A 72,089-nucleotide genomic window follows, 5' to 3' on the forward strand; every position below is an offset into this window, starting at 1 on the left:
ATTCGACAGATAATGTAAATATCGAGCTTGTTTCAAATTGGTAGGACAAATTATGGGACATGGAAATGTTAAACCTGTAGAAGCTAAGTTTTAAGCTATCTCTGAATTCTCTTTGCCTATTAGTAACAAGCAATTAATGGAATTTTGGGGAATGGTTAGCTATTATCGGACATTTTGCTATATTTTACCATAATTGCTGAGCCCCATACTTAACAGTGCACGAAATCATTCAGCTCCAGATTTCACTGATGCAGTGTACAAACTATATATATATATATATATATATATATATATATATATATATATATATATATATATATATATATATAATTTTCGTTATTTTTATTCGTTGTTGTAATCTGTAACAAATATTTTTTAAAAATAAATTGTGTACTTAATTTAATCTGTTAAGGACGCAAATTCGGTAGGATCTATAAATAGATGTTACGTACATCTTGACAATTAGTAATAATAATCGTAAAAGTACGGCTTAAAATGAAAACAAGTGACAAACGTTAATACAAACATCTTCATTTAAATTGTGCTATTATTGGCATTTGGTTACCATTTTGCACAAGAGATTGATTTAAGTGCCAAAGGCACATGCGATGTGTTTTTGGTGTTGTTGTTGTAATGATGAATTGGCCTAATTCAATAAGGTCTTTATGCTAGTATAAGATTTCGTTGTATGCATTCAATGTATCACGATCTTAAGAAATTGAATGAAACTTTAAAAACAAACATTCTTGCACAGTCCAAGACCGCCATCAAGAATGGTTTGGCCACCATCAAGTATCAAAAACTCAAGCACGCCGAGCAAATCAATGTATTTATTCCCATGATCTACCTTAGCCAGGTTCAATTTTATCCTTTGAGTCTGTTTTGAAGTAGTGCCCTGTTATTTCATCGTTTATCTTTCAAGAAAGAGTTTATTGGTATAATTTAGTCTTTCTTTTTCCGATCCCTCACACTTATCGTATATACCTCGTTGTATCTAAACGAGGACGTCTTTAACGTTCACTATATATAGTTTTAGATAAAATTCGTGTTATATTTTTTTCTCATATGCCTTTTCATTTTTCATGATCCTGTGTGGTAGTATCTCGTTCAGCAAATTGTCCTTTATTTCAAACCCCTTGATCAGATCAACCAGATGACAACTAACGCCACGTTAATACGATTTCATCTTTTTTGACATGCAAGATGAACAATGTGAGCTATCCTGCATGATGATTTTTTTCATCTGATAGTTGGATTAACCTTTATCGATATAGTATCCAGTACAACAATAATACCAGATAAAATTAACTAAAACTAGAGATCCAGTTGCTGCTTTGCCAGCCGTCGTTATTATCATTGGAAGGTACTCAGTTATCTTTAGTATTCGACGATAATACGCATAAGTTTTCGTGCGCAGTAACATTTTTTTGTGGAAGTTTGCATAATACGCGATTGACCTGTTTTTTTCCTCAGCTGGTATTTCTTGTGATTATGTGATTACAATCTGAACACTTTTTCATTATTACCACGATTGTAATGTTCTCTAGGACAAATAACCAATCTTGGTGCTACTTCTGTCATAACTGTAGTAAAATCTACATGTTTTGGTGGATTGAGGAATGATATGTACTTGTCGAATAGTGTTGAGTCTTTGTCATTTAACTGTGCGCTCTCTTCTACCGTAAATATCTGTTAAACGACTTTCCCCAAATTAGTTCCGATTTCCTCATTTCCATCGTCGCTGATGAACTTTCATACTATCAATAAAACTGACAGCTTCTCGAACATGAACTACAGATGTACCTATCGTGAAGTCCTTTTCTAGCACGTGTGCTGTTGCGTATTTATCAAGATAATCTACAACACCAGGATCATCATCAGTAACTGCGATTTCCTCTTTAGTACGTTAACAAAATCAACATTTCCAGTTTCACCGATAAAACTCTTGTATTTATCAAATACTGGAGCAGCTCGATTTACCAATATTGCTCGTTCAGCACGATTATATACTAGGCACAGTTAACGTGGTCCATAAATCAAGGAAATTTTCTTAGTTTCTAGAGCTTGTAATTTTAAAATGGCCATCATGCTCGTTAATGTAATTAAGATCCATTTTTATCGTGACCGGTGATTGATCAACGTTGTTTAATACATCTTTGTACCAAAATATATACACATACAATAATGTATTTAATACACATGATCCAAAGTATAACTTTCTAATTCGAGTCGAATAGATAAAATCATTGATTGCGCTTCTTTTTTGTACTGCCTCTGCAAACCCAATGTTTTCACTCAAGAACAACTTACACTTTTCGAACTAGGATGCTGTTATAACATTCAAACTATTTTTTTCCTCCTTTGTAAAATCAACGTGATAGTATTCATCAAAATCTTGAATTTGATTAAGATTTTGAACATTAGCAATACTAGGTGTTTTAATATTTTTTTCAATAGCATCAAGCACTGGTTTTATAGCAAAATCAACAACACGCTTAACATAAAAGAGTTCGTGTACAACAGTGAAAACATCAGCAAAACTATGTGCATGTCGAGCTAAGGGTCCCGCGCACTCACTAAGATTGTTTTCATCAACAAAAATCTATTATTCTGGTAAACACCATCTTTATCATTATACAAGCCCCTGATAAAATCAACAAAGTTTTCGAATAATAGATATTTCATTTAGTTTTTTCTCATCAGCTATTTTCTTTTCCTCGTTTGTTAATTGTATTTCCTAGGCTAAAAATACGTTTTTGTTAGTGCTCTAATCGAATCATAGGACACAGAGTCATTGTACTCTGAGTAATACATCATTCTGTGTATGATGTTAGTAAACACAATCACATAAGCAATAGGCAAACTTTCAGCCTGAGTGGGAACGTTACGCAATCTTATCAGCAAATCAAACTCCTTAAACCTTAATCCTAGTTTGTCATGCAGACGTTTTTTTTATGAAATCTTTCACGTCTTTATTATTTTTTTTTCTTGTCGTGTTTTTTCAAATTCTTTCTAAATCTACTGTGATTAGTCATTAGGTTATGTTTGGTATCATGATTTTCATCAACTCTACATTAGTTTCTTTTAGTTAACAACTACCACGTGAAATCTGGTTAAATCTCGTTTATCGACTTTTCAATAAGGTCAGTGATCTCCTCCAGACTTGCTTATTCTTTCTTGGTTTGAAACATGCAGCATCGCTTCGTAAGTATTAATTGTTTTCTTAATTCCTTATTCCTCATTGATTGGAAAGATCGAACATTGTCATCTTTTTCACTATCCATTGTAAACTCACCCAGATCAGGATTTTCCTCATCTTTCAACGTACTGTATAGATAGTATATCATGGGTTAGCACCTCTTGATAAAATAATTTACACAGTTCTAAGAAACTAGCCATTATTCTATATTTCACACAACAATTTAAACTTGATCATCGAGCGTGTAAATCCTGAAAACAGCTGAATCCAGGATTTTCTTCTTCAGAATTGACACAGTAGAGTTGGAACAACTTGTATGTTGTTATTGTTGATAAAGCGAATTCTAGTGCGTGTGTCTCAATTGTAGGTTGGGTTAGTTGTCTGATAAACCACTGACAACGTTTGATTATCATTCCATTCCTCAAGAACTTCGTAAACTGAATTTGACTATTGTCACAACAACTGGGCACTCTACTCTCTACCAGAAACTACCGTTTGTGCCACCTGACTCCCACTCATTAACGTTTGTCTTTAATAGACGCCATGCATAGGCAAACATTGATTATAACCAGTATGAAACGATGATGAGCTAATGATGAATCCAGTTCTATATCCACTATCACCAGTTCATGGTGGAATGTAACAAAGACTATTCTTTGTTCTTCGAACAATCCCAGCAAGTGGCAAATCAACATACACTTTACTGGTTAGATCATCAATACTTGTTGGCACTACTGTTGATTTTATTATGCTAGCTCTCATGTTAAGGTCACTTGTTTTAATAGCGGTATAATCTTTCACATAACCAACACTTTCTGTGTAGGTATCATCACCTCCTGTTATTTGTACTAGACCTAGCATCACTCTGTTGTTCATATAAATTGACCAGGACATTTCAAATCCAGTTAATATTACATATTGTATCAGCTCAGACTTAATTTACGTGCAGTTGACAGCATCAGTATCATCAGGAGGAAAGTCACGTGTTAGACCAGTCATCTTGCCGTTCGAAAATGCTAAATTACGTGTCATTGTGTCACCACTTTTACTTACTTTTGAGTTATTCACTGCATGTAACTGTATTAAATAAGCTGCTTGTGATGGTGCGCCACTTATTGGTGGTTAAGCTGTTTCTAGGTTTATTATCCTTCGGCCGGACGTGTCGATATTATCTGTCGTGATATCACTGATTTCGCTTACTTTTGATACATCAACTGTATGCAATTGAAGGCAGCTTGCTGCTTGTAATGAACCGGCATGTTGCCTCAAGATGCAATATTTTTATCGGACATATTCAAGTTACCCGTCATTGTGTCACCAGCTCGATCTACTTGCCAGTCTAGTTGGGTTCAGCTATCAGGTTACGATGTTACCACTAAGTAACGGATAAACAATATCCAACTTGATTACTTTCTTACCGTCCATGTAAAAATCACCTGTCATGTTGTCTGTGCTTTTACTCACCTTTATATTATTAGCCGTTGTTAGTTGACTTAAACTAGCTGCTTTAGCTAAATTAGCGTTGGCCAAAGGATAATATGTCTATCGATTTATCATCCTTTTACCTGTCATGATCAAGTCACCTGTCATACTATCACTACCATGTGAAACATGCAAGTCATGGATAACAGTATCAGCAGAAAGCAGATCTCCAATCAATGTCCAGAATTTAGTGAAATAGTTCATTTATTGTGTATTTTGTATAAAACGTACATAATGAAGTTGTTGTTGTTATACGGTTTAACGTCATTTTTTCAGCACAAGATATGTTATGCATGGCGACCAGTATTAATGATGGAAGATTTGCCTGTGAAAACCCGGAAAGAACCACCGACCGACGAGAGGTTACCGGCAAGCTTTCTAACCTACCCACATTGGCCGAGCCCGAGACTGGTCCCCACGCAGATATGCCATGGCAGTGATCCGTAGCGGTGAGCGCTTTAGACCACTCGGCCACTCAGGGCCCCGTAAATAATGAACATCATCAACTTTGACACTCAGAACTTGATATTACACAAGCTCAAGTTCACCTTGCCCATCTGTCATTATCGTATCATTGGTCGAACTGGCTCTGATAAGACTTATCTCCTAACTAATCTATTACTTAACGACGGTCTCAACAACGACCATGTCTATGTTTACACAGTTAACCCACAACAAGATAAATATCACCTACTTACAGATTACCAACTGACAAGTTGCGTGACGAGCTGGGCGTTGTTGATGACATTTTATGCTGAAAGACCCGGATCAGGTTACTCCAGTTTCTGAGATAGATGCCACTGAAAATAAAATGGCCGTGTTCGCTGATATACCTCTTGAACAAGATAAGATGCTCAAGATCAAATCGTATTTTCCTTTGTCACGTAATAAATGCAGTAATACAATTGATCTCTTACAGGGATTTTTCAACATTGATCGATTCATCAGATGAAATGCTGGTTGTTTCATACTCGTCTCAGATCTAGATCACATTGATATTCAGAACATTCCTAGAGAGCAATACGGTGATGTTTCAAAGGAAAAGCTTGATGAGCACTATCGAAGGTAACAATCACGACCTTTTGCTGTACGATAAATTGTGCAATGATGGACCTAAAATGTTTCTTCTTAATCTTGATCAATTTTTGTCTGACTAGAGTAATATGTACAAGAATGAAACAATAAACAAGTTAATCAAACAGCGAAACAAACTGAAGGAGATCTGGACCGCTGCAGGACAAGGTGAACCAACGTCTGAAGTGGACACCAATAAACTATTTAAACCATTGCCAACTGCCATATTAAGTGTGAAAGCAACAGATCCAACAACTGATCTTGCAACAACAAAATAGTTTAAGGAGAAAGGTCTAAGGTCTCAATTGTTGATCAGCAAGATGCTATTATTGCCAACGTTGAGTTAAAAGCTGATAAGACCACAGATAATCTAGCTAATATACAAAGACAGTTGAAAATTATTGAGTCCATTCCGGAATCTACAAAATGGTTGTTAAATGACGCTTTATGCATAGTTTTTGGTCAACTAAACATTAATTATTTTAATGAGAGTATCAGTGGCTATATTTATGATGAGGATATTATATTGTTGAAGACTATTGGTGAAAACGTGGAAGCAAGAGTCGTCCGTCCACTTTTAGTTAAAACCGAGACGCAGTTGGAGAGCTGAGTACACAAGTTATATATTATCTTAAATTAAGCAACAAGTACAATTTTTGAATATGGCACAGGTTCAAGGATCTACAGTAGGATCGACAAGTTTCAACCACAAAGAGGCATACCAAGAACCGCGAACAGGAAGATAACCATTTTAGGCAATATTACCAGTAATGTTGTTATTTACAAAAAGGAGACGAAAAGTTAGCTTTATCTTGACCTTATAGATAAGGGTAAGACTGAGGGATATGGTACCATTCATCAATCACTAAGTGATATTGATGATCGTCTGTTGTTGATTTCTTCTAAGCGAGCTGGTAGCATCAGTGAGGAAATTGCTAGCAAGATAGTAGAACTACTCAGCTATATCAGATCAAACAACAACCTGTCAACATCAGAGTACAATATTTTGTACAAAGATCTTTTATAATGGACGATCCAGTGGTTTTATTTAGACTTATCGAACAACAAAAACTGTTGGACAGCAGCTAGATAAGGGCAGAGTGAATTTGAGCAAGATCTCGATAAACTGTTCAGACCAGTAATAACTGATATACTAAATTAGAAATTACTTGAGTCTACACTTGAAAAATAACAATTGAAATTAGAGACAGGATTAGTTGGTGCGATTAATGATAAAGCACCCGCCATAGCAGGTAAATGAAAAATGAATTTGTTAATTTAAGACTGCTCTACAAGACACCAAGAATAGGATTGAGACCGTGTTAACTGTTGACATACCGCCACAACTATTTGCTCAAAACCCTAATGTGAGAAAAATTATCAGGGACATCTGTGATCATTTTTATCCAGTCAATTTGAATAATAGCTATAGGTTTAATGCTGATCAGCTAAAAATTATCTCGTAAGAATGTTTTTTCAGCACCTCAGCAAGAACAAAACTGATCAGTATAAGGAAGATTGATTGAAAATATAACGGGATCATTCTATCCCATCGTACACGGAAGAGACGATGATGAAATCAAGACCGGAATAAAACGTTTTGTGTTGTCTGATGTCCTGTCTAGAGTGATCTACAGATACGCTGAAGAGGCACATAATCCAATGAAAACATTTCATGATCTTAAAAGCCACTGCACTTCAAAACCTAAGCAGTAAGCTTTCTAAGGAGGACTGTGATATTAGCATATATAACAATAATAATAATAATAATAATAATAATAATGAGGACTTTGTATAGCGCCTAATCTTTAGAAGTTCTAAGCGCTTTACAACATTAAACAACACCTATAAGATAAATAGAAAAAAAACATAATGATATGATTACAAAAACAAACACCATGAAATTAGAAAACATTACAAATAAAAAAAAATCTTGCTGAGAATATTTAAGGTAGGAAACAGTATTAGGTCTTTAAGTTTGTTCTTGCAGTCGAAATAAGTGAGTTTTGAGAGTATTATTGAATGCGATCACTGTGTCTTTGTGTCTACGTTCAGTGGGCAATTCATTCCACGTTGCTCGGCCCTGGTATGCAAAAGAACGCTGTCCATATGGCTTTGTTTTCATAGTGGGAATAATGAGTATACGATTATCAGAAGAGGAGCGTAAGTATCTTGCTTTTGTGCACACATGGGTGAGGTCGGATAGGTATTTTGGACTTTGAGTCCGACAGTGAAACGTAGCACAGAGAACAAATTTTGTGTTTGATCCTGGATCGAATGGATAGCCAGTGTAGGGTACAGAGGAGCGGGGAGGTGTGCTCTGATCGTGGTACTCTAAGCATGATTCGAGCAGCTGTGTTTTGAACTGTTTGAAGTTTCTGGAGCAGATATTGAGATGAACAAGACAGAATTGGGTTATAATAGTCCAGTCTTGAACGTACTAATGAACGCACAAGTGTTTTAATGGCATCAACGGAAAGATATTTGCGAATTGAGCTGATGCGTCTCAGCTCAAGATATGCAGCTCTGCATATGTTCATGACATGTTGGTGCAATGTGAGAGTACTGTCCAGAGGAACACCTATGTTTCGTACTGATTGTGTGAATTTAATGTTGGTGTTGCTGATATTTATTGTTTGAGAAAGGGATATGAATGAGAAAGTCTTAGTATTGTGATCAGAATGGCCTCCGTTTTATCATCATTCATCTGCAGCTTGTTACATGTCATCCATGATTTCACATCAGAAATGCATCAGTCAAATGATGAACTAGTTAACAGATTAACATCATTCGTATCATCTGGTGGTGACACTGATGAGATCATCGAAATACTAGATCACTTGAGAAAGAATAAAATGATAACAATACACTTCATCATGATCCAGCTTAATTCTCTAACATTATAAATATAATGAACTCAGCTGCACTCATTTTTGACTCCAAACAGTCGACTGAGAACATTTCAAAGTTTTCAGTTACTTGCACACCGCCATTGACCCTAACGAACAATACGGAAATGGCAGCAATGTGGTCTTCGATATTCAACGTTAAGACAGGATCCATCGATAACTTTCGTTAATCAGATGGTTCTTGGACAGCATTCTCAATACCACAGGAGCTGATACAACACAATACAATAATATCAGAGCTGATATCAACAATCGGTGGTGAGGAAAAATGTCTGCTTGAAGCAAGCTATACTACGTTACGAGATAAGATAACACTCAAATATAATCTTTTCTTCGATGTTTATCCAATTAATACAATAGGTACACTACTTGGTTTAATCGAGCTCGGTATGGTTCCGCTACCATAATAACAATGACATGCAAGGGAGAAAAAGCAGTTGATATCACCGAAGTAAGTACTAACTTCATAAACTGCGCAATAGCAGAAAGATCTTTTACATTAGCGGGAAGTAGTGGACAAACGATTTACTTATTTTCTCCTGACGTTCCACCAGGATCACTGTTACAGATTCAACCAAGACAAATGATATATTACCCAATAAACATTGCTAGTATCAGAATGACACTAAGTGATTAATCTAGCAGACATATTTATCTCTGATATACGCGGAATAGCCCGTAAAGTTGCACCAATTGCATTTGATGCATCGACATCGTCTCCTACTGGAGCAGCATCAGCAGCTGTGACAGCTGTTTGTCAAAAGATAGCTGATAAGATAATGTGTCAACCAGTTGCACAACGATTCGTACAACTAGTTTATGTTCCAATGCCCACAGATATTGGGATAAGAGCAGCTGCCAATGAAGATGCTCCAAGCAAAGAAACCGATGTCGTCATGATAAAAACATCAATTATATTGTTATCACTACAGGGTGAAGACATATTACGAAAGCTGACACAAACAACCACAGATGAGAGACGAGCACATGGGTTTTAATTTTATGTGTGCAACAAAATAAATGTCAGCAAAGGATTATCCAGACCTCAACAATATTGATAATTTTGATGGTTCAACAACACAGTTCGAGTACGTTGAGTACCTTGATGAAAACTATACCGACCCAAATTAAGCTGAAATAAGAAAGATTAACACGGCCGACGACGGAATGTTCTGGAAGATAGAGCGATACTACTACAAGCTGATTATACTCTATATGCTGCTGAAACAGTTGTACAAAAGTGTGGTTGGTCTATTTTCGAAGCTTCTCAGTATCGAATTGATAATAAGGTAATTGACGACATAATCAATGTTAAACTTGATTTCATTCGGCGAGATTATTCTAGATCATCGGTACAAGGACACCAACACTGGAGCAACTCAAGCTGAAGATATTGTGCGGCTGATGGCATTGCAATGATGGATAAGGTAAATGCGATAATACCTTTTCAAATAAGAAACAACGTCCAGTTCAATGAAGGGTTTGCAAGTAAAGATCTCTTACTGATAACGTGCAACTCTATACATGCTTCTTTCGATATCGTCTATCTTTAGTTTTTGTCGTGGTGCTAGCACAGTGTTCAGAGGCGTTAAACAGTTTTATTCTTCATAGAGCTGAACCAGATGATTGCATGCACAGATCATCTGGTGTTTTCAACGGTGATTTTCAGATAAAGAGAGTATCTCTCTCGATGCCAAAGATGATACCGTCAATAGCAAAACAACCTGGACTAACACCAACCTTAGAATCTTTCCCACAAATGATGTATTATGTACCAAATACGGTCTACTATGATCAAATTTAGAGCATCAATTAATTCGAGGAGATACCCGGACAAAGATCTTCCACTCCAGCAATACTTAAAGTGTCACGAGCTTGAATCATTGTAGAAGTATCAAGACGTTGGTAATGGAGAGCAAATGGCATTAGCTGAATTTGCAACAATCTATCCAGTTTTTCATTTTGATGTTAGTAAACACAGGGCCGACTGACATAGAAATCGATTTTACTTTAGCAGCTAATCCAGGTGTTCCATTCGGTAATGGTGTGCTTATAACATAAGACAGATACATCGACCTTGAGGAAGTTGTTGGTAAGAAGAATGTTAGGAGCTAACAATTTTGTGCAACCAACAAAATAAATGTCACCAAGAGATAATCTCGTTTTCAGTACAATGGATTATTTTAATGACTCAACAACATAGTTTAAGTGCATTGAGCATCTCGACGATAACACAAATGATACGAATCAAGCTGGTCAGAGACAAATAAACACTAGAGACGAAGACATCTATCTACTGACTCACAAAACTTTTCTTGAGGTACGAAGGAAACTTAGGTGAACTACTTCAGCGGGAGCACCAGAGGTGGATGCTGATGATGATCCAACTGGAACAGCAATAACATTACAAAGTAATGGTTGGTGTCTTTTCAAGAGTGTACGTTATCAAGTTGCCAGTCGGACAATTGAGGATATTTCCGAGTATCTATCAAAAGCTAGCACAATATTGAACTTGATCTCGTTTAGCGACGATTATCCTGGATCAGACGCAACTAACATGATCAGGTTCAAAGACACAGGCAATGATGATAGTAATGATAGAGTATTTATTCGCAGGAAGGGAGTAATAATTCTAGCTGTGACCGATGCTGGTGTCGTCCACCTCCCTGAGGTAGTCAGAAATGCCTGTGCACATGGTGCGCACGTTCCAGCTTGCGAATCGAAGAGCTGGAGTCTTCTTCATTGGTTTATTGTTTCTTTTGTCTGGTGTGGAATTACCGTCTGCTTGTCATGCTGAGCACCACACTGATCTCCTGACACCCACTGGAGCAGGCAGACGATGTTGGGTACACACCTTGCCTAACGATGGTTGCCTGGCTTGAAGTGGCCGGTGGTCGGCAAGTGGGACACGATGATCCCTCCCACCGTTGAAGCTGACCCGTGGAGCCCATTCCCTACTCCAATCGGATAGGAATTATAACCTGTAAACTGCCAGCTTCCTTGTTTTTTCCTCACTCAGTAGCGAGACTGGAGTGCCTCTCCTGGGCGCAGGCCTGGGCGTGGAGTATGGAGATCCAGGACTTCCCAAACGTCAAGATCCCCTTCTCGTCCTTGCTAGTGTGATCCAAAGTAATGATGTACAGCAAGTACTTCCTGCTGAACAAACGCCGCCTTCAATGGCTGAGATATGTCCTACGCAATAAGTATGGGAGGCTGCCAAAGGATATCCTATATGGACAGTGGGCTACTGTCACCATAAGGGTTGGCCGCCCCTCGCTCCTTTTCAAGGATGTGTGAAAAAGGGACATGAATGCATGCGACATTTCACCTTTCGGCTGGGAAGTGCTATCTAGGACCTATGCACCTGGAGACCGACGTTAAGCAAGAGCATAGCAGTTGCTGATGCGTGGAGAGGCCAGTTGGCGGCAGAGAAACGTGAGAGAAAGAAGAGCGCATCAGCAACCCTAGTAACTCAGACTTCCCAGTATGTCTGCACAAACTGGAACATGGACTGTTGCTCCCGTATTTGTCTGCACAGCCACAGAAGATGATGGCAACACCCCAGAGACAGAGGACACTTCAAGGACGCTATTCGCATGGTCACTCAAGACTGAGCCGCCAATGATGAATGATGTGATAACATATGACTCCAAAATTGACAATCGTATTGTGTTTAATCCACAAATATGTGTAGCAGCACCAGATTTACATGATAATGCGGACGCAACGAGAATTCCCGTAACGGCATTATGTAATGCACTCGAAGAGCACGAACTGGAGCAGTGGACAATGGAACAGTAATGCTCAACAGACTGAATGAAATACTGCTGTTTCAAAGGATTAGAAACACAAACTAGAACCAAGAATTTGCTATCCGACAGTTCACCGACAGTGGTTAAACTATCGCAATGCTACTACCACTAACATCTGTATTTGGTTTTGATTGTGATGTTAACACGTTGTTTAGAGGCTTTAAACACACTTTGATACTCAGTGGAGCCAAACCAGCAGATTACATGGATAAATCAGCTAGTGTTGTCAACGGTGAGTTCGAATAACGCGTCTTTCTCTCTGGATGCCAAAGGTAGTACCATCGTTAACAAAGCAGAACTATTTGTTGTCCATGCTAGATACATTTAGCAGAAAAATCTACTTGTTCAAAACAAGATCTATTACAAGCTGATGCCGAATGCTATGACACACAGTTCGAGAATAATTATCGCCCCAAGTGAACAATTGCCAGGACACATTTGTATAGCTTTTAAACCACCAGTATAGCTAACCCACCAGAATCAAGCAAAATTATATTTCCCACTATAATGTTACTAGAATTTACTCAACGATTAACTCGACAAAATTTCCCGACAGAGAACTAGAATGTGATTTTACACCAGCATCTCTGAATGTCTCACGAGATTACACGATGCTACCTGAATAAGTGCAGAAAGACTAAGAAGGAGGTGATGGAGAGCAAATATTGATTGATATTTCATTTTAATGTTAGCAAACACAGTGAAAGAACAGGATATTCACCAGCTCATGTAGAAATAAACTTTACACTGGCTGCTAATCTAGGAGCTCAAGTTGGTGCTTATCACGTCAGATAGATATGTTACACTTGATGCAATAAAAGACAAGATGACAATTAAGATGTAATAGTTTTACCGAGTAATCAATAATAAAATGGCTTTTTCAAGAAATGACATAACTTGAGTGATGGTCAAATTAAAACATTAGTTAGATCCGTCTCATCACGAGAAGGTGTTGCATTATGGATGGACACTAGGTCGACAAAGAGTTCGAAAACAGCGTTGTTGCTCACTAAAAGCCGAGAAAATATATAACTACATATAACAGCTGCATCAAGGGCAATATCAAGAGCAACGAAAACAGCTGTGTCTGGCGATGGTCATTTGGAAGTGTTAGATATCTAAGTCAAATCGGATCAATGATTAGCGGAATTGTTACAGTTAAAGCAAAGAAAGTTATTGCGGATTCTGGAATAAAGACAATGTTTTATCAACAGCGATCGTATTGCAATTGTATCTAAACCGTGAATATAACAATGTTGACGTATTGCTTGATGTGCAAAAAACCAACAGCGAATTTTAACGTAGAAAAATTACATGGGAAAATGGACAATGATGAAGAGCGTATGTGAAGAATGCGGTAAGAGAAAAAGTGTGTTTGTTAAGAAAGAGATAATACTATCAACCAAATTTGCAGGACAAGCAGAGGACATGATAGTGTAAAACAGTAACAGTTATAAAATAATAATTGCGATGCTGATTATCATCTAGCCAACAAAGACAATAATATCGTGATTTACTGTAAACTACTTAAGCGCAGAGAAACCATTGGTGAAACGAGTCAACTAGCACTAATTATCAAAGATATAACAGGTGGCAAGATCGATGTGCCCAGTTTGATAGTTAAATTATTGAGACACAAAGGTTGGTTGGAAACTTTCGAAATGCAAATGCACAGAACTCTTTTAACCCATTTTACAAACAATTCGACGAAAATTATGAACCACTACCGGGACAAGGACCTTACAATTAAGAGATGAGACACGATATTTGCTACGGGGACAACCCAGAAGATATAAGTAGTGGTGATAAAGTAATGTTTGCTAAGTTGTCAAGAGAGCTGTACAAACCAAAACGACATTTTACGACGAAAGTTCATTGCAAACTCAGTAGATGAAATCTGGGATGTTGATCTAAATGACATGGCATAAATAGCAGAGTACATTCAGGGTAATACATTCTTGTTGAATATTGTCGATGTCTTTAGCGAATACGAATTTAGTGCACCAGTTAAGAATAAAATGGGGAATATGATAACATCTGTGTTTCATGATGTAATGAAAGCGTTGAGTGATAACCGTGCAAACTGAGGACTGACAACGGTGTTAAGTTCTTCGACTAACAATATGAGGATTTTCTAGACAAGTATAATATTATCAAGTAAACGACAGTTAACGAAGGTAAAAGCGATTCAATCGAACACTGAAATATAAACTTTATGGGAGATGATAGCGAAAAGCACAAATAATTACATAAACTTGTTGCAAGAGAGTGTTGATAATTATAAGAACACTAAACACGCATCAGTTAAGATAACACCAAATGAGACAATGAGTAAGCCACTGCTGGCTAACAAAAACCAGTTCGAGCAGTATCAGTGTGAGTTGGATGAGTTATCAAAGAGGAGTAAATTCAACAAACAGGATCGAGTCAGGATTGCAGTATGTGTTTGACAAGATCTATCAAAACAATTAGACAGAAGAGATATTTATCGCTGATAAAGTGTTGCTAAATATACCTATAACGTAAAAGCTGAAACGTCTCAACGACGAGGACATTACAAGTCATTCCGCGTGTAGAAACTACGGCGGACACGCCAAGAGGTTTTCGTTATTGAGATAGTTTTAATGAAGCGAGGTCATAGAAGCTTAGTCTAGTGGAAAGGTTACCCACACTCCTTTAATAGCTGGATTATAACTAACACGATAAAAAAAAATTGTCTTGATATGATATCACTGAAAATCGTCTCGTATTCTAGTAATAATATCGATTTACATTGTACTGGTTTACAAAGATTAACTAACTCGATTTTCCTGTGCTCGGTTATCACGCTTGTTGGTGCATGGTGTTGACTATTTTTGAAAAAAATTTAATCGGATTTCAAGTTCTTAAGACAACCCGGTATCGCGAGATTCATGAACAATCATATGATAGTATTGAGAAATTATTTCTCGTTTAATGATAAATCTAACTTTTATAATTATTTTTGTAAACAATATTTACAATAATATGTGTTCTTCGTTTTATTTTGAACATGCTGATCATCATCATCTACGACTTCCCCTTGATCTGGAACGTAACCTGGTTCATCAAAACTAGTTGGTGTTCCTTGAATTGCTATGACAGGTGTTGTGCTTGCATGATCGGACATTTTGTTTAGATCAGAGAAAACGCAAAATAAATAACTCAGAATAAAGCATGTTATGTTAAATGTAGTTAAACAGCTTTTAATTGTAACCTTCTTAGAAAGCTAAATTTTTAACGCCATCAGCAGCTAACCTAATTGAATTTGTGCAGATATCAAAGTATTTACCAGCTGTGTAAAGAGATTTGAATTTAATCTGCTCATTTGTCTCTGGATTTATTGAAATAACAGGTTTGATGTTTTGTTATTGTTACTCGAATTTCCTCTTAAACTATGTTCCTGTTGTGTTATGGCATCGAGATTAAAACTTCGATTTCAGTTTTCATGTTATTAAGAAGATCAAGCACAAGTCCATCTTGTATAACACATTCAAAGGGCTCGTATATAAAGCTATGGGATAGAAAATGTTGTATTGATTTGTTTTTTAATATCACGCTGATAAGTAAATAGTCTGTATTAGTGATATTCCGCAACGCTTTTTTAATTCGTTTCCTCCTTATCAACCATTCATCATTCGCTTAATAGGTTACGTACAATGGGTAACATTTATCCTCATCATCTAATGTCAAGTTATTGATGTTATTGTTTTTCCTGTCACCGTCGACGTGATAAATGCGTTTCTCAAGTGGTACAACTCCATTAAGTACCTAGACAATGAATCTGTACAAAACATTTCGGTAAACTTGTCTTGTTCTATTACTGGAACCGACACAACGTAACCGAAAGGAGTCAATCGACCAAAATTTGTCTTCGTTTTGATATTGATTATCTGACCTAGGTTATGGCTTTCATACAACAAATATCTTTAATGCTGATAGTAAATTTCATCATTATCTAAATCACTGTCATCAAACTCCTCAGTTATTATAATTTGTGGAGCCATTATTATACAATGATTCCGGTCTTTAATTGAAAGATTTTGAAAGTCTATTTAGAAAAACGGTATTTACTATAGGGAATGTCCAGACATAATATCATTGGTCTTATCACGGCTAAAAAGATCACCAGAGACGAAAAGATACGACAGATCAAAAAGCTGTATTTCAACCTAACGAAACAAAATACGGCCCAGTAAGATCCCATCAACATGACCAGGTCAATTTGTGATGTTATTGATGATTTACCAACTGGATCTCAACGAGTCACGTTCGCTGAAATATTTAATAATCTGTTTAGTATAGTAGTAAACAGTAGTACTCAATTAGCTCGAGGTCTTTTGGAACAATACTTAGCGAACATATTTGTTAATTATCCGAAAAGCAACACTGAAATTATCAAACTACGTGATGAGATTAAGAACAGCAAAAACACAACAGAGCAAAAACAAACAAAAAAGTAAAATTGAACACGAGATAAAGAAACAAAGAGTTCACCTAAGAGATAACATCAGAAGAAAGATCGTTGCACGAGAAAGAGAATCAGCTTTCGTCGGGTTTCATAGGTCATTCATAAACGAAAATGAAAGGTACTAGTTGATGGATTTGACCAGCACGATCTTCTGAACTTGATTAAACCAATTGGTGATGTTGAAGTAAAACAACTTAGTGGTATAAAACTGATCATTGGTCTTAATGCGCTAATGAAAGACAGGTTCCTGTGGAAACTAAAGAAATAATGATCTGGTTAAACACAAAATCAGTTTCAGTTTACCCGAGTAACAACATTGCTGATTTAGCCAAACAGCTATACCAGGAGATTATGAGCAAAGCCGAATTGTATCAACAAAGGGGCTAGTTGAGCGAGATATACCGAAATTCGAGAAGTTGAATACTGAGGTTTTATTTAACGTATTTGTTGTTGGGGAAACAGCTGGCACAGTGAGAACATTTGTTCTTTATCCCAGATTGATCAACAAAAACGCCAATGATAAAACGATAAATCTATTTTTGTACACCAAATATTATGTGCTCATCAAGACCTTCTCCAGATTAGTTAGCATGCAATACAATCAACACAAAACAGCTAAGTACTTTTGCTTCAAGTGATTGCAGTGATTTCAGCCACCTGAGATGCTAAAAACAGCATAATCAAAGCTCAGTTTGTTGTGAAGTACAAGCAATCACAATGCCAAAAGGAAAAGACCTTCGTTGAGTTCATACGTAATAGTAGAAACATGACTATTATTAGTGATCTACGCAGACTTCGAGACAATACTAGAGACAGCAAAAGCGCCGGTGAATGATCCTAGAGGATCGTTTACTACAACCACTCAAAGTCATATTCCTTGTTCTGCTGCCTGCAAACTAGTGTGGTTGGTTTGCCAAAATAAATCAAAACTGGTAAAGTTGTATCGGGGTGTTGATCCAGAGCAATGGTTATTGAAGAATATGTTTAGCGAGCTTGATGAGATAAAGAAGAGAGCCAGCCAAAATGATTCGATTGACCAAGGAGTGAGAGATTTGAAGACAGAGGTAGATTGTCACATCTGCGAAAAGCCACTTGCTGATTACAGAATTCGAGATCGCTGTCACATAACAGGTTAGTATCGTGGTGCAGCACATAATATGTGTAATCTACATTTCAAGTTGGCCAGTTTCATTACAGTGGTTGTTCTTAATCTTAGAGGTTATGATAGTCACATGATTGTCAAAGGATTAGGTGATGAGGAAATAGTCATGATGATGCACAAGAGGTTCATTGACTCATTTCAATTTATGGCTAGCTCACTTGAAAGTTTAGTCAAATCATGTAACGATCTTAAGAATCTTGAGGAGCATTTTGGCGAGTAGTCCAATGATCTGAAACAAAAAGGTATTTACCCTTACGTGTACATCGACGTCTGGTATAAATTCGCGGAAACGAAATTACCGTCAAAAGACAGCTTCTACTCGAAATTGTCAAATGATGCTATCACAGATGATGATTGAGAGTTTGCTAAGATGATGTGGAGCAAGTTTAATCTGACAAATCTAGGTGAGTATCACGAGTTGTACTTGACTACTGATGTTCTACTGCTGGCATATGTATTTGACAATTTCAAAGTCGTTATGTCTAAGGTATTACGAGTCTGATCCTGCGTGATATATCTCATCACTTGGATTGATCTGGGATGCATGTCTCAAGCTCAACAAGATACAATTGGACCTGTTTACTTAATCTGACATGTTCATGTTGAACGAGGAATACGAGGAGGAACCAGTGCTATCACGAAGAAAAAAATGAATCAAACAACAAGTACCTGCCGAAATACAATAATCAACTACCATCAGACTTCATCATCAATCTTTACTCTAATAATCTCTATGCATTAGCAATGAGCAAATTACTGCCCGTTGCTGAATTTAGTTAGTTAAGCATCGACGAGTATGAAAAAGAAAGTAATGAAATAGATGATAGTTTTGGTTACGTCAATGATGTTAACATTGACTATCTAGAAAATCTTCACGATCTTCATAACAATTATTTATTTTGCGCAAAAAAGTATTGATAATTGATGACATGTTGAGCGCTGAACAAAGAGCAATAAAAGTTAAACTGGGACTTGGGCCAAGCAAAGAAAAGAAACTAGTACCAAATTTGATGAACACAACACTAAGTGATCCATCATGTGGCCTTCAAACAAGCAGTTCATCTTGAGTTAATAGTAAGAAAAGCAGAGCAATCAGGTTCAAACAAAAACGATGGATGTCGACGTATATCAACTTTAACACAGAGAACAGAAATTTAGCTACGACAAATGTTGAAAATATCTTTTTAAAGTTGATGAACAATGCAGCGTTTGGTAAACAATGGAAAACATCAGAAAACAAGATAATATTGAAAGAGTAAACGACGTTGAAAAAAGAAACAAACTATTGCCCAGTGATTCATTTGTGAGCATGAAAATATTTGAGATCCTGGTCGCGCCACAACGAAAAAAGATTAGTTTATTATTGATACACAGATCTATGTTTGTGCTGCTGTACTTGATCTAAGATGCTCGTGTATGATTTTCACTATATCACGACAAAAAACTATACGGCGATAAAACGATACTACTGTCCACTGATAGACATAGTTTGGTCTATCCGTCAGGACCAAAGATGACTATGATATGCTATTCGATCTATCTGGTTACCCGGTTGTATTTGAGTTTCATGATGACACAAACAAAAAAGTTATTGGTACGTTCAAAGGTGAGTCAAATATAGTAGCGATCAACAAGTACACTGGACTAAGATCGAATTTGCTTGCTTTTTGTTGAGTAACAAACATCCGTTCTAATAAAACTGTATCATATACCGGTTAGAGCAAGCACTGATAAGTGGCAAGTTTGAAAACGTAACTAAGGCAACTATAAAATGAGATCACCCCCAAAACACAACTAAAATACTAAATAAAAAAGGTTTCCCATCCTACGATAAAAAAATGGTACTGCTCCGATGAAGCAAAAACACTAGCTTATTGTCATTACAAAATGTTATCAAGTAAATAACATAAATGTGAAGAGATGTGTGTACGCTCGTAGTGCAAATACAACAAATTAATGAACTAAGAAATAGTGACTCAGACGCAAGTGTTAGGCTAGACATGCTGAAAACAAAAATAGGCGACTTCTTGAAGAAAAACGAAGATTCCCTAAAGAAACTTGATGATGAAATTTTACGTAATTGGTTGATCGATTAGGTAACATTAGCGAGCTGTTCATGTGATGACAAAAATAATGATAACGCTGAGGTATAATAAATCAACAAAGAAAACTGCATTGTAGTAATGTAAAGGGGTGTATTCCACCTGCCTTGTCGGCCAGTCTATAATCAGGTTACTCTTCAATAAAGGTGTACGTGATGATGATTAAAATTTAGTGCAAGTTTAGTAAGTGAGAATGTAAAAAAGAGATGTTTACAACAGTAAGTGATTTAGCTTGTAGGTTAAACAGCTTAATTTTGTGCTGGAAGAAAGTGAACCAATACGAATCTCGAAATACTCATGAAAATAAAGAAAATGTTTTGAAATTTTATACTGAGCCGAAGGAGTGGGGGAGAAACCCCTTTCCAATTACTACGAGTGTTCAATTGATTTCATTTCTTTGCCATTGTCATCTTCTTTTCTGTGCTTTGATACCAAATTTGGAATCACCCGCTTTAGACGGTAACCTATAATAGACACAAATAGTTATTGCACCAATCATATACCTGCAATAGATTTCCACTTGCAGAAAGAATGTAGACCAGTAACCCTTAATGGATTTGGAGGTTTGCTCAGAAATGAAATTAAAACCTATAAATATGGACATTTAGAAGAAGAACAAATGACAAATTGACATCTCTATGCAGGTTACACTCTATTCATACAATTATTGTACAAACCAAATAAAAATAAAAGCACTTAGTTGCAGTGTCATACAATGTCTTACAAATCATAATCATCATCAACTGGCTTATCTTTAAAGAAAATGTTATCAGTTTCTACTCCTGTTGTCCGATTGCCTCATAATATATTGTATCCGTATAAGCAACACAGAATGAAATGTTCTTCGCTTGTTTTTGAATAATGACCCTGCAATTGCGCTTCACCCACTTCTTGCACATTATTTAAGATTTTCAGTTTGTTTATATTAAAGACGACATCGAATTTCTTAATTGGTAAGTTGCTACAACATTTCTAAGCTGTAAAGTGGCAGTGCCTTTCCACTTGTACTTCATATTCCTTCATCAGATCAGACGATATTTCCAGCGGTCATAGTTTGGCTGTGGGAATAATAATTTGATTATTTGTCTCAGAAAAGAACTTGTCCCAGTCTTGTAGAAAACGATCCACTGTCAATATTTCATCCTTATCTTTTTCAACTTTTGCTTTGCTGTGCACCATTTCTGTCATCTGACCCTGGAAGGACCTCCTGTTTTTGCAGTAATGTATTATCCCTTCTCAACACCTCATTGTAGGAATAACTTTGCTCCACCACTCGGAATCTATGTGCCTTTTGTCTGCTTGACCTGAGTAGTTGGTATACAGTTTTGGATACAAATTGATTTTTGCCGGGCAGCTGAGTGAAAAGGTACCCACATGTGGATATTCTATTGGAACATCGCCAACTGGGCATAGTTGGCTGTCAAGTAACTATGTCATCAGGAAAGCACCAGGGGATCATAGATCAAATGGACATGAAATGTAACAGCCACTTGCATTCTCGTGCAGAACGCAAAAACTTCAGCAAAGCATCTTCAACCATGGTTACATATGCCTTTTAAAATGCTGCAATTGTCATAGCCAAAACACGCCAGGAATCTATTCCAAACGTCGTGGACATCTGCAAAAAGCAGGGATTTGTGGCATGTTCTCGACGCCCATTTGCTACAGGTCTTCTACCATGGCAGTCATTTCTTCCAGAAATGAGCAGACATCATGCGTCTTGTATTTCCGGTTCGCTCCATCGAAGGGGATGAACTCAATCCAGCTAAGTCCCATTCTTGTTTCCTTATCTGCAGTGGTGCCCACGACCTGCATAATTGTATATCTTGCTTGTAAGAACCCTTACAAGAACTTCTGTGCCTGCTTCACTGAAAATGTTTCCATTGATTGACAGGTATAACAAATGGTGTGAAACGTGTCCAATCTAACAATAACATTAGCACACTTCCGTTTGTTTCCAGGCGAAATTTGTTGTTTTTTGTACGAAAGCATTGACCTTTACTACAACTATTTTCTGTAAATGTAGTGAACTTCTCGGGAGTTCTAATTGGTTTAAACTTTCAGAAACTATTGACAACTTAATAGCTGTCAGCTTGAAGAGCTGATTCATTGTCGAAACAAATTCCTGGAGATACAAAGTTTTGTCCTTTTTTTGTGAGTATGAAACTCGATATCATAATGTATTCAATTTATAGATGTGTTCAGCATTGGCAGTGGGTATCGTTCAAATGCAGAAACGCAGCATGTATTTGTGTGGTTTCTATTAGCTTGAGGGTACTCCATAAACTGTATCGGAATGTTTGATACTTGGGAGGGTTTCTTGTGCTGGGGATCTTTACCTGCCTTTTTTCTATTAAGAAAAAACGATATCAAACCATTTGATGCCTGATAATCAACACCAAACAAGCCACAAAAGTCTGCATAGAACCAAGTATTCTGGAAATCAATGACAACATTGTTAATTGAGCCAGTTATGGCATATTTACTATAATTATTCTACACACTTATTTCTCAGTCGAAATGTTTCGACACACACATAGCAAAATTTGTATTATTTAATATGCACAAAATTTCTACTTAATGAAATCTAGCTTGGAGTTTATGATCTCCTTATTCTAGGACCAATAGTACTGGGGCACGGTAATGGGTTGATTTTTCACAGAGGGAATGGCAGTGGTTTGATGGATGGATCTGGTAGCTTTTTTCTTATGTCATTAGGCAGAATACAAGCTACACAACGTACAGTATAAATGTTTCTTCGAGAATACTCATAGGATTAGGAGATAAGCATATCGATTTATTCATTACAAACTCAGATGGTGTGTTATGTTTGCCGTTCCGGTGGCCTAGTGGTTCGATCGATGGTTCGAAACCCGGCCGAGTCATATCAAAGGCTCGTTCTAACAGATGGGACGCTAGGCGCTCAGCATTTAAGAGGTTAGTGTTAGGACTGGCCAGCCTGGTGTCATGATAATTAGACTGGGTGGGGCATCATGCTACATGTATGTTACATGATACCCCAGTGCTAGAAATTACTATAAACTGCGTCACTGCAGACATCGGAGCGATATGACTCAAATGTTAAAGCTACGTTAACAATCCAAAACACACACAGATGTTTGTAGTTGCATTTGCTTCCTTGTCAGAGTTTGAAAGTAAACTTTCAACCTTGTCTCCAATCTGCACGTTATGCGTTTACCTGAAAACTATTCATTTTGAAGTCATTGACTGATATTTACTTTGAAAAAGGCATCTATCCGTTTTCCACGTTAATAAGTAACTCAGATATCCCATATATTTGCAGATGAAAGAAGAATAGATAAAAACATTCGACTTACAAAAAAGCGAGAAGTGGCTAAAATGATTGTGCAAATTCACGCATATGAGATGCAAGGGCCTTTAATCCTTGAATAACATATTAATATTATAGCTATTCACCCTCAAATGTTACATGTCTGGTTATTCGCATTATTGGCTCATATCAGATGAATGGCTATAAATCATGTCTCTCAATGACATGGAACAGCTAAAGAAAATGGTTTATAATGCTTTAAAAATGGGGAAATAATTTTTACTCTATTTCAATCAAAAAGTATTTATTGTCATTTGACTGAAAAATTTAAACATGGAATTAATTCCGGGCAAGATGACTAACGCTATACATTTTAATACATTATCTTTTTTGTTACTTACGTTTGTAAATGTTCTTATTGTATTTTATTTTTAGATTTCTAAACTCTAAAAACATGGAAAGCAAAAATCAAATTCTCAGTCGAGCACAAATAACTTTACCAGGGTTCAGTCTGCATTCCGTGGATTGCTATCTCGTTTCAAATGAAAGCAAACTTTTGCAACCCGTTAAAACCTGAAACTAATCATATGTGTAAACTGTAAGACAACTCTAAAAAATCACCGGAATGCCTATTGAATTATGTTCAAATCCGGAACTTGTTAAAATTGATGCGCCTGGTTTCGTCCTGTTAGATATTTTGCCATTACGATTGGTCCTCTATTGAGTTTGTGTGGTGCGTAGAAGCAACGACCTAAATATCAAGTAGCGTCAATACAGCAGTACATCTTTAACACTTTCTGATATCTTTAACACATTCTGACCTTGAAACCTTCACAAGGATTCTATGGGTACTTCAAATGTACTTTTAAAAAAAAAACATCACCAGTGAAATACGTTTAGATCAAAAGAGGGCTGTTACCGGTATCATTTGATAATGATTCAATAAAGTATATCTCCACGATTAACAAAACAGCTGCAAACTCTCACGTAAATCTACTTAAGCGATTGCATTCCACTAAAAGAAATCACTCAGCCTTACTTCAAGAACCCTTTTTTTTCTCAAAAGAAAGTGGCTGTCCTTGTCTATTAGTCAAAAGCAGTACATAACAAAAATTTCATTATCGAGATTGTAATAGTTAGATAGAACCCGAGAATTTATTCTATCCTATTATCCTTTCTTTCTTACAGTTTTTATTTATAATGAATTCTATATATCAGTCTTTACTATTTCTTACGTTACCAAAATGAACCCACTGCGTGTGTACTGACTACACGTTTTATTTTTAGTATCTATACAAAATGTTTGTTGATCGACTAATGTAATGCATTTATTGCCTGTCCAATCAGATTATTCGTATAAAACGATCATGAAGCTGACCACGCATGAAGGGCAATTATCTTTGTCTGTATACACTCATCTAAGGTTTTTTTCAAGTACTGATTCTTATACCAAGGTATGATATTGAGCGCCTTTCGTGAATCTTATAATTACAAGAAACTGTATATGTATATTCACATACACCATATATATATATATATATATATATATATATATATATATATATATATATATATATATATATAATGGTAATAGTTTCATTTTCGTGTCATTAATTAGTATCCGTAGTTCAGATGAGGCACCTAGAGTTTACAATAAGAGATGTAAAAATAGAATAAAATAATTGTCATGCAGCTACGCACTTCCATCTATCTGTTGATTTATCCTTCCATCAATCCATCAAATCATCTAATACGAATGTCATGATTTGATTGACTGATCCCGATCAAACGTCCTTTGTGACAGAATTTCGTAATATTATGGTCGTAAAGATTAAGCACATTGTATGAAAAACTTATTTGATCTATTTATGCTTTTTGTATTTCATTTATTCACGATATCGCTTGATTCACGAAAAGACAGACCCTGTATAAAATGTTGTACACGCTCTTGGCAAAGAAGAAAATTCAAAAGTAATGGCATTCATTCAGAACATTCTATACGTTTGTACTTTTCATTGACATTTGCGTTTATTGAGGATTTAATTCACAATACTGTGTCTTTTGAGTGCTCAGTTTGCATTCTAGGGAAATGTATTCTTCGTTGAATGTTACCAGTCTTCCTTTTTTTCTGTAACTTATTTTAAGACCATAGATTCGTAACAATGTAAATATACATATACATGCCTAAATATCTATATATCTAATTATTTATCAACCTATGGATACATACCTAGTTACCTAACTTGCTCTCTACCTACCGACCTACCAAACACATCATATATGTGTCCACTTCATTTTATGCAACTAATTCATATACCCACATCTGACGGAAGAAATAAGTATGTGCCTGTAGTTATCCTGAAACAGTCGAATCATTTTATAAAAATTGTGAGAATCCTTATTTTCTGATTTGCATTCAAAACACTAGTGTTTAGCAGAACGCTATATCTATGTCTCTCTCCATTTCTGTTGTTACATCACCCGTATGTGACTTGCCTGGAATTGAAAAATAAGCTTAATGCTAAATTTCAAAACGAATATCTAAACAGCAGAATTAAGTTTTATATCAAATCTTTCTAACTGCTTCCGAACCGCTCCGGTGGCCTAGTGGTGAGGGCGTCCGCCTCGGAAGCGGGAGGTCGTGGGTTCGATCCCCGGCCGAATCATAACAAAGACTTGCAAAAATGGTACTAACAGCTGCCTCGCTTGGCGCTCAGCATCAAGAAGTTAGTGTTAGGACTGGTCGGCCTGGTGGCAGGATAATGTGACTGGGTGGGACATCATGCTACATGTCTGCGGCATGATGCTCCAGTGCTAGACATCACTATAAACTGCCACATTGCAGACATCGTAGCGGTATGACTGAAAAATTGTTAAAGTTACGTTAAAAATCCAAATCACATCACATCACATCTAATTGCTTCCGTATGCAATTATTCTAATTATTTGAAACAAACATATGTAGACTGACTCAATAGGATTTTCAATAACTTCAATAATAGTTTGTTAGAACACACACCGGCTTAAAAATCCTTACACTGTTTATACTTCATTGTTTCAGTGCCTGGCTTTTCGGTCTCGGCAGAGCACGATCCGGATACGATCTTGTCAAATCAGGTCGGATCGTCTTCCATAGGTGTACTTCTGTGCAAGTCACGTTTACCACAATTGCGCTGGCGAGATATCACCTTTAATGTGCTGATAAGCCGTTAATAACTGGTGAATCAATCCATCAAAGATTTTAGAGATAGCGTTAAATTTGACTGGCACTCTGCAGCGAGGCAAAAACAAAATATAAAGCACAAATAAGCAAACAATTTAAGCAGTGTTTAAAGAAACCCCTCCTTTTCCAGGCAAAACGAAAAAAAGAAATATGTCGATTTGGTTATTAAAGATAAATCTCATTACTCTTCTTATAACGTCACTGGTAGTTGTTTTGGTGGAGGTGGTAATGGTAACAATATTAGTTTCATTATATAAAATACAAAATGTTTTTATTTGATTCAGTGTTTTTTACCCCAAAAAAGTATATTAAACTTGTATTTAAGTAATATTGCAAATGCCGGTATTACACCAGTAAAAAGCAATAGAGCTGATATCGTACGCAGCAACACAATGAGTTACATGGATTTGACAAATTATATGAACATTTTTGTTCTGCGTCTTTTCCAAGGTAATTGAGCATGCAGTTTTCAATATAAAATAATCTTAACTTCTTAGCTGGGCAAATGTCATGTACGTTTGCATTCTCTACTATTATGTTGAAGCTACCAAAAGGAAGACGTCAGTCTATTATTCACATAATCATTGATTAATTTATGGTAAACATATATCACTAATGATACGTCTTTCGTCTATGAAATAGAATAGCAACCAAGGAAAAGACGGCGGATATCTGTTATTTGCTTAGGCGTTAAACTGACATTCAAATTAAGTGGTATTTTGCCTAAAGAATTACTAGTCTTTTTACGTGTATAGCAGCAGAACCAGCACCACGACGATATTCTAGCAGATGGTACGGACTGGACAGAATTGTAAATATTTCCATGTATGTCATCAGAAAATCCATACACAATGTTTGCTTTATGATTCGGCGTTCTTTGTTATAAAAATACCATTTAATGTATGTTTAAGAAAGTTCGCAAAAGCCGGTATTACACCAGTAAAAAATGCCAGGGTTGATATCATACGCAAGCAACACATTCAGTTTCCCGGGGCTTGGCAGACTATATGAATATTTTTGTTAGCGTCTTTTCCAAGGTATTCGAGCATGCAATTCTCAAAGTAAAATAATCATGACTTCCTAGTTGGGAAATGTTTTTAACGGAGTTAAAAAAAAAAAAAACCTGCTTTTGCAGGCAAAAAGGATAACAGAAACCCGAAGATACATTCAAAATAAATATATAAAAACAATCCAACCATAACAAACGACCATATAATACACACTGTTAGATGCATCTATATACAACCATATAATGCACGCTCTTAGATGTATCTATATACACAGTGCCAGATTACCCATGGAATACATTACTTTTCATGTACCTTTGCGATCTGTAAAATGAATTCGAGAATATGTCCGAGAATGTGGCTAATAAGGTCAGGTAATCCAAAACTGTATCTATAACTATATGCCTACCTATTCAGCTACGTTGATATGCACAGGCATATATGCATGTAGACATATATGCAAACAAAATGCCCAAGTTTTAGACATCACTAAGAACTGGTTCATACGTCAGGTATGACTCAAATTGTTAAAGCTTCGTTAAAAATCAAAAATCAAAACTCACATAAGAAAAGGTGTCAGGTATTCATCATATACTTCATGAGTATTTTCTAAAATTGAATGCATGGGTTAATTTTGAAATTAATTTATGTAAGGACTTACTCGAACAAATTGGGACATAGGCAGGGTAATCTTCATACAATTTCTCATGTATGATTCACGTTCTTCTCTAAGCAATAGCACCAAGACTTTACTTTTGGATAAAAAGGCCATAAATTTATCCGACAATGATAAGAATTTCTTCAGTTGTATGATTGGTCAGTTGATTATTGCATCAGGTTGGTTGGTAGCTAGCTAACTTGCTAGCTCGTATGACTTGTTTACTTGAAATAAATAAATCAGTACTATGCATGGTCATATTGCATATAATAAAAAAAATGTTACGTGACTTTCGAAGCTGTTCAATTCTTGATAACATCATTTGTCCTTTTTTGGGACAGAAACCGGATACATGTCATAATATAATCGACACTTTGATGCTAACAAAGAAATGTTATGTTCACTTCTCAAGGACAATGCTTCTTGGGAGCATACAAACTCGATACAGAACTTGTTATGCTCCCAAATTATCGCACTGGGCGTAAACAACCATATAAATCTTACAAGTCCCTAATTTAAAAAAAAAAAATTAAAAAAAATTAGTACAATCATCTGCATTCTTATGCGGTTTTCTTACTATGTTTCAAAGGTTTGAACAAAGGATTAACTGTAAGTGCCAACGGATCATAAAATGTGCTTTATTGATGAATAAGTAATGTTAGCATGACAGACACAACACCCGATAACTATTTGTTCTTCCTTGATGAATTAGTTGTTTTGTGTGGGGGTGGGGTCATTTTATGACTTTTTCTCATTCAAAAATGTAAGTGCTTCATGGAATCTAGTTTGGATGCATATAAGAGTCATGCAACAATTTTAAAACACAATTAAGCACTGGACAGCTGATTTATCTCTGCCCTGGTTCAAAACGCCGTAAAGTTTACACAGTAGAAGAGGTGATCCTTGAAAAAAAAATATCGTGTATGGGCAAGTTTTATTATTTGCATATGCCAGTATCACGAATTGAAATGGTGACTCCCTGGTAATATATATATATATATATATATATATATATATATATAACTGATCAGCCAGGTACGGCCTAACAATCATACAGGTCTAAAGTCTAAAAGTGCATTTAAATATATTACATACTTACTATCAGTCCAGTTTAGACTATGCATTTATTCTTTCATAGCCATATATACCTGGTTAACGAATACACCATGGGTAGTTTGGTCATGGCATTCTACGCTTATGTTAATAAATGAAAAATATATCCAAAAAATTATAATCTTAAAAACCACAAAATCCATAAATGTACAAATATGCAATGGAAAATGTGTAACGAGAGAATTCACTAACAGATAGGAACACAAAACAATGCACACATACACACACACACACACACTCGCACACACACACACATGTATATTGTATAAAACGTGTGATTAAAAGAAAGCCATAATTTCGTTGATTAAAAAATATCAAACAATGATCGATGTTTGTCGTTACATTTGCTTCCTTTATAGAATTAAAAAATAAAATGATTAGTTTTATAAGAAAAGGATTCACTATAGAGGATCTCAAATGGGTAACGATTTAATATTAAAGTTATGAAACTCGTTGAATAATGTCCAGCTTTTACTCGCCTAGGCTCGCAAAAGCTGGACATTATTCAACGAGTTTCGTAAATTTAATAGTAAAATCATTACCCATTTGAAATCCTTTTTTATCACATACTGTTTATTTCAGTGGAAATTATTTAGACAGAAAGAAGAACTAATAATTTCGTTCATTCTGACAGACGGTGCACCTTTCGTTTGTTGTACATAAAATATAGTCAAAAACAAAGTTGAACTAGTAAAAGTAGATTGTACATTTTTACAAACTATAAATCAAAGAAAAAGCTTCCATCCGAATAAACAGAACATTTTATAACGACAAAAAACATTTTTCAAAACAGAATGGTTAATGCTATGTGATACCACATTGATACGGTAAACAGTATGCCTAGAGAACATGTTTAAAATGTCACTAGCAGAACTAAACGTTATATTGTTGCGATTGTTATGTGAAATAAGATTACTGGATCCAGAAATTCCTACTACTACAATGCATTTGTGACCGGATATTTACAGCATTTGACTGGAACAATAGACTGTACAGAAGACGTAAACAAATTTCTTGTTCAGTCGGATTTGCATCCCCTATATACTGCATAAAGATGCTGTGGTTGGATCAAGTTCTGTCGGTTAGGAGACCCATTTATGTCCTAATTCTTCTCTGAATAGAGGTGAGTTTATTTATTTCTGTTAGTTAACAATTAAACCACGCTTGTATATACGGTGGATTCTATAGCTATGTTACGGATATACCGCTCCCTCACACCGCATCGCCATCAAATAAGCAATACCCTTAGTTTTACTTCTTGTTTTTCTTCTCTTGCAGTTTTACGCAATTTTGTCATTATGATATTGTTATAGATGACATAACAAACCCCTGTAGGGGTAACATATCCATATTCAGACAGCCGAGATAATTTTTCCTCAATATCCTTTCGTGAGTCGAGTTCAAAAATGGCCGCCAAAAATGTTCATTCAAAACCAAACATTCCAGAAGGCGGGTTTAAAAACGTTTTCCCACGATCCCAGACAAACAGTAAAGAGGTTACTGCACGATAATTTCATGGGCTTATTTGGACCAATCAAAATCACATAAAGTGATATTTTAACATGTGGTGATATCAGAAATATGAAACTGCACATACTGTAGGAAAATTATACCTACTATGTGATAAAGGTAAATATATAATACCGGGGGAAACTTTCCTTCTAGATGCAAGGGCCAATGCTCAGTAAGAGATGTCGAATTTTACATCAGTTGTCGTTACCGTATATACTCGCGTATAAGCCAAATAATTTAGGAAAAAATAAGGCCTGGAAGAAGAAGGGGGGGGGGGTCGGCTTATCTGCGGGCCAATGTGTTAACTGGACAGTTTTTCGTTCTTATTGTTGACTACTGTAATGGGTACAAATCTTGGGACACGAAAAAAAAAATTTCCGTGTCCTAGTACATAGGCATGTACAAACATGTAACTTTCGATGACCAGACAATTATTAAAATGTTATAAAGTACTATGATTTATTTTGCTATTATTTTGCATGTGCATACGTTCTGATTTCTCTAACACGAAGTGAAACAAAGGTAAATACAGACTTCATAATTCGCGTGCCGGTTGGGTTGGCCAGGAGACCATTATGAACTATAATCTTAACAGTGCAAAGTGCATAGCGTCACTTAAATCCTTACTTATTCCCAAACATAGATGTAGACTATGCTTTATTCATTGTTTCGACCAAATTGCATTCCTCCAGATAACATTTCCGCTAGTCCTTAATAGCTGTTTCATTTACGTTGAATCACGCGCTCACGAGTTACTCATTTTCAATGATATAAGCGATCCTACAAATTGAGGCAATATTTTTAATAAGGTACGCACGTTTATTTGTACAAGGCACATAACCAACATAATGTACATCTTCACGAAGAGCGGTAATAATAAAGGCGAAAAATCTCATTGAGATCAACTAAAATCAACATCAATCTATTTTAGTTTTGTGTTTTAGCTGAACAAACATAACTTTCCACACAGTGGAAAGCTTGATATTTCGGTGTCTCCTATGCTGATAGTCGGCGACTTTGTCTTTCGTTTTGCGACATCAGTGCAGGCCAGTTAATCATTAAAACCCTGAAACTGGCTTGTGATAAGAGGGTATTTGTACCGGTAACTACACCAGTGTAACATTGTTATATACGGCGTGAAAGTTGACAGGTATGGTGTAAGGTCGCTTACATCAAAGCAAACTACAACTCATCGTTTACGGTATTAGCATAATTTTCGAAACATTAATTCTGAATCTTTATAAGAAAACAAAAAATTAAATAAATTTCTTTTCAAACAAGTTTATACCACTTCTTTTTAATAATCATGCACGCCAAACTCGAGATAAATATACATGTAATTTTTTTAAAATACAAGTTTGCCTAAATAAATGCATTTAGAACTTACCTCGTGCATCTTGAGATACCTCAGAGTCGTAAGTCGGCTTATACGCAGGTCATGCACTTTGTAGGATTTATACCAGTTCAGTTTGGGGGTCAGCCTATCCGCGAACGGGCTTATACGCAAGTATATACGGTATAAACCACGCAAAAGGTCGATGGTTGTGTTGTGTGTTGTAGGGTTTAACGCCATTTTTCAGCACACGATAGGCTATACATGGCGGCCAGTATTAATGGTGGAGGAAGAACCCGGGAAAACCTCGGAAAGAACCACCGACCCACGAGAAGCTACTGGCAAGCTTTCTCACATACCCACATTAGCCGAATCCGAGACTCGAACCCACGCAGACAGAGGTGGGATGGCAGTGATCCGTAACGGAGAGCGCTTTAGACCACTCGGCCACTCGGGGCCCCAAACGTCGATGGTGTTATTTAGGTTTTGGAGAATTATCTAATTTGTGTTTTATGGATTAATATCATAAATTAAGGGCCCTTAAAGCCTGAAAAACAATGACGGGTTAAGAAGTAAAATTTAAATCTAGGCACTGTTGTCGGATGCGAAGCCACAAATCAGAGCAGTTTCAGTCCATAGAATCCTAGAGTAAGCTATTAAGAATACAAGAGTTATGAATTAACGTAGAAAGAGAGGAAAACAACGCTACATGCGCTCCATTTAATATGGTTGCAGCGTGAAATGCACAAGACATAGAGTGTGAAAAGCGAGTACTTCTTCAGTCAGTCTTTTGGCAAAAAAAGTCAGCGGAAGACAGTCTACAGTAAATGATTGACCGTCTTACCACATATTTTTACGCATCTCAAGTCCCTATCTTTGCATGAGTATGGTGTGTGTGCGTGTGTGTGTGTGTATGTGTGTGTGTGTTACTTTTGTCTCAAATAAACGAGTGACTATATATTAGCACGAGTTTTCATCTTGACAGATTTTGTCAGATATCCAGTTGTATATACATTTGTACATATAAGTATAGTTGTGTATTGTGGCTGAATATGAGTATGTAAGCACCACAATGAAATAATCTCTCAAAATTGACAGAACCAAAATAAACTTTGTGCTAAATCGTCTACATTACTTATAAAGAATATTGACGACCGTAACATTAACAACAGAAATAGATAATAATGATAATAATAATAATGATAATAATTGTTATTATTATTATTATTATTATTATTAAGTCTGCAAAATTCAGAATTGGCCATTTGATCGTGTAAATTTACACCCGCCCCTGAAATATACATGTATGTGCAAATTCCCCAAACCTTCTGAATCCGTATTACGACATGGAACAAAATACAGTAAATGCTGTGGACATCTACATCCACCTCCAATCTAATTCCAGGTATGAAATCTCTATTTCGAATGGTGTGGTAGTCATTGCGCGATATTACTTCTGCGCAGGCGCACATAGCAAGGTAGGAATAACATACCCCCAAGAACCATTTTTTTCCTGGAATAATAAATCAATAATAATAATATTCATAACAATTCAATGAGAATTTATCAATAAAACAAAAATGTTATTATTATTATTATTATTATTACTATCTATAACCTGATCCTTCTCCCCATTGACATACATAGTCATAGCAATGTTCTTGCCGACCAAGTTCAGCAATAGATAGTGTACATCAAAGGACACATATCGTTTCCTTTCTCTTCCCACCCTTTGTGACCATACATCTGAGAGTGAACTTAGAACTTAGATGCATCTTTAGAGCTCTTACATTCACGTAAGTTTTCAGGTCACTATTTAGCTGTGAAATTACCAGAGTGCTTAACATCTGACACAATTCTGTTACGGTCTGCTTACAAATGAGACAGATATACTTATGAAACCTTCATGTCACCAAGAAGTTGACGTAACTGTGACGCGACTACTCCTGTGGCCTAATGGTTAGATCGTCCGCCTCGGATGTGGGAGGTCGCGGGTTCGAACCACGGCCAAGTCATGCCAATGACGTATAAAACTGGTACTAACAGTTACCTCGCTAGCTCCGCTCAGCGCTAAGAGGTTAGTGTTAGGACTGGTCGGCCTAGTGTCAGGATAGTGTGACTGAGTGGGATGTCATGCTATATGTCTGTGGCAAGATGCCCAGGTTGTAGACATCACTATAAACTGTCACACTGCAGATATCGTAGCAATATGACTGAAAAATTGTTAAAGCTACGTTAAAAATTCAAAACACACACAGATGACATACATGTGACGCTAAGCTTGTCTGCATGTGTTATAGTTAAATCCTGACTTTGGATCAGAACCATTTATTTTACATGTCAGGTAGGATTCTAATTCTAATCAAGTTCATACTCCATGTTTTTACTGTTTATTAGTAAAAAGCTATAGTCATCAATGTACCTCATTAGTTTTTACTCCGATGTTTAGACAGTGTTTCAACTAGTGGTTTATTTTAAAGATTCTTAACTTGCTCAATAGCATGTTCTGCTGATTTGATGATGTGAAACAGTTGATCACTTTGTATCCTTACTTGTGCAAAATGTATAGGCTGATGCGTGGTTATTCTAAGGATAGCTGTCGGGAAGGAATAAGCACACCACCAAGAAGTATCATTGTAGTTGTGTGTAGATCCCAGGTTGCAGTTCCAAAAGAATAAGCAAGTAGCACGTGCATTAGCGTATTTGTATATAGTATCCGAGGTGCAGTCGGCAGTTTGACTGAAACTGAACAGTCTGATTCAGGTGGTGTCATCATCACTTTCTTAAAGGATTACACTGAACTACTAATCTAATCAACATTTGTTTACATCAGTATGTGAACCACATTCATCCACCTACAAGGATAGAAAGTATGTGCTTGTTTAGAATTATCCAGCAATTAAAATAGGAATGGGCAGAGATTTTATAGGAACGATGGAATTGTCATTTATGGTCTATTGTTTTAATGTGTAATATAATCATAGACCCCGATAGAAGCCTGCATAAAATGATAATTCATTGATGCTCTGTGGCGTACGAAGAAACTAATATTGATAAATGAATATATAAACTTTGTAAGGGGTAAATTATCTGAGAAAGGCAGTTTAATTTCCTTATTTCACAAAAGAATAGTCATTGAAAATATCAAAGCTTCTACAATTTATAGCGAAGCCATTGACTGATCTGTACCGGACAAAAGTTATCTACCCAGCATTCTACGGTCAAAGTAAGCTCATCAAACACATTGTATTGCATATAAAAGAATACAACAAAATTAATCATATTTATTAATGATTGCCAAGACCCTCGTGTGACAAAACGTACTATGAATATTCACTAATATTGCCAATGTGTCAATGTGTGCTTCTTTATAGACTTACTAACATGTACAAAAATATTATTTAATCATTCATGCCATATATATATATATATATATATATATATATATATATATATATATATATATATATATATATATTATTTATTTATTTATTTATATACAACTTGCGCAAAAGAAGACGACTTAGTTTGCCAAGTTTCTCTTTAAATCTGTTTCCAATACATAACCATTCAATGAGCACCTTGTCTTTATAATTATTAATATTGTTTTCCGAACTCACAAATAATATTAATATTGTTTTCGTAACTCTAAATAGGCCTGAATTTATTCAGATATGCGGTTCTCTTTGCACGTGAAAAATGTAAATAGTTGCCAGAGAGCTCTCCAGACAAATTAGATATTATGTCTGAATAGCATGGAATATCTAACGAAACTAGCGTATAATGTCTTATCAAAATGCAATTAATTTTCATTGTCACTTATTTATTGGCAATCTGAAATACAGGGCAATAAGATTACATTTATTAATTTATCCTCTTCGGAACAAATTATTCTTCTTCTAAAATCTAGATGCATAGAATTCACAATCAAGCATAAATCAGTTGATTTAAGTTTATTCTTGGTAGTGCGCGGATAACAATTTTGCAGCCTGTTAACGTTAAATGCTTTGTGAGCAATTTCAACCTGACGACTCAAACAAACTAAGTATAACAAGTCCTGTATTAGGTTTGTGTGCTGCATGGAAGCAATAACATAGGTATCAAGTGTTCTTAGTTCATCAATTAATATTGATTTATAGCAATTCGCGATAGCGAATTTCGATATACAAATTAAAATTTAATTTTATTTTTGCAATGTAATCTATGATAGTCGCTGCAAAAAAGCGCAGTTCTCTTCAATGGCAAAATATGAGATTGGTTCAAAACCACAGCCGGAGTCCCTCTTCAACATCTACCTGCAAAGGATCATGTCCGATGCCTTGGAAGACCATGAGCGCAGCGTCAATGTTAGAAGCAGAGCACTCATCAACCTGCGCTTCGCTGATGATATAGGAGGCTAAGCAGGAAGTGAAGAAAAACTGGATACCTTACTGAACCGTCTCAAGAAAGCATCACAACGTTTTGACATGCAGATTAGCAATGAAAAGACCAATCTAATAACAAACAACTCAAGTGGCATCAAAAAGGAAATAAAGAACGAATAGACAGAATATGGACACCATGACAAGATTCAAGTATCTAGGTGAAGCAAACACTTTCTAACGTTCAAAACCTGAAGTACTTTGCAGATTGCGAAGACAACAACTACACTGGCTAGGATGAAGCCTACTTGGAAGGACAGCAACACTGCACTTGGGTCAAATATCAAGCATATACTCTCCCTCGTCATTTTCATATTGCTGTCTGCATATGAGAATTTGACCCTTACAGCAAACCTAGAGAAAGTAATACATGCCTTAAAGCTGAGATGGTATCGACGGATCTTAAATCTCATACGCTTGGACCATGTCCTTAATGAGGAGGCACACATTAGAATCCAAAGTGCAATTGGATCATTTGTAGATCTCATCACCATATCGCGACACAAACTAGCATCATATTGTCATGTCTAACGCTCCTCTAGCCTACCAAAGACAATCATGCAAGGTACAGCGAGAGAAAAGAGAATCATGATAGACAGAAGAAAAAATGGGAAGGTAACAACGAAGAGTGGACAGACATAGGCATAACAAAGTCCCTAAGAGCAACTGAGAACAGCGCAAGATAGAGAGAGAGTGTCGCAACTTATGATCAGCCAGGATGCGGCAGAGATACAAAATGTAAATTTTGATAATACTGATCCATTTAGTTCAAACGAACGTGTCATTCGACAAAGCAAGTAAGCTAGTAGTCGAAAGTCCAGGCAAACTAACGAGTAACTAACCAACCAGAAACCTAAATAACAAACAAATCAAGATCTTAAGAGTCACTACTGTATTTTACAGGATCCTATCTAGAATTACCTTCTCTTTAACAAGTAAGGTACTGCATACAGCCACAATTTCAATAACATATACACATACGAGTAGTAAGAAATCCATTATTTTAAGCCACAATGCGATAACAATTTACTACGGGCTCATTCCTCAGCGCAATTGATGAGGTTTTCATCCCTAGTAAATGAATTTATAGATATTGGGTGGAGTTTCTACAGTTTCCAAACTATGATCAACGGACTACATCTGTGTCAATAGAGATAAAGTTGGGGGACAAGGTAAATTGTACACATACATATGTCCTTTGAGGCTGAGTAAATTCATACATTCTCCTAGGGTGGGATGTAAATCGTATCAGAGCCCAAAAACGGTCAATATACCCAAAGTGGCATTGTTTAGTTACTGAGATTAACATGTCAATTTGTCAGGCAGGTTCAGGAAAACAGAGTTCAACATGAACGGGTGGAGCGACATCCACGTGCAATGTATTTTTTCCTAGACCTTTTTTCGAGCATTGCACTATTTATTCTGCTGCTTATTCGTTTCTTTAGCTTTGCCCTTTCATCTACATCGGTCAGGTCATTTTGGTTTGATGCAAACGTTCTACCTGCTGTTCTGTTTGTTAAGATGGAGCAGAAGCCATCTGACTCACACCAATAAAGCATAAAAGACGTAATCCTGGGGAAATACTCATGAATCTATCAGATTATAATGACAATGGCATTTGTGATTTTATTTTGCTCACGTCGTGATAAAGCCTAGTGGGCTAATAGTATGGTCATGTGTCATTCTTACGTTATCCAGTGTCGATCAGTAATTGCTGAGAAACCTTATCAAACACTGCTCGACCAGCTTCAAACAAATTTGGTGAGGAACATTCTGACATATAAATCTTTCAAGTCTATTCAAGTTATGTCAATCCATGTTTAGTTATGGTTGTCGTTATTTAAATAGAATAATCTTTGAATGGTTTCTCGGTCACTGCAGAATAGAAGAATCCAAGCACGAAGACATTTCATGTTTCTGCCAATGATGAGTATCTGCTATCAACATCAACTGTATATATCATTGCGTAATACGGTAAACAATTTAAATGACTTCTTTTCCAAAATATTTGAATAAAATTAACCAGATTTGACATAAAATAACAAGCCATAAAGTCCTTTACATAAATATCCAGGCATAAAGTCCTTTCAGGCTGTACAAACGATGGCCATCCAGAGTCAAGTAAAGTCCTTATTGATAAAAATTGAAGGCAAAAAAATATCACACGGCTTTTCTAAATCTTTCTAACATACTTCCAGCGTACACAAGAAGGATAGCTAGTATAAGGCGCTTTCAGATGTTTACAAATGGAATCAATCCCCAAGAAAATATGGCCACTGTTGCGAAAAATAGACGGCCGCTTACATGGCTTCCTATTAGAAATGGTAAATCCGATAACGCAGTTGTAATCACCAATATGCATAATTTGACCAATAGCTAAATAAAGTATTTAAGACCATGTGTGTGTGTGTGTGTGTGTGTGTGTGTGTGTGTAATTTTGGTTTTTTTAACGTAGCTTTAACAGTTTTTCAGTAATATTAGCTACAATGTTTGCAGTGTGGCAGTTTATAGTGATGTCTAGCAGTTGGGCCGCAGAAATGCAACATAATGTCCCACCCAGTCACATTATCCTGACACCAGGCCAACTAGCCCTGACACTAACCTTTATTGCTGAGCGCCTAGCGAGGCAGCTGTTAGTACCATTTTTATAAGTCTTTGGTATGACTCGGCCGGGGATCGAACCCACAAACTGCAGCATCCGAGGCAGACGCTCTAACCACTAGGCCACCGGAGCGGTTATAGTATGGCAATACAGGTTTTTGACGTTTATACAAATCCTGCCAGTATGACATCAATCATGACCGCTCTTAAAATAATAACAAACAAACATTAATAATTTCTAAATAACTGCTTAACAGAATTTTACCACCTTTGACAGAATGTTTCCTACACTGAATGACTTTAAAATCTCTGTTAATGGCAGCAGGGTACGTGTGTGTGTGTGTGTGTGTGTGTGTGTGTGCGTGTGTGTGTGCGTGTGTGTGTGTGTACTGCGGCTGTATCATAGTTGGTGCATGCTCGTTATATTATATAAAAAAATCATTCGTTCTTTCTGTCTTTTTCAAAGAAATGTTTACTATTGTTTCTTGTAAGAACGATCTCTCAAAGCAGAATGTTTGTTTCCTGACCAAAATAGGTTTTGCAAATTGCAAGACTTGTTTTCTCTTAATCCATAGTAGTAACAGCACATAATTACGCTTGCATTATAAGATATAAGGTTTCAGACCAAAGGAGTTGAATTCATAGGAAGAAGTAACATTAGGTAAATGCGTTTCATCCATCGTTTTAGTGTCTTCATTACTTTTCATCTTTCTCTGCACACGGCATGGAAACGAGTTAATTGAAAAAGCAGTTCATTGATTAGATTGATGTAAAATCATGTTTATTTCTGAGGCGCAAACCCTGGATATAATATCCTAAAAAAAAGCTTGCAACTCTACAAAGGAATGTTGCCACCACCAACGCATCCAATATATTACAGAATTTCTACGAAAGAAAAGACCTGATAAATTGATTTTCTAAGAAATAAATGTCATGTGAAATTTAAGTAATATTTCTTTTAAAGAACTTAATTAAAATATAATAAACAAACAGACATGTATATTAGTTGAAGAATGCCTTGCAAGTTCATGAGTTTATAGTTTGTATTGGAAAGCCTTCCTCACTTCACTCGTGCACGTTGTAAGTCAGCAAAAGTCGAGATTTATCGAATCATCTTCCTTAAAAAAAAATTTTAAAAATCTGTAAATTGGTCATATTACATGCGGGTATCAATATTACAGTATCATTGGATGGGCTTATAACATTAATCGGTGTCATCCTTTCCTAAATAAAGTATCAAATAAACTCAAAGGAAAGATGGTTATTTGCAATCTCAGAAGTATATTTATATGTAGATGACGTAGTAGGAAAGAAAATCGAAGTCAATTAGAATAACCCCTGCCACAGAGATCGTTACAGGCGTTAATGATGGGCAGATCATTGACATGCAACTGTATATAAATTTGTCTCATGTTATTATAAGAAAAGAAGCAATAACTTCGTAATCCATTTTACTGGATAGACTCCACGTAAGTAACCAACTGTACTTTAAAATCTCCAAATACTTTACCACTCAGCATTAGCAATATCATTCCTATAAGTACAAAAACAAAGTGCAGGATCCAACGGTAAAGTACCCGTGCACATCATTAAATATGAGAATCTCGCAGCGAGCGACTTAAAACGAAATGCATGTATTAGTCACTTTTAGTCGTTGTATTAAGAAGAAAAACAAATACGCCTCAACGAAAATTAATTACACAGAAACATACATATGCATTACCAAGTTATGTCTTGTCTTATTATGTGACGACGTAAGCGACTACAATGCATAAACTCCAGTACTTAACCAAATATGATGTATCCTTTTCTTATTTTTTGGGGGACACCAGGCAGATGCCCCTCCCACTTATCCAAACAAATAAAAGGTGTTTTATGTGTAGGTGTTTTCCCCCATATATGTTGTTTGGTTTTTTTTAAACAGAATTCCGATAAAAAATTTATTTAGATTAAATTTTTGACGGGGTATTTATTTAAATCCCTAGTGTTATCTACAGGGTAGTTCTTCCTAGTTGGTTTCTATCACCTAACTCGGATTCTCATTCCAGGTTTTCTAGTTGACCATGGCTAGAAGTTGCCTATATTCCATGTGTGCTATATGTGTGTATTTGCTATATTGTATGTATGCTATATATAGTTTATTTGTAGGGATAGCCAGTTATTCCAAATCTTGCCCAGTTATCTTACGATCTACTTGGAGTTGGATCATTGTTTTTCACTTCATTAGTAATTTAGTTATTTATTTATTTATTTAATGTTTGAATTTTGGCGAAGTAACGGTGTAACACTGATCTTTTGATAATAAAAAAAACTTCCTATTGTTTTATGTGTGTGATAATCTGTGTCGTTCTTCGCATAATTGATTTATATAGATTAAGTCTGCTGGGCTCGAGTTGGGGTCCACACTTTCTTTATTCACTATTTCTCTCCGCTCGAGTTAGGCCGCCATTATTTATTTATGATGATATTGCCAAAGAATCCAAACGTTTTTACTTCCCAGTAAGTGGGGATAGTTGTACAGTACGGGAGCTGTACAAAAGAAACAAAAGGAGACAGACAAGAAGGACATACGATAATTTTGTTTTTATCTTTTGTATGCCAAATTTTCGCACCTGGGATGTATGAACTTCACGTACTTAACCCATTTTACAGTATAAACTACACGCACTGTACACACTCGAATGTATCAACTCCACGTAGGTCACCCACTTTCCTGAATAAACTCCACGAATATAACCACTGTATAATCTTCTACTCCGTGATGTTTCGCATTGTTCTCATTCTATGCATTGCATGACAGATCTTGAAAATAAGCTGGGATTTATTCTCATCAACCGCTGTATGCGGCCTGTTGAAACTATGTAGGTATTGTTGACGATTGGACTTTCATTTTTGATCTTAAACAGTTTTGGAAACATGTTGTGAAATTATTACTCTTTAGAACACTTGTGAAGTGGAATAAAACGATCCAGTCTCTTTAAATGTTACATCGACCTCGTGATATTTAATTCAGTCTTTTTGTTTTTACTTTATTCACACTCAAGTATTTAGTTTGCGATGTCAGTGTACCGTTTTGAATGAAACCAATTGTTTTATAGTCTCTGATTTGGTGTGACTTGTCTTTCCAATATGATACCACACTAATGCAATATGGACTACAGTGCTATTTATTTCTTGATAATATAATATTCAGAGTCAAATTATTCCTTTACCACGTCGACATTGGGTCAGCCATGATAGAAGGCATATTGTGAACAAAATCAATGGGCAACATGTCATATTTATTTAATTATTTATTTATTTATTCACTTACGTTTTGTTAGCTAAAACTCTATCAAATGAATCTTTTGGTCGATTCCGAGACGGTTCGGCCCATAGTAGAATCTGTCTACTAAAGTTCCAGACCAATAACGGAGTCAGAATGCACTAGTTGGATCATTATATGTTCGTCCTATCGCTAGATCGGTCCAATATTTATACAACAGTATTAGGTGTTTAATGTCACTTGTCAACGGTCAAGTAATTTTTTTTAAATTTGCATCTTATATGTGAATTTAAGTTCATTGCACATGTGTCGGATTTATAGTGTCCAGTTAATCTACAAATTACACAATTCAGGTAGGCATACAGTACCGTATTTCAATAAATGGGTTGAATTTTCTATACTTCAATTACACATATATTTATAATGACGATTATGTATTTTATTCAATACTCATGTTTACATATTCCATGAATGTTTATTTTGTACACGCTCCGAGAAACATATACGGCAAAATCAATGCTAAAGTACGTAAACATATTTGGTTGAGGTTCACCTAAAGGTGTTATCCAGTACAAACAGGACTGAATGTTGCGCTATGATATCCTACCGAGAGCTTCACGTGTACGAAAACAATTCTCACTACTCCGCCTTTTATCTTATAAGAGGCCCGACATTCTCTTCTACTCACCCGGTTTAGTAACCAGTATCGAAAAAGTCGACAGCGATCAATAATGTGTACTTGTTTAATATTAGTTTGTAAAATTCGTGATGAGCATTCGCCAATCATTATCTAATTGCCTTTAGTTAGAATATATTAGTATTCAATTTTAGAACAGCCTTATGAGCCCACACGACCATGTTGTAATGATAGTCCATCGAATCCGATGATGATGGATTCTGTTTAATCATCTGTGGGACTAGAGATGCTTCGATTACAACAATAGAATGTAAAAAAATGCCGGAAGGGGCAATTCATTCACCCTGGCTTTACTACTCGGCTTCAGTTTCAACCTCACATATTATCGTCACAAATTGCTTTATTCAGTTAATACTTGTGACAAAACATAAAAAAAAAACATTCCGAGGAAATGAAAGCAGCAATTACTTCATGGATTAATTGCAATTTTCAATTTATGGTTTGATCATGTTTTTTTGTTCTTCTCATATAGTGCCTTTCACACTGTAAAAGGTACAAACACAAAGTAGTTTTCAGAACTTTTCTCAGGAACGCTTCATCTTCTTCTACCAGCAATACATTTGGCTTGTTATAAAAGTTGTCTTTAAGTTAAAATTCAATAAATATATTCAACACTAATACCACTTGGGTAAGTTTTCTGTTTGATAAGTTATTTTTGGGGTCTGGTTGGGACATGCTAGTTCGATTGCATCCTTGCATAACTTGAGTACTTGAAGTATATAAATCACTATTATGCATGCTCATACTAGGAAAGGTAATGTGAGAATTTGTGGATATTCAATTTTTGATATAAAAAAAAACATTTTCCTACTCCAAGAAAGAAAGCGGATACCAGGATTTGTCATAATACAAGCGACAAATGGGGCATTTATAATTATCAATACTATAAAGAAGAGAAATGTTATAATCAGTTATCTCGGTCATTGCTTCTATGCAGCGCACAAAATCGACACAGGATATGCTATAATGACAAATTATCTCACGGGACGTAATCGGGATATAAATCGTACATGTCGCGTATATTGCAGAGAATGTTATACACTCATCTACAATCCAAGAAGGGCCGAGGAGAAACTGAATAAAGACAAAACTATGTAATTATATATACAAACTAGTTTTTGCTTTTGTTAAATAATACATTTTATTTACCGGGTATATAACCCTTTTGTTGTTTTTAAAGTGTCACATAAACAAGACTGGTGAAATATTATCGTGTAAAACAGCCATAAACACATGAGAGAAAAAAAAACAGGTTTCCATTTTATGATTAAAACTCTACTATCAACACAATATAAGTACACGTAAAATGTAAAAACTTAAATATCTTGGAAACAGTTCCCGGTGAGTTGCTTTAATTGTCATATTTGCATTCAGCACACCAAACTCCATAATAAAAAGTACATTTTATCTCTGAAGCAGACGACGACCAAACAATTCTGGACCAGTGTAATTAAATAGGAAGAAACCATGCCATTACTGATCAAATAATATTTGCTGAGAAATATGAGTGACTTATATAATTTTGTCTTTTTCAAAGTTATTCAAGGATGTACATTTAAAGGAAACACATTCATGCATTTCATGCGGATCAGATACATGTAATGCTCTCCTTCATTATTTCAAATGTATTCATACGCGCTGCTTTCCAGATAAACGAATCACATCTTCCTGGTTGAGAAATTGAAAAGTCACATAATCCTTGGCATATTCTCGACCGACATAATGAAATAGTAAACATCGTATACATTGATTACAATACCCATCGGAGAGGTAGCTTTGAACATTTTAGTTTTGGTCTTTCCAACGTATGGAGAAATAAACATTCATTTCTTTGTTTTGAAAATGCAACGAATTTCCCATTCATTGAAAGCTAATGTAGTCTTTTTACGATTAAAGAATTCCAAACGTGTTTTGGAAACAATGTAATATTCATTGTTACATTCATTGCGTTTATGTTTGTTACGTTGGTAGGGATATGAATGATATGGATGTTTGCTAAATTGCAATTAGGAGGCTTGCATCTACCCAAAACCGTTCGGTACCTGCTGTAGGGTACAATTAGTCTTTATTGTGTTATTACGTATGAAAGGCCGCAAAAAATATTTTTGTTTTTTTGCGCATTGCAGACATAAAAGTTTAGGCCAAAATCGATTCCCATGTATCTGAAAATCACATTGAGTAAAGAAATAAAATACATAGACTGCATAAATCTCTACGTCTTTCTATTTTGAAATCATTTGCAACTGATATATAATAGTAATACAAATTTAGAAAAGATATATATTTGCGTTTTCAAAACACTTTAAAATATTTAGATATCTCGATAGTATTCCTTTCCTGGTGTAATTTATGTTATATGTAGTCACGTGTTTATATTAAATGATTCCTTTCATTAAGATAATTGCGACATGATCCCAATATGGAAGGACAAGCACGAAACACAAAACAAGTTTATCAAAGTGCATTGCTCATAGTTGGAGTGTAATTGCAAACACGTATCATAGTTCTGACGACTTTGTTGTTGTTTTTTGGAGAACATTTGGGAACGCAAGCAACTCCCCCACACTTTAAGAAGTTTTTCAAATTGCACACATGAAACAGCGTGTTCTTCATTGCAGAAACCTTCCACTCTTGAGTATTTACACTAACTGTTGCCATACAATCGTCATATATATTATGAACATTTCAATTGCAGGATTATAATGATTGAAAAAGTAATAGCAGACAATGTAGATAACGAGGAACAGAAGGAAGAATTTGTGGCCCTGATGTATTTCAATCGACGTGTTTCTGGTCTTTACTTAAACATACGTTTTAAATTTAGCTGAGAAGAAAAAAAAAAACTTGTAAGCTGCACATAATGATGTCTGGCGACAACATGTTAGATTACATCCTGTATAAATTATCACAACGCACGTACCCACATTTCTTTAAACTGGAGCTTAATTATCCAATCAGTTAGCAGTTACGACTTCCTAGTTGAGTAGACCAATCAAACTTTGCCTTCACTGAAATAAGTAATACGCCCTTATTTCTAGGTATAAATACTGGTCTTCTCTTGTCAAATGTACCTATGACCATCCTGCTGTCTAAAGGTACCTGATGATCCTGACCTTCGCACCATGAAACCGATGGCAACTGACACCAAGCCAGACCTAAGCACAGTTGTTGTGCAAACAGTTTCAGAACCAAAGGTTAGATTTTTAAATTTGATTTAAAGCTAGTGTTCACTTGATAGCATTGGACACTTACGAATATGCACATGATTGAATGAAGGTAAAATTTCTCAAATGAGACAAATGTATTAGCTAGCAATTATTTATTAGCTTGAAAACATTAAAAAGGATTTTACTGGGTTGATTGAATGAACTTTAACATCTTATTGTGCCACCCATTGGATCTGCAACTTCAACTAGGTTATATACGCATGCACTGCTTTTATTTTGAACATAATTATATCCTTTCGACTATTAGTTTTTGGTTGGCTTTATCTCTTCACATTTTATTCACTAAAACTTAAATACAGTTCGCTGTGCTGAACCTGCTGCCACATTAATGGTACCAACGTTTGTTCTGTGTGAAGTGAGGTAACCCGGTTTCAATAAGGCTTGAAGGCAAACTTTGAAATATGATATAATGGGTTCGTTTCCATCTCCTTACAGTGGAAGTTATCCTCAAAATATTTTGAAGAGAAAAAAGAAAACTCCACCATCTCAAAAGCGAGACAAGCAACAGGGCACTTTTTTTCTCAAACCTTATATCATCTTTTGTTAGGATTTCTTCCCATGTGCTATATTGGGTATTTGTTTGTCTTGCAATTGTGTATACTTTATATCAACATTTTCCATTTCTGCAGAGACCGGAAGAGGCAAAAGAAAAGAGAAAGAGGCTTAAAATAATAGTCATATCTGCTGTTGTCCTTGTTGTCGTCGTGACTGCTGCGATCATCACTGTTGTGTATGTAGTAGGAAAGCAGGCAGAGGATACTATCAAGGTATTGCTGACCTTATTCTCTAGAACATTACAGTTGTTGTTATTTGGTTCTTTATTTATCATTTGTTCTAGCTTAGTGTATCTTTCATGTAGTTTTTCGTTACTCATATTTTATTAGAATTAGTATTAGTATTCAACGTGTTTGTTTCTCAGGTAGTATTGGTAAAGTATAAAACATTGATGCAAATAATTCATCATAAGACAATTACAATCCTCAGTCTAACATTTGGCCTCACCACTGATTTGCATCCGTAACTGATTTCCTGCGATTGTGTCATTTTCTGTACAGTTGATATTAACCATGTATGTTACCAAAGATTCCTACACAACACAAAGTTCGTGATATTCCAATTGGTTAAACCTTTTAATTGTGAGTTACCTTGCCTGTACGTTTACGGTAACTAAAGTTTCTTTAAACACAAAGCTGATCTTCACAAATAACACAAATTAAACCACAAGTTAAACCGTTAGTTTTAACACCATTACGATTCCATCCACTTTTTCTATAAATAAGCGGTGCTAATAAAACTCTTTTTAATCTTATAGTAATGTCTTCTGCAATTAAATGAAAAGTTTTATTTACTATTTGTTGCATTGTTTGCATGTAGACTGCATGGCTTCCCTATAAGGATGAATCCGGAAAGTCAAGTTCACAGAAGGTCACTGTCACTTCAAAAGAGGAAAAATTCGAAATTGCAGGAACCGGCACAGCTGTATTCGACTTTGATAAGGTGTGTACAATACTATTGCCTTTTTTAGCAGTACGGCAATTAAAGTAGTACTTGAAAATACAACATCAGCGAAATAGCTCATTCAGATGTTACATCGCGTCATGCGCTTGTTAAATGTATTCGACATTTTGTTCTTATTCCGGTATCAATTAGCCAGTTCGTATTCAATTAAACGTAGCCATCTCCCAATCATTGTATTAACTTTGTTAATTGCGTGCAGTCTCGATTAAATGTAAAAGTGCTTGCAACTTGAAAACAAAGAAAACTACAAAAAAATGCAAGGAAAAATGTTGTGTTAAACGGATATAATTTACATCCATTCTGAAATATAATGATTCACAATCAGTTTAAGGTATCTCAGCTCGAATGTGCAGATATAATTTTTTTCAGCACCACTGAAGTCAAAATCTCCAACATTTCTCATTGTACATTTTCATGTTTTATCCATCGATATAGATTAATGGATGGAAAAGTTACAAATATTTAAGATTCAAGACGTTTTAGATGCTCGCGTTCAATAGAGCAGATCAAAGATATTATGTCACATTCCAGATTAAAGACGAGACAGACGTAGAGAGTTGTAGTAACCCATTATTTTATGATATATAATGTAAAGAAGGGAAGGCCAAAGTGAATGTCCAAAATTTGTCCTGATGCATTTAATCGAGGGTTTCATGAAAAAGACCAAATATATTCATCTTTCTCGATCATACTCTAGACATTTAGGATGCGAGACTTTACATAAACAAGTCAAATTCAGAAAAGAATTTATATTCAAGTCCTGTGTGTGTATTGATTACTAGTGACGTATTTTCTTGTTTCTATGTATCTCTCAAATTTCATTACATTCTGTGGACCAGACAAATATTACAAATCTGGCACGGCTCTATCTATCTATCTATATATCTATCTATCTATCCATGTGAATTTAAAAAAATATAAACATGCAAAAATTAAGTTAATACACCTTTGTACAGACCATTAATTTAGTTTAAACTGTTGCAATTTTAATTTTAGTTTTACACATTCCTTCGTCCTGTGTTAATTTCATACCACATCATCATTATTATTTTTCCGTCTCGTCTGCATCTTCTCGTCTACCATAAAGAATATATTTTAATACGTTATTACAATTTTCAGAGTCTGCTTGCATACAAACCTGACAAAATGTCAAAACCAACCTGCTTCTTGACTGCTGTCAACACGTCTACTTTACTTTCCCCAGAGAAAATGAAAAGTTTCCTTGGAGACAAAACGGTGAGTTTCATTTCATCCATTCTTGCATAGTCACTGCAGCCACTGATCACAGTCGCTGAAAGATGCTCAACATCGTCATCTTTATAAGCTGTTCTATTGTTTTCCCTATTAACATACCGCTTCCTCCTGTCTTTATCCTTCCATTGAAGTCAGGAACATTCAAAACAATGATAACTTTACATTATGAAGATATGTTGATCATTTTATCCAATTAATAACATATTAGATACGGCAACTTAAATAATTTAATCTCATGGTAAGATATTAGAGTACGAGTCAAAACCAGGTGAGGCAGCATTAACTTACTCAGTGGACGATATTTGGAAAAGATTGATTACCAGTAGAGTATAGTACTATACGCTTTGTTTGATTTATGATTGCTCATGTTGAAAGAATCTAATGACTTGACCCTATCAAACAAAATGCAAATAAGAAGAACATATTCCTCAGTATAATATCGATATTGTATACGAGGACAAATAATTTCCTTCTACAACTAAATTACACGTAATAGTGGTCAAATTATTTTTCAGTGCTCACCTGTTAGTCACCGTACCAGGTGGTTTCCCATGTCCTTATGCTAAATATATTACAATAAGTAGCTATCATGTTCGTTGATATTTAGAATTCATGTAAAATAGCATAATGTATATGTATGGTTCTTTCCAAACTAAGTATATATCTAACGGATACATGCTAAAGACAACTTAATATTTCCATATTGTTTCTCTCCTGATTATTACAAAATTATATATAGGTATTAAGATGTGTCTATCTATCTATATATCTATCTATCTATCTATCTTTTTATCAATGTCCTTACCTAACTTACTATTTAGTATTTATCAGTGTATGGTTTCTTTTTATTATCTTTAGGTATCCGACAAGCCCTGGAATTCATCAGATCATGCCGAGTACACGAGTTCAGATGTTGTCGTACCGAATAAGGACTTTCTCTCTCCTATGTCAAAAGAGCTATGCAAGGACAATGAAGTCATTTGGATGGTGCCTAAGCCAGGTGATTACATACATACATACATACATACATACATACATACATACATACATATATACATGCATACATACACATATGTACATATACATACATACATTTTGGCACTTTCCTCTCACTGACTTGCTCTAATTTTTTTGTGTTTTTGTGTCAGACTTATGGCAAATTGAATGCTTAACAAAGTAATGGAATCTTTTCCTGTAACGGTGACAAGAGTTATCGCGTTTTTTTAACTTTTCTTAAGCAGCCAGTTTTCTTTGGAAATCAAGGAGGGACATATCTAACCTGTCAGAGAATTTGTTTGTTGTGTACTATTTGTATCAAAATTTGGGTGAGAATACTGCGTCATGGTTCTGGTGTGCGTGGGGGTGGCAAAATTGGTGGAGATATATGCAATAAAAATGCATTGAGGCTTAGATGGAGAGTCATGAAATATTCTTTAGTAACACTTCGCGTTAGCTTTCAATTGTATCCAATGTCATCACACCCATTCTTATTTCCATTTAAGGAATCCGTTATCTACATAGCAAGAAATAACTTTAAAAGTACCAAATTTAAAGACATTCCAAAATCAAAGTTGCAATAACTATACTGCATCTGTATGACTTAATGCCTTTACTAAGTACCAATATTCAGTATTGAGAAAAAATATATTGAACCTTTCCATCGGTGATTGATTAGGAAGAAATATTAATATACACTTCGCTCCAAATCTCATTATATATATATATATATATATATATATATATATATATATATATATATATATATATATATATATATATATATATATTGCATACTATATATATACTACAGCTTGTTGAGAAATGCATCAGTTTAAGCGAATCAAAACAGTGTAATCATCTGAGCTCATATTAACAGACGGTTATCCGACCAATTCGCTTTCACTTTGTTGTCATTATGCTAATAAAGGAAAGGCTAATAAGGTTACGATATTATGACATAGATAACCACCACTAAATAAAGGAGGCCCTTTTCAACAATAATATGCAAGACTCTAGCCTCTCTCTCTCTCTCTCCCTCTCTCTCTCTCTCTCTCTCTCTCTCTCTTTATATATATATATATATATATATATATATATATATATATATATATATAATTTCAATCTCATCTGATTTTATGGTTTTATTTTGTCGTATATGCCTACTTACAGACTGCATTGGGGTTAAGCCTGCATACTTCAGATTCCAAAATTGCTTCTTTTTTCCAGACTGCGTCGACGAGAAATCACTGGCCCGAAAAAAGAGGGGATGCTACTACTACTACTATTATGTTCTAGAATATTGCGACTATTGGTATTGTTATTATACATGGTACAGGTGGCTCTATTGCTACTAGTGGCGTGTTTGACTTTAGAAAAGTTGTAAACGAAGCACTATTGGCATGACATTTGCTTAATATAACGTCGCTATGTATATTGTACTGACGCATAAAAAATGTTTGATGAGGCAGTCTGTCGTTGTCTCGAATAGTAATAGCAGCTTTAGAATGTGTTTCACGGAGACATGCTAGTTATAACTTGAAATAATCAATTTATCTTGTCCAGTTCTTGCAAATTAAAATTTAAACTAGTTGTAATTCTTTGAAATTTAGAACCAAAACCAATATTTTGCAATTTAATTCACACATTGCGATTTCAAATTCTTTGTTCTAGTCGTTAAAACCAATGCATCATATGTAATGATAAAGTATGAATATGCATTGCATTGATTCTTAGTTTTATGCTGTGTCCTTAATGCTAATTCGTTAAGGTGAACATCTAATTTGTTATCTCCCCAAAATAAAATCCTGAAATATTCTTGTTGTTTCAATTCTTTTAACAATTTGTGATTACACATCTTTTCCACTTTGAAAAAACAGAACTGTGAATTACATAATGAATAAATTATTCCCAATATCCAGTCAGAAAATACAAAATACCCCTTAGCCTGCCCATTAGACCTACAAAACACACTAAAGAAATTTTAATGTTCTTATATACGGGACAAAACAAGACCGAACACTAGAACTTTATGCAAAAGTATCTCAGATATAGGTGGCAGATATAACGGATATACCAAAATTTACACCTACGGTTATAAAGCACCAGATCCAGCAATAGCCTTGATTCCAGGTCCTGCGAACAAAACTATATAACTATATGATAACTGTTCTCTCTATCTCTCTCTCTCTCTGTCTATCTCTCCATATATATATATATATATATATATATATATATATATATATATATATATATATATATATATATATATATATATATATATATATATATAGATAGATAGATAGATAGATAGATAGATAGATATAGATACATACGTACAAACATACATACATACATACTGTACCCTGTATCACTGATATACCACGAGATGCAAACAGTTTTCATTGAAAGGAAACGAGGCTTACCAGTCAGTGGTACAGTTACTACAGCAACTATAAATATATTAAAATATTTTAATTACCTCTGGCTGGTTCGACATTTCGCTTAGTTTCTGTCCTACATTAATTTCCATGCGATGGTACGTGAATGACAAGTCGTTTAAGTGAATGGCGTTGCTAACCAAGCGTTCGTATTGCCCTACTTTCATCATTAAAACCATGTTTCATGTTTAAATCGTAATGTGCATTATATTGATTTAATCAATGTGAAGAACAATAGAAACTAAGAAAAGAAAAGGATCAACTTATCAATATGCAAAGATGATTGTGAATAGCCACAACAGGCATAGAACTACATTTTGTAGCGGACACTCTTGGGGATGTGAGCTGTTCATTGAATCGGTCAAATTACAGCTGCCTGTAGTAAATCGTAACTCCTTTCAAATGGCAAATATACGTATTTATATGTAATATAAATAAAATATATGTACCGTATGCATTCTCTATCAATGATAAATTTTTCTTTTAAAGGAAACTCGGCAAGCCTTGTTTCTTTTTAATTAAAGATTTATACATCTCGTTTTATATCCTTAATACAGCGTACATACTTTACATTTACATTATATGACTGTCGCCTGCAAATATGTATATAAATAATACTAGAAGAGTAAAATAGTCTAATTGGTGACGTAAACAAACAAGAAAGCAATGATGATTTGGCGCAGTTTATAGGGTTGTCACCAACACCATCAAATTAACATTTTATCCCTGAAATAGCATTAGCTAATAGGCAATTACCTGAAACTAGCTGATGCTTTGTCACAAAGTAATATCGGAAAGTTGAAATGTGACTAATTAAAAGCTAAATTTAAAAAGAGTGGGGCGATGGAAAAGCTAATCTGTTTAGAGATAAGTCTCATTAACTGCTGACGTACTCCTCCAGAGCCTTAATTGTAAGATCCCATTTGATCGAGTAAAGGGTACCTTTATCTTATCGCAGTACATAAGACTTTTTGTAAATATTGCCTTATCTCATGGATCCATGTCCTTAAGGAAACACTAAGTAGCAACCGTGAAAAGAATGGTGACATCAAGGACAGGTAATTGACCATCTTGAAAGACCATTGAACACGTGTATAATACCATAGCAAGGCAAAGAACATATGGCAGTATTTCACACAAATTGATAACCCTGATTCTTTAGAAGTATCATGAGCCAAAGACTTTTAGAGACATTATTCAACACTAGCTCGACAACTTCAAAATGCGATTCACTCTGCCAAACTACACTACATCATGGCAGAGATTATAAATGACATCATAACAGCCTCGCCAGTTCGGTGGTACTCAATCCATCCGCAATTAATCAACTTGTGAAATCAGCAGAGAGGGCCAATTATATCATCCAGAGTTTGGCAGCCTCCTTCAAGAACTTGTCGTGGATATTCAGACGTCTTACATCACACTCAATTTGTTGGCCTCATCGATCAGGAAAGTTGTTGTTCAATCAATCGAAATCAAGACGATAGGTCATGACGAAACGGGAGATGCAAACTAGATACAGCTTCAATGTAGGAAAGGACGTGATAGCGTCCCTGAGTATGCAAATGGTTAGTAGACTCGGTAGTTGGTTTAAGGACTTCTTGAATGACATTTGAGAGTGTGGAAGATATCAAGCAATAACCCAAAGACTTTCCTGAATAAATCAATGAGTTGCCTTCCTGGGAAATACAGTACAATGTGTTACCAACATAGTATTCTATCAAAAATCTTTTTTCCACTTGCACTGTACCATGTCCAATAAATGGTAGTAGAAACAGTTCTGAGAATGTTCAATACATAACTACTATCGGTAACAGAGGGGTCCAAGATGACCAAAGTCAAGGATCTTAACAACCGTGTAGGTGTGGGAAATACAGAGATATGCTAACGGACAACTTAGAGAAAAGTGCTTTTCTGGCTTTCTTTTAATTAAACCTGCTGGTTTTTGTCAGTCTTCGCTGTCGGTCACTCCATACATTTTCTTTGGATATCCTATTTTGTGTACTCTATTTTGAGCGAAGGATGACAGGGATTACAATCCTTCAAAATTAACACCACGTTACAAAAAGTAGCTTTTAGTCTACAATCCAGACCGTACTCTCGTATTGGGGAGAGTTTACGGAATAAGGAATATGCACACTTAAAGCCACTAGAGCATCGTTATTTCCACGAATACAGTATATGGTCTCAAATCGTTTCATACCAATTGTTGTACGGTCAAAGCATTACATACCGAAGTAGTTATATGGGACGATTCAGAGTCAATGGGACTTACCATTAGAAACACCCCTGGGACGATTTGGCGTCAATGGGAAATATAACATTACGGAAAATTGGGACGATTTGGCGTCAAGGGTATTTAACATGGGAATAAATCGTGGGACTGTCTAGCGTCAAGGGGAATTGAACAGAGTGGGACTGTATAGCGTCAAGGGGAATTTAACATGGGAATAAATCGTGGGACTGTATAGCGTCAAGGGGAATTGAACATGGTGGGACTGTCTAGGGACAATGATGGTAGAGGGTCAAACACAACAGAGGCAGAGACATACATACACTAGTACAAGCGTGAGATTTATATATAAAGCATTACCAAGACCTGAAATCTTGCTGGAGTGTTCAAACATTTGCATAATTGTAATGATGCTATAAATGGCTTTAATCAAGGAAATGCTCAACCACAAAATGGATGTGACTAAAAGTAACGCTAAAATGACGAAATTGTCAAAGAATTTAAAGGAAAATAAACATATCCCCGAAAATTAAGTTACAATAGTTTAGACTAAAATGAATAAAATTAGTAACTACTTACAATATCAACTTGTGTGACGATCGTGGATAAACACCCATGTATCTATTTAGAGCTATAATCAGCTGAAATTTCTATGAAATCTCACTATCTATTTATAGCTACAACTTGTTGGTTATTCCTTTGGAAAACCCCACTATCCTCTTATACCCTCAACTTGAGTGACGTTCCTGTTTATGAATTCTAGTACATATGTATAGCTATAGCCTGTGGAAAACCCCAAGTGCATATTTATAGTCTCAAAATTTCCAGCGTCAGTGACGTCACTGTACTGGAAACTAGGGGATAAATGGTAACAGTATTGCAAGTGGCTGACCTGAATACGCGCTACTGTAGGTAGGTAGGTAGAATGTATTTGATAGGGATAAAGAGAGTTTTATAGGGACAAACAGAGACCAATACACACACACACACACACACACACACACACACACACACACCACAGAGGGAAGAAGAAAAAACAAACCCAAAATATACTATTCACACAGGGAAGATGAAAAAAAAACCACAAATATACTATCCAGACGTTCTTCCACTAACACAGACACACAAACACACACACACAGATCGAAGAATAAAACCAAAATTAAAATAAACTATCCATACAAACGTACGCTAAATCATACAAACCCCAAATATACAATCCATACAAACGTACGCTAACGCATACAAACCCCAAATATACTATCCACAAAACGTCCTTAACGCGTACAAACCCCAAATATACTATCCACACAAACGTACGCGAACGCATACAAACCCCAAATATAATATCCACACAAACGTACGCGAACGCAAACAAACCCCGAATATACTATCCATACAAACGTACGCGAACGCACACAAACCCGAAATATACTATCCATACAAACGTACGCGAACGCATACAATCCCCAAATATACTATCCACACAACGTCGATAACGCGTACAAACCCCAAATATACTATCCACACAAACGTACGCGAACGCATACAAACGCCAAATATACTATCCACACAAACGTACGCGAAAGCAAAGAAACCCCAAATATACTATCCATACAAACGTACGCGAACGCATACAAACCCCAAGTATGATATTCACACAACGTCGCTAACGCGTACAAACCCCAAATAGACTATCCACACAACGTCGCTAAAGCATACAAACCCAAAATATACTATCCATACGGAAGAGAGGGAAAACAAACCCAAAATATACTATCCACACGGAAGGGAGGGAAAACAAAACCAAAATACACTATCCATACAAGTGTAAGCGATCGCGTACAAACTCCAAATAAGCTATCCACACAACCTCGCTAACGCATAAAAACCCCTAATATACTATCCACACAATGTCGCTAACGCATACAAACCCAAAATATACTATCCAAACTCGGGAGGAAGAAGAAACAAACCCAACCAAATATACCATCTACACAATGTACGCGAACACACACACACACACACGCACACCACAGAGGGAAGAAGAAAACCATTATACACTATCCACACGGAGTGAAGAAATAACCCTTTATATATACTATCAACAGAGAGTGAAGAAAATAACCCATCATATTCCATCAACACAGAGTGAAGAAGAAAAAGTTTTTTGAAAGCACCTAAGCCCTCACCTGCACTGATCAACTCTGCCAAACACCTACACTCGACACCCCACCCCCAACACTACAACACTACAAAACCCATTTAACCCGTTATTGTATGGCATCAGTGTGTGATTTAGGAAACATCATGACACAAAATGATGGATGAATAGACTGACTATTGTTTACCGACTTGCATGCCTAAAGAGCGTGAAGGAAAACATCTTTCCACTTCAATTCTAACTAAAACATGATCCAGAGGGATAGAGAGAGGTGAAAGAGCACAATTTGATAAAGTGTGAGTAAAAACAAAACACGCCATCCTTATTATACAATGTCAAGACCAAGAGACACTTACGTTTTCTTTCTGGTATATTCTCTTTTAGAAGGTAGTATGAAATTTCACATCAGGGCCAAAGCATCGGCTCACATTGTCAATTTTTCCATTTCCATGTCTTCAAAGGCACAAGTTCTTCCTCATCTTCAATTTCTTCTTCTTCTGAATCCCTCTTCTCTTTTACGTCTTGTTTCTGTTTCTTCTCTTTTCTCTTAGGGCACTCTGAATCCCAGTGTCCTTTCTCCTGACAACGATATTAGGTATCTTGACTTTTGTCTCTCTTTCTTAGACGAAGCAGGTATTCTGGAGACAAATACCCATTTACCTTTGCAGACATAGCAAACTTCATCAGCACTTACACACTTTCGTATGAATCTCATCAAATCAACGACTAAAACAGTAAGTTTTGTTACCACTTTCGCCTGTGAATTATGCTTTCGTATGACTTTTAGCATATATTTGACCAGCAGGTCGATCTGTGCTGACTCTTCCATCTTCTTGATCGTTTGAGAGTGGAATGAATACTCTGACGCTAAGACACTCTCCCTATATACAGGGACCTGCTGCGTATGAAACCTAGTCAAATGTAATTTTGCAATAAGATGAAACGATTTCATTGAGAAAGTAAAAGGCAATGACGTGCCGTGTCGCCTCACACAACACCTGAAGTGTTAGCTCAAATCAGTGTCAGCGAGTTCGAAGACGACATAACTGAGCTTTAATCAATGCTCTCCATTTATGCCACAAAACCACGATTCCTGATTCACGCCAAAAGAAATTTCGTTCGGTCCATATCACATCTGAGAAACGCAAAAACGAACTTCCAGAAAACTGAGAACGACGGCTTACACCCACAACGTGAAATGTATGAGTTCAAGTAGTGCGTAAAACTTAGTCAAATTAAATTTTTATAGTTAAGACAAAACGATATCTTTTTGAAGAAGAAAGCAGACACCAAGCGACAATGGCGATCAGTGTCACACAACACTTTTCAAAATGTGTATTATTAGAGGTTTGTTCTAGCGATCTGCACGGTTAAATTAAATGTTGATGTATTTTGCAATAAGACGGACACAATTTCCATGGGATCGTCCATGGTACCATTGTTCGTGCATTAGTTTAATTTTTTTAAATATTTTTTTTTATATAAATCGCCTATAGGATAGACCCAGTAAAGCATGACCATTCTCGTCACTGAGTGAATAACGACTCAAGTCAATTCGAAGTGAACGCGGTAAGAAAATAATTATAGCCAATGAAATGGCTTACAACGGGTGATGCATTGTTTTGTTCTAGGACTGTGTGACATAATAATCCCTACGTTCTTGCGTTGTTACCATAACAGTGCAGACAGACTGGAATGTGAACTTACAAGCCTTCTTTGTGTATTGTACCATTTCTTCTTACCAGATCAAAATACAATGCGTCACAGTATTGGTTCGCGTTTTCAAGCTGACCATTTTTTTATATGTTACTTAAACATTTTAACATAAACACTCACACTCATATCGGTAGAGTCAGAAAAGACGTGTTACAGTATTGAGGGGCATGTTATCTTTTTTTGTTCTTCAAACTAATACGTTTGGGGTTTGTATGAAGTAAAGAACCGAAAGTACAGTGAACCTCAAGGATGATGACCCAGTATGTCTGTCTATTGATGCGTGTATTTACTTAAGAAGAAATATGACCTCTAAAACACAGAGAGATACGGCAAGCATGATTAGAATGAACACAACGATGTTTTCCTTCACGCCCGTGTAATTTAGGGTTTCAATCCTCTTTCAAGACAAACTTGGTCTCCTTTAATAGGGCTTGAAATAAAAAACACTGAAAATCTTAAGCACTTTGCTATAGATAATTTCATCAACAGACTAAACAACATAAATACCGTTACAACACCGGAAAGCCTTGAACCTTCTATCAAAAAAAATGCATCAAATAATTAAATATTAACGATAACTAATCAATGAAACCGAATTTAACAAAGGCAATGACATGTGAAGAAATGTTTCTCACTTTGGAAAGGTAGGCGAATGTAATCTGTCATGCACCATCAACTTGAAAAAATTATAAACAGAGAGAAATCTGAATTCAAAATTCATTTTTTTTTTTAAATTGTTTTGTTTCTTTTTTCTTTCTTGGAACAAATCTAAGCACTAATATAGAGTGGAAAAGGGAAAATGCACATAAAAGCTTTGATATTTCTGAAAAAATGAGGGGATATTCCTAACTTTCATAATCATCTATATATGCTTGGACTTGTCTGTGACTTATCCACAAAACAAGATGTATATATTTCTGGTCAAGCTGCAAGTGTGTGCGTGTTTTGGAAAATGGTAAAAATTGGATATACAATTTTCTCGTGACACTTATAAAGTGAAGAGTCTGTGCATGTGTCAAAAGCCAAAGTCATATAAGTTTTGTATTTTGTACGGCTTGTAAAGATTTCCACTTTAGAAAATGTGAAGTACCACAAGTTATTATCACAAATAGAAGTGGAACATAGGGGCTTGCAAGAAAGAAAATAACCCAGACAGTTGGTGTCATCAAGAGTGCTAGAGACGGTACCCGAACTTGCTTGCTTGCTTACTTGAATTAAAGTGATTTTCGCTCCAATGGAGCATGTATCACTGGTTTAATCACGCACCGCGTGCTTTTTATTTACTCCTGGGGAAGGAAAGAGAGTCTCATCCCCCAGGCTTTTATGTACTCACGGACTACTTTTAAATTTAGCCAATCAAGGTGTAGGACTAACTAGTCCTTAACAACCTGACGGAAAGGCTTTAAACATGAGTGGGAATAGTCTCACCACGCACTCATTTTTCTTAGTTGGTTTGAAATGCCTCAGGTGTCAACCCAAGCAGTATGTAAAGCCCGCTACGATTGGTCGGTAGCGATGACGTCACATTAGGACACATGGGCGTGTGGCAGGTGGAAATCGTTCCACATTCTGTCACGTGTACGATGTCCCAGCATGGTAAAGGAGGAAAAAAGGTGCTCAGCAAGCCAGCGATAGCTGTTAAGTACTCCCCAAAACGCTAGCCCGTACTTATTTCAAATCAAGTCGTGTCAGTAAAAAAGAAGACGTGTACGACATCGAAGGCATTTTCAAACGCAGAACCTGTAAAGTGGGCAAACGATGTGTCAAAGCAGTCAAAGTACGTTGGAAAGTATATCCACCCAGTTTTGATTCTTGGATCGACGTTTCGCAAGTCATCGACTATAAAAAGAAATGACCATCATGCCCTTTCACACAGATTCAGCTACTGCGATCACTCCTTCACCCAGTTCTTCTCTGCAAGATTTGCAAAAACAACCCTTGTGGGTGTGGTGTGGAGAACGTGTGCCTAAAACTCAAATCGTCTTTTTCTGCCAAATTTTCGTGGTGTATTGTATCATCGGGGCAGCCATTGCCAATTTGAGTTTGCAACAAGGAGACAAACAATTGTGGACCATTTTATTAAGCAGTTGCATCGGTTACCTGCTTCCCAATCCCTTCCTGAAATTCTCCTCGAACGGATAAGAACGGGAATCTTGCGTCCAGTGTCAGTCACCACTCTAACAACAACAACAACAGCAACAACCCCATTTTGGGCGGAGACACTCCTCTGACTTCCAGTAACCCCTCGGACAGTCACAGAACTCTGGAGTTATGAACAAAAACAACCAATTTTACTTAACCTTACCCAGTGACAGTTCTACAGAGGTGTTTCCCAACAACACTTTTTGTGCTGTTACACGGTCAAGTTATCTCAAACCATCCATTTAGATCACGAAGCCCATTGGGAAGTGGCTTTGGTGGAAATTATTCACCCAACACAAATCAAAAACATCACCGAAAAGCAAAACACTTTCGAGGTGGAAATCCTGAATGCCCAATTGGAAGAAGAAATCAATAAAATCGGGTTTTTAGGGGACACAAGACCAGCCAGCAATCCAGCCTTCATTATCTACACCTTGAAAATTCCTTCAGGTTATTATTTTAGTGGTGAACATTTGGTGGACACTATTGCGGACAGGTTCAACTTAGCATTTGGCAAAGCACTGAACAGAGCCAAAAAAAGTATGAAGATTGAGTGCCATAAAGTGGCTCATCGTCTCATGATCAAATTTCAAGATACGGACACATTGTCCCTCAGGTTCAATGGTAGTTTGTTTGAAAGTTTGAGTGGATATGCAGAAATGTTCGCAAATAATTTGAGCCCCAAGATCAACAGTAATATGGATTTTTACAGAGCTTTTGGAAACCCGGTAGAACTGAACCAAGGACTGAATTTGATCGTTGTGTATTCCGATGTGGTGGAGTACAACGTGGTGGGACACACCTCCGTACCGTTACCGCGTGTCATTCCTTTCAAAGTGGATAGTGCGACGACCAGCGACCAGGAAGGTGGAAACACCTATCACGTAAACCGCGAATTTGTACATCTTCATTATTTGCCCGTGAGTAAGTCGTATTTGGACACTGTCAACATTGCTATAAAAGGAGATCTGGGACAAAATATTCCATTCACCAAAGGGAAAGTTACAGTGAAACTCCATTTTCGAAAACGGTTCTCTGACGAATTGTAAGTCAAGACAGCGACGATGGACATTTTAACCCTATACAATCCGGCCAGATTCGAGTGGACATTCAGTTTGCAGAAAATCTAAGCGCAGATAATATGGTGAACGTCATCCTGTATGCTGAATTTGACAATACGATAGAAATTGACAGTTTGAGGGAAGTCATTCTAGACTATTAGAAGTCATGGAAAATTTGTATCAATGTTTATGTAGTAGGGATTCTTTGGACATGGAATGTGAAGATCCTGAGGAAGGAAAACCCCAAGACAAAGACGAAGAAGTCACCATGATGAAGTCTAGATGGGCAGAACAAGAAGCCCATTTAGTTTCCTGTTATGCTATAGTCTTGGCAGAAAAAAATGAAGGAATTGATCAAGAAAGATTGCTATGGATGTCGCAACGATCATCCCAGTCAAATTCAACACGATAAATGCCTGATGTTGAGTCAAGAAGAAAAATTCGACGAATATCTGGACGAAGCTTGGAGTCTCATCTCGAACAAAGACGTGTTGCATCAGTGGTATAAAGGCTTGCGTGAACATTATTTTCCTCCATTAACAACTCAAGAGATCCATCGCATCGAAGCTCTCTTGGATCAGAGTTGGGAGACGAGACGAAGAAACGGTTACTTGTCAGACATTTTCAAGCAAAAATTCAGGATCGAATTGATCACTTATCATTACCTGTGAAGATGAAAAAAAAACATGGATACCTGGGAACTTTATTACCTTTTGAACCACAGCTCGTACACGGCTTCTTGGAATCCTGTCGTATGTGCCAAAGATGAACTCCCGCATCGCAAACCTCAAGACCATCAAGCTTATGTGATCAACACGGACGACAGTCATCTCCCAGGAACCCCTTGGGTAGCCGTCTACTTTCCTCAAGAAGGATGTGTGGAATATTTTGATTCGTATGGATTGCCTCCTTTGGAAGACGATATCATTGACTTTATGAGAAGAAATGCTCAGACCACCCGATTCAATAATGTGAAATTACAAGGCACAGATTCCTTGGTGTGTGGACAATAGTGTGTCTATTTTCTGCATCATCGCAGCCTGGGCTATTCCTTAAAACATTTAGTGACTCATTTTGATCCTCGTTCTTCTTCTAGAAACGATGTGAAAGTAGATAAATGGTTTTGTGACCATTATACTGGTCTTTTGTCTCAAGCTAGGAAACGTAGTGTCCATCAATGGCCTAATGATTTCAAACAGTGGAAATCACAATTTCATTCATAACGTTGTCAGCCCTGTCCAAAATAATGTGTTAGTTGAGAACAAATGTTTGTGATTTGAAACAAAATGTTTGATGTTATATTGTTTAATTATTGTTAGTGTTAAGTGATGTTGTGTTTTGAAGAAAGAAAAAATGCCTTTGTGATTTGTTTGGCTATAGGTATCCTGATTCATGCTCTTTGACTTCTTACTATCCCTCTCATGACACTCATTGAAAGTTCCGACTCGAAAACCGTGTAGGGATGTTTTCCTTCGCGTCCGCGCTTTGACCATAAAACGGGGAAGTCTCCAGTCTGCCCATCCATTGTCGACTCATCTTCCTACGAAGATGTGCTCCAGACTAGCTAAGTTGAACGAAGCCGATGTGAATTTGCATAGGTCATGATAAGTCTGATATCGCGACCTGAAGAGATAGACAATGTGAGAATGTTGAAAGTCACCGAAGACCTGAAAGAAGAGCTCTTCAAGGAGGAAATCAAGAAGGAGAAAGACAAATGGGCGGAGAAGTACAGACTTCATAAAAAGCAGAGAGAGCAGCAACAGCAGCAGCAGCATGAACCTGACAGAGGCTTTGTCGACTGTGTATTGATGCCAAAGAGTTCTTCATCTCTTTCCGAAGAAGCAGACCTCATCCTGTGAGAAAGCCCGTCGTCAGAGGAGGCCACCATCTTATAACCTAAAAGATCGCCATAGCTTCAAGTTCACAAAAAAAAGATAAAAACAAAAAAAAACTTTTCAGGGCTACCCAATACTCTCGAAAAGAAATAGCATTCCATTGCCTATGATATGTTAGTCAGTTAGAAAATAAACAAAAGAAGTGAGTCTATAAGCACATGATTTCTTTATCTTGGTTAGAAAGTGTGACTCTAAGCCCTACATTTCCGTCGCCTATCAAACTTTTTAAAATAGTGATGGTCAGTAAAAAGTGAGTGAGTGTTTCTTTTAGGTCTGTGCAGTTTGTTTTTTTTTTGGGGGGGGGGTTGGTGATAATATGGATAATGTCAGTTCGGGCAAAACGAAATTAAAATAATTAGACACAGAACTCGGTGTGGAGGGAAAAAATATACGCAACAGCAGCGGGAGCAAGAAATGCAGACCTAGAAGTTAGCGCTCCACCCACCTCGAGACCACAAATAACATCTAGTCAACAGCCGACTATACCTAACAAACAACCTACCCCGGAAAGAGTGGTGGCAGAACAAAGGGCCAATTATGTTAGACAAACAGTGTGGCAAACTCAGACTGAGTTATCGGAGGCACTACGTTCTTCTCTCACTCCGATACTACAGGCAATCCCAGCTGAAATAACAACCACAACAACAATACCAGAGACAGACACCATAGCAGAAGATTTGAAACTATCTACCTCAACAGAAGTATTAGTATCAGAACCAGAAGAGGAAATAGAGGCGGTTGAGGAGGAGGAGGGTGACGCTGACCCTCGTTGAGAAGTACACCGAAATGGGGCTAGATCAAGCATTGTATGACGTCAACAGAGCAAGACAGTGTATAAGAGCTATACAATACGTTGCCTGCAAATCTCTAGACACCTTTAAACCAAGACCTTCTCAATGGGGATTTGGGGTCAGAGTTCTCCCCCCAGTTCTACAGACAAGCCTACACTGGATACCCCCTCAGTCAACTTGTAGAAGCCGCTGCTTACATTGTCGCCCATCATGGCTACGCATTTCCTGATATCAAGAATCATGAGACTAGGAGTGCGGGAAAGATCGTGAGGGCGAAAGAGAGACCTTCTAGCAGAAAAATACAGCCCTTTTTAGGGCTCCAAAAGATTGCCTTTTATTAAATACGGAACCATATTTGGCTTGGAATCCCTCCTTGACTAAACTATTCTCGAAACAAACTTGACCCATTGGAACACCACAACAAACTTAACTTGTTAAACCTAACAGTGACAAAACTTGTATGTCGCTAAGACATATTAATTTAAATAAGACCAGTATGGTTACTTTTATGTATACTGAGTACTAATATTAGATAGATACGTTAGGAAGTAGGAAATTTAACAGATTCGTTAGATTTGAACTAATTGCACAGGTGTAAAACACATTATTGGTACTTTTTATTGTCCATTAGCAAAAACGGGACTTGATTTGAAATAAGTACGGGCTAGCGTTTTGGGGAGTACTTAACATCCATCGCTGGCTTGCTGAGCACCTTTTTTCCTCCTTTACCACGTTCGGACATCGTACACGTGGCAGAATGTGGAACGATTTCCACCTGCCACACGCCCATGTGTCCTAATGTGACGTCATCGCTACCGACCAATCGTAGCGGGCTTTATATACTGCTTGGGTTGACACCTGAGGCATTTCAAACCAACTAAGAAAAATGAGTGTGTGGTGAGACTATTCCCACTCATGTTTAAAGCCTTTCCGTCAGGTTGTTAAGGACTAGTTAGTCCTACACCTTGAGTGGCTAAATTTAAAAGTAGTATGTAGGTACATAAAAGCCTGGGGGATGAGACTCTCTTTCCTTCCCCAGGAGTAATTAAAAATCACGCGGTGCGTGATTAAACCAGTGATACATGCTCCATTGGAGCGAAAATCACTTTAATTCAAGTAAGCAAGCAAGCAAGTTCGGGTACCGTCTCTAGCACTCTTGATGACACCAACTGTCTGGGTTATTTTCTTTCTTGCAAGCCCCTATGTTCCACTTCTATTTGTGATAAGAACTTGTGATACTTCACATTTTCTAAAGTGGAAATCTTAACAAGCCGTACAAAATACAAAACTTATATGACTTTGGCTTTTGACACATGCACAGACTCTTCACTTTATAAGTGTCACGAGAAAATTGTATATCCAATTTTTACCATTTTCCAAAACACGCACACACTTGCAGCTTGACCAGAAATATGTACATCTTGTTTTCTGGATAAGTCACAGACAAGTCCAAGCATATATAGATGATTATGAACGTTAGGAATATCCCCTCATTTTTTCAGAAATATCAAAGCTTTTATGTGCATTTTCCCTTTTCCACTCTATTTTAGTGCTTAGATTTGTTCCAAGAAAGAAAAAAGAAACGTAACAATTGTTTTTAAAAAAAATGAATTTTGAATTCAGATTTCTCTCTGTTTATAATTTTTTCAAGTTGATGGTGCATAACAGATTACATTCGCCTACCTTTCCAAAGTGAAAGACATTTCTTCACATGTCATTGCCTTTGTTAAATTCGGTTTCATTGGTTAGTTATCGTTAATCTTTAATTTTTTGATGCATTTCTGTTTGATAGAAAGTTTAAGGCTTTCCGGTGTTGTAACGATATTTATGTTGTTTAGTCTGTTGATGAAATTATCTATAGCAAAGTGCTTAAGATTTTCAGTGTTTTTTATTTCAAGCCCTACAAAAGGAGACCAAGTTTGTCTTGAAAGAGGATTGAAACTCTAAATTACACGGGCGTGAAGGAAAACATCGTTGTGTTTAATCTAATCATGCTTGCCGTATCTCTCTGTGTTTTAGAGGTCATATTTCTTCTTAAGTAAATACACGCATCAATAGACAGACAGATTGGGTCATCATCCTTGAGGTTCACTATACTGTTCTTTACTTCATATAAAATCCAAATTTATTAGTTTGAAGAAAAAAAAAGATAGCATGCCCCTCAATACTGTAACACGTCTGTTCTGACTCTACCGATGTGAGTGTGAGTGTTTACGTAAAATGTTTTACTAAGATATAAAAAAATGGTCAGCTTGAAAACGCGAACCAATAGTGTGATGCTCAGTATTTTGATCTGGTAAGAAGAAATGGTACAATACACAAAGAGGGCTTGTAAGTTCACATTCCAGTCTGTCTGCACTGTAATGGTAACAACGCAAGAGCGAAGGGATTATTATGTCACACAGTCCTAGAACAAAACAATGCATCACCCGTTGTAAGCCATTTCATTGGCTATACTTATTTTCTTACCGCGTTCACTTCGAATTGACTTGAGTCGTTATTCACACAGTGACGAGAATGGTCATGCTTTACTGGGTCTATCCTATAGGCGATTTATATATAAAAGAATATTTTTAAAAAATTAAACTAATGCACGAACAATGGTACCATGGACGATCGCATGGAAATTGTGTCCGTCTTATTGCAAAATACATCAACATTTAATTTAATGGCGCATATCGCTAGAACAAACCTCTAATAATACACATTTTGAAAAGTGTTGTGTGACACGGATCGCCATTGTCGCTTGGTGCCTCCTTTCTTCTTCGAAAAGAGATCGTTTTGTCTTGACTATAAAAATTTAATTTGACTAAGTATTACGCATACTTGAACTCATACATTTCACGTTGTGGGTGTAAGCCGTCGTTCTCAGTTTTCTGGAAGTTCGTTTTTGCGTTTCTCAGATGTGATACTATTTTTTATGGACCGAACGAAATTTCTTTTGGTGTGAATCAGAAATCGTGGCTTTGTGGCATAAATGGAGAGCATTGATTAAAGCTCAGTTATGTCGTCTTCGAAATCGCTGACACGGATTTGAGCTAACACTTCAGGTCTTGTGTGAGGCGACACGGCACGCCATTGCCTTTTACTTCCTCAATGAAATCGTTTCATCTTATTGCAAAATTACATTTGACTAGGTTTCATACGCAGCAGGTCCCTGTATATAGGGAGAGTGTCTTAGCGTCAGAGTATTCATTCCACTCTCAAACAGCACAGATCGACCTGCTGGTCAAATATATTCTAAAAGTCATACGAAAGGATAATTCACAGGCGAAAGTGGCAACAAAACTTACTCTTTTAGTCGTTGATTTGATGAGAGTCATACGAAAGTGTGTAAGTGCTGATGAAGTTTGCTATGTCTGCAAAGGTAAATGGGTATTTGTCTCCAGAATACCTGCTTCGTCTAAGAAAGAGAGACAAAAGTCAAGATACCTAATATCGTTGTCAGGAGAAAGGACACTGGGATTCAGAGTGCCCTAAGAGAAAAGAGAAGAAACAGAAACAAGACGAAAAAGAGAAGAGGGATTCAGAAGAAGAAGAAATTGAAGATGAGGAAGACCTTGTACCAGTGAATACATGGAAATGGAAAAATTGCCAATGTGAGCCGATGCTTTGGCCCGGATGTGAAATTTCATACTACCTTCTAAAAGAGAATAAACCAGAAAGAAAACGTAAGTGTCTCTTGGTCTTGACATTGTGTAATAAGGATGGCGTGTTTTGTTTTTACTCACACTTTATAAAATTGTGCTCTTTCACCTCTCTCTATCCCTCTGGATCATGTTTCAGTTAGAATTGAAATGGAAGGATGCTTTCCATCACGCACACTCTTTAGGCATGCAAGTCGGTAAACAATAGTCAGTCTATTCATCCACCATTTTGTGTCTTGATGTTTCCTAAATCACACACTGATGCCATAAAATAACGGGTTAAATTGGTTTTGTAGTGTTGGGGGTGGGGTGTCGGGTGTAGGTGTTTGGCAGAGTTGGTCATTGCAGGTGAGGGCTTAGGTGCTTTCAAAAAACTTTTTCTTCATCACTCTGTGTTGACGGAATATAATGGATTATTCTCTTCACTATCTGTTGATAGTATATATAAAGGGTTATTTCTTCACTCCGTGTGGATAGTGTATAATGGTTTTCTTCTTCACTCTGTGGTGTGTGTGTGTGTGTGTGTGTGTGTGTGTGTGTGTGTGTGTGTGTGTGCGTGTGTCTTCGCGTACGTTTTGTAGATCGTATATTTGGTTGGGATTTTTTCTTCTTCCTCCCGAGTGTGGATAGTATATTTGGGGTTTGTGTGCGTTAGCGACATTGTGTGGATAGTATATTTGTGGTTTTTATGCGTTAGCGACGTTGTGTGGATAGCATATTTGGGGTTTGTACGCGTTAGCGACGTTGTGTGGATAGTATATTTTTGGTTTGTATGCGTTCGCGTACGCTTGTATGGATAGTATATTTGGTTTTGTTTTCCCCTCCCTTCCGTGTGGAAAGTATATTTTGGGTTTGTTGTCCCTCCTTTCCGTGTAGATAGTATATTTTGAGTTTGTTTACCCTCCCTTCCGTGTGGATAGTATATTTTGGGTTTATGTGCATTAGCGACGTTGTGTGGATAGTATATTTGGGGTTTGTACGCGTTAGCGACGTTGTATGGATGTGGTTTGTATGCGTTCGCGTACGTTTGTATGGATAGCATTTTTGGGGTTTGTATGCGTTCGCGTACCTTTGTATGGATATTATATTTGGGGTTTGTATGCGTTCGCGTACGTTTGTATGGATAGTATATTTGGGGTTTGTATGCGTTAGCGTACGTTTGTATGGATAGTTTATTTTAATTTTGGTTTTATTCTTCGATCTGTGTGTGTGTGTGTGTGTGTGTGTGTGTATGTGTGTGTTACTGTAAGAACGTCTGAAGAGTATGTTTGTTGGTTTTTTATCTTCCCTGTGTGAATAGTATATTTTGGGTTTGTTTTTTCTTTTTCCCTCTCTGGTGTGTGTGTGTGTGTGTGTGTGTGTGTGTGTGTGTGTGCGTGTATTAGTCTCTGTTTGTCCCTATAAAACTCCCTTTATCCCTATCAAATACATTCTACCTACCTACCTACAGTAGCCCGTACTCAGGTCAGCCACTTGCAACACTGTTGCCATTTATCCCCAAGTTTCCAGTACAGTGATGTCACTGACGCTGGAAATTTTGAGACTATAAATATGGACTTGGGGTTTTCCACAGTTTATAGCTATACATATGTACTAGAGTTCATAAACAGGAACGTCACTCAAGCTGAGGCTATAAAAAGATAGTGGGGTTTTCCAAAGGAATAACCCACAAGTTGTAGCTATAAATAGATAGTGAGATTTCATCGGAATTTCAACTGATTATAGCTATAAATAGATACATGGGTGTTTATCCACGATCGTCACACAAGTTGATATTGTAAGTAGTTACTAATTTTATCCATTTTAGTCTAAACCATTGTAACTTAATTTTCGGGTATATGTTTATTTTCCTTTAAATTCTGGGACAATTTCGTCATTTTAGCGTTACTTTTAGTCACATCCATTTTGTCGTTGAGCATTTCCTTGATTAAAGCCATTTATAGCATCATTACAATTATGCAAAGTTTTGAACACCGCAGCAAGATTTCAGGTCTTGGTAATGCTTTATATATAAATCTCACGCTTGTACTAGTGTATGTATGTCTCTGTCTCTGTTGTGTTTGACCCTCTACCATCATTGTCCCTAGACAGTCCCACCATGTTCAATTCCCTTGACGCTATACAGTCCCACGATTTATTCCCATGTTAAATTCCCCTTGACGCTATACAGTCCCACCCTGTTCAATTCCCCTTGACGCTATACAGTCCCACCCTGTTCAATTCCCCTTGACGCTAGACAGTCCCACGATTTATTCCCATGTTAAATTCCCCTTGACGCTAGACAGTCCCACGATTTATTCCCATGTTAAATCCACTTGACGTCAAATCGTCCCAGGGGTTTCCGCAATTTTAAATTTCCCATTGACGCCAAATCGTCCCCGGGGTGTTTCTAATGGTAAGTCCCATTGACGCTGAATCGTCCCACTTCACTTCTTACCGATTGAACTATGGTATGGTGTACGTAATACTTGTTTCCGTAAGTACAATACCTACTTTTAAAGGAATCAATCTTAGCAATAGAACTGCTTTCTTCAAATTTGTTTCTTTAGTTTGTTAGGCCACCGGCAAGTAATAGAAAATATGTTTAATATAGTTTGCAATATAAACTGTATTATAAATTGTACTAGTTTAGTTATTGACATTGATATATTTTAACATTTCATCTCTTAGTTAAATAAAAATGCAAAAACGTTTAAACAGTGATAATTAAATTCGTTTTTGATCTGATATTAGACTTGCATTTTATCTGCTAAATGGCTGATATAATATATCATGTACAGATATCAATATATTAGTCTTAAATTGGTGATTTAAGCACATGTATCAAACATTGTCTTCATAACTATGTGCTTCCCTATTTAGCTACGTTGATATACACAGGCATATATGCATGTAGACATATATGCAAACATAATGCCCAAGTTTTAGACATCCCTAAGAACTGGTACATACGTCACGTATGACTCAAATTGATCATAAAATGTGCTTTATTGACGAATAAGTAACGTTAGCATGACAGACACAGCGCCCGATAACTATTTGTTCCTCCTTGATGAAAAATTAGTTGTTTTGGGTGGGGGTGGGTTCGTTTTATGCTTTTTTTCTCATTTAAAAATTTAAGTGCTTCATGGAATCTAGTTTATAAGTATATAAGAATCATGCAACAATTTTAAAACTTTTCTTGGCAATAAAATTAAGCATTGGACAGCTGATTTATCTCTGCCCTGGTCCAAAACGCCATAAAGTTTACACAGTAGTAGAGGGATCCTTGAAAAAAAAAATATCGTGTATGGGCAAGTTCTATTATTTCATATGCCAGTATCACAAATCGATATGGTGACTCCCTGGATATATATATATATATATATATATATATATATATATATATATATATATATATATCTGTATAACTGATTAGCCAGGTACGGCCTAACAATCAGACAGGTCTAAAGTCTAAAAGTGCATTTAACTATAGTACATACTTACTGTCAGTCCAGTTTAGATTATGCATTTAGTCATTTATGGCCATATATACCTGGTTAACGAATACACAATGGGTAGTTGGTCATGGCATTCTACGCTTGATGTTAATAAATGAAAAATATATCAGAAAAATATAATCTTAAAAACCACAAAATCTATAAATGTACAAA

The 72,089-nt window shown here is 36.4% G+C and overlaps 1 protein-coding gene and 1 non-coding gene across 2 annotated transcripts; both read left to right on the forward strand.

Moving 5' to 3' along the window:
- Positions 1-26,114: 26,114 nt before the first annotated feature.
- On the forward strand, positions 26,115-26,187 carry Trnap-cgg (transfer RNA proline (anticodon CGG)). The gene has a single exon. It is a non-coding gene; the product is annotated as a tRNA-Pro (tRNA).
- A 20,198-nt stretch (positions 26,188-46,385) lies between these two features.
- LOC149771390 (uncharacterized) lies at positions 46,386-52,164 on the forward strand. The gene is made up of 6 exons (XM_089948491.1): positions 46,386-46,545; positions 47,208-47,345; positions 47,953-48,075; positions 49,216-49,332; positions 50,209-50,350; positions 51,577-52,164. Exons 1-6 carry the CDS (start codon positions 46,474-46,476, stop codon positions 51,702-51,704), a joined length of 720 nt encoding a protein of 239 aa, XP_089804617.1. The 5' UTR covers positions 46,386-46,473; the 3' UTR covers positions 51,705-52,164.
- Positions 52,165-72,089: the final 19,925 nt, after the last annotated feature.

The sequence above is a fragment of the Sinohyriopsis cumingii genome, unplaced genomic scaffold (assembly GCF_028554795.1).
Source record: "Sinohyriopsis cumingii isolate HCF-2022 unplaced genomic scaffold, ASM2855479v2 utg001870l, whole genome shotgun sequence".
NCBI classification, from domain to species: Eukaryota; Metazoa; Mollusca; class Bivalvia; order Unionida; family Unionidae; genus Sinohyriopsis; species Sinohyriopsis cumingii.

Excerpts from the sequence above, each read along its gene's own strand:
- LOC149771390 (XM_089948491.1), top strand. The coding sequence starts at position 46,474 with ATGAAACCGATGGCAACTGACACCAAGCCAGACCTAAGCACAGTTGTT. Across the intron at positions 48,076-49,215 it reads CTGTATTCGACTTTGATAAG|AGTCTGCTTGCATACAAACC; the intron begins GTGTGTACAATA and ends TACAATTTTCAG. Across the intron at positions 49,333-50,208 it reads GTTTCCTTGGAGACAAAACG|GTATCCGACAAGCCCTGGAA; the intron begins GTGAGTTTCATT and ends TATTATCTTTAG.